Source organism: Carcharhinus amblyrhynchos, chromosome 8, assembly GCF_965287045.1.
Source record: "Carcharhinus amblyrhynchos chromosome 8, sCarAmb.v2.hapA, whole genome shotgun sequence".
NCBI classification, from domain to species: domain Eukaryota; kingdom Metazoa; phylum Chordata; class Chondrichthyes; order Carcharhiniformes; family Carcharhinidae; genus Carcharhinus; species Carcharhinus amblyrhynchos.
The window spans coordinates 34,823,819-34,895,907 of NC_137331.1; the positions used below are offsets into that span (position 1 = coordinate 34,823,819).

A 72,089-nucleotide genomic window follows, 5' to 3' on the forward strand; every position below is an offset into this window, starting at 1 on the left:
ATGATGGTGAATGAAAGTCCTGGCTACGGCTCAATGTTATCAGAGCTAATCTCAAATATTTATTCCATCTGCTCCAGCACTTTAATCACAACTTCACCATGCTGCCAAGAATGAGGCTTGACAATAAGCCATAAAGGAGGAGTTGCCCGTGTGAATTTTAATTCTCATTTTCACTCACATTCTCACGTCTCGGAAATTGTCAACCCGTAAAGTTTAAAATTTAACAGAACACTTCGGACAGGCAATGGATTCTAAAGCAGCATTTGCCCTGAAACGTCATTTCTACAGATTAATAATTACCACACTTCAATAAGAACAGCAAAGTGCTTCACGCTGATGATGTTGGCAATGAGGCTTTTATAGAGCTATTTTCATATAGTTTTCTCCCAGACAATTTGTAAATATTTACAAGGCTGGTTAATCTCAACGGAACATTCTCTATGTAATCTCGTCTGTTGATGCACATCAGTAATGCAACAGAATTAGTAACGTGGTCAGTAAAACCCACTCGTAAACAATTTAAACACTATCCTGCTTCCATGGCCCAAACAGAACCTGCTTTTTATTAAACTGTTTTACATTAATGTTGATACAATTAAATGTTTGATGAGAACTTAGTATTTCAGAGAAAATCTTACATATGAACATTATGCGATAATGTTCTCCAATCTTTATCATCTAACACTGCAGTTAACCTTACCAATTGGTATACCCCTAACTGCACAAGTTTAACAAATCATTGCCTTTGATTTGCATACATGTAAATTTTGGCATCTCTGTTAGAGAATAGTTACATTCTTTACTTTTTAAATTAAAAACTTTAGGAAGTGTTGATCCTCATTCAAACAGCCTGGACCAGGGAAGAGTACAGGTATTGGCCGAGAATTCTGTTGCCACTCTGCTGCTTAGAAAGTCCGGAACTTTGTCAAGTCCTTCGCCATCGCTGCATATTGTTCCTTCAGCCACTCGGCTGCTCTTGCGTGTTCCTCCTCCACTGCAGCACTCTGGCGGTGCTGCTCAGTCACAAAAGCCTCCCATTCAGCCTTGCGCCTCTCTCTGCTGGCTCGTAGCCGCTCAGCCTGTAAGTAACAAGAGGGAAATGTGTATTTGGCACATCTCGGTGTTTTTGCACACGCAGTGCTTTTGTGAACAGATGCTCCTTTTGATACAATACTGCAGATGCGGGAAATCTGAAACAAAAACAGGAAATGCTGGAGATGCTTGGTCTATTAGCATCGGTGGAGAGAGCAGAGGGGCAGCCCTGTGGCTGCATTGCTGGTTAACATTGCTGCCTCACAGCTCTAGGGACCCAGGTTCAATTCTGGCCTCAGGGACTGTGTGTGAAGTTTGCATCTTCTCCCCATGTCTGTGTGGGTTTCCCCTGGGTGCTCCAGTTTCCTCCCACACTCCAAAGATGTGCAGGTTAGGTTGATTGGCCATGCTAAATTGCCCCATAGTGTCAGGGGATTAGTGGGGTAAATATGTGGGGTTACTGGAATAGGTCTGGGTGGGATTGTGGTCGGTGCAGACTTGATGGGCCGAATGGCCTCCTTCTGCACTGTAGGGATTCTATTCTATAAAATTCTGTCCATCAAGTCACATTTTGTAAAGGCTACAGCAAGGTGTGCCACGCTAACAATAGTGATTACACTTCAAAGTCATTCGGTGGCTGTGAAATGTGGAGGTTGCGGAAGGCTTGATGTTATGTGCAAGTTGTTTCCTTCTGCCTGCCTTCCTGTCAATAAGGGAACACAACTCTGAAGAGCAGCACTGCTCAGAAAGGTTAAAGCAAGTTCAACTTAAAATCGGCAAACAGTCTGGAATGTCACCTGTGAGGTGAAACAGATTCTATAGAATCCTACAGACCAGCAAGTCTGCACCAACCACAATTCCACCCAGACACTATCTCCTTAACCCTATGCATTTAGCCTAGCTAGTCCCCTTGACAATAAGGGGCAATTTAGCATGGCCAATTCACCTAATCCGCACACTTCTGGAGTGTGGGAGGAAACTAGAGCACCCGGAGGAAACCTACACAGACACGGGGAGAATGTGCAAACTCCGCATAGTCACCCGGGGCCAGGAATCGAACCCAGGTCCCTGGTATTGAGAGGCAGCAGTGCTAACCACTGTGTCATTGTCAGAGCTACTTTCCACAACGCACCTCATTTTGGGTTGATTGGAAAAGGGCTGCCTTCAATTCATCCTGCTTCCTTCCCACATTTAATTCTTCTATTTCTCTCTGTACTTCTCATTTTCCCACGATTCCTCCCTTTATGGTTCATCCTGATACAATTGCTCACATGCCAGAAAGAGACAAATTTGGCAACGAACAACTTAGTTTTTAAAAAACAGCAAGTTCTCAAGTTTGAAAAAATCACTTGCTAAAGGTTTGCACAATATTGGCAGCTGATTTAGTTTTTGCGCCACAGAGAAAGAAATTTGACCAATCCACAGATGACACTAAATTAAATAGACAATAGGATCATAGAATCCCTACATGCAGAAGGAGGCCATTTGGCCTATTGAATCTGCACCAAACACAATCCCACCCAGAAACCATTCCCCAACCCCTTATATTTGCTCTGTTAATCCCCCTGATCCTTGGGACAATTTAGCATGGCCAATCAACCTAACCTGCACATCTGGACGGTGGGAGGAAACCTGAGCACCTGGAGGAAACCCACGCAGACAAACCCAATGCAAACTATTAATACAAAGGGAATCACTCAAATACATTCAGATTGCCATTCTACTTTGCACAATTAAACAAACAGAGGTAAATGTGATAACTCTGCTAACTGTGACAGGAGTAGAGAAGCCCCAGCATCTTCAATCAGGAAGCCATCTGAAAGCAGGAAGGATTCAGTGTATATGTGAGATACTGACCTGATCTGTTTCCTGCTCCCTCTGCTGGATCCTGCTCACAATGTGGTTTGCAGCTTCCACTGAAAATAGTCAACATAAAAAGTATTAGTAGCATGGTTGCAGCTTTATAAAACCTTAGTTAGGCACTTGGAATATAGTGTTCAATTCTGGTTGCCACACTACCAGAAGGATGTAGAGTCTTTGGAGAGTGTACAGAAAAGATTTACCAGGATGTTGCCTGGTATGGAGGGCATTAGCTATGAGGAGAGGTTGGAAAAACTTGGTTTGTTCTCACTGGAATGATGGAGGTTGAGGGGAGACCTGATAGAAGTCTACAAGATTATGAGAGGTATGGACAGAGTGGATAGTCAGAAGCTTTTTCCCAGGTTGGAAGAGTCAATTACTAGGGGGTGAGGGGCAAGGTTTAAAGGAGATGTACAAGGCAGATTTTTTTTACACAGTAGTGGGCACCTGGAACTCATTGCTGGGGGAGGTAGTGGTAGCAGATAGGGTATTAATTTTAAGGAGCATCTTGACAAGTACATGAATAGGATGGGAATAGAGGGATATGGATCCTGGAAGGGTAGGGGGTTTTAGTTAAGTCAGGCAGCATGGTTGGTGCAGGCTTGGAGAGAGAGATATACTGCAGCAAGCTGACACAACCATTGAAAATTTACAGTGTTCAAGATCATCTTTCACACAGGTGCTACACAGTAACTGTTTCATAGAATCACTATGGCCAGTGTTTAATGGCCAATCTACTGAACCAGCATGTCTTTCACACTGTGGAAGGAAACCTACACAGACAAGGGGAGAACGTGCAAACACTGCACAGACAGTGACCCAAGCTGGCAACTGAACCCAGATCCTTGGTGCTATGAGCCAGCAGTGCTAATCACTGCGCAAAATATAGGACTAGAGAGATTAAATTTGCACTCTTTCCCCCCCTCACCCCTCCGTGATTCACCTGATTGTTCCCTCAGACGGAGGGACACTCCATTCTGGTTGAAAAACCTGGTCTCCTGTTGCAAGGAGCTGTCTGTGACTGATTGTCACACTATCATGATCGCTGAAAGAGAAACGTAGCTAGTTCGACTCCTCATCCTTTTCTTGTAGTCCTGTAAAGTCTCTCTGTTCAGATAATTATCCAATTCCCATTAGATAGCCACAATTAAATCTGCCCCCACCACACTCTCAGGCAGTGCATTCCAGATCCTAACTACTCGTGTGTTTTCATTCTTACTCATGTTTCCATTCTTTTGTTTTTGACAGTCACCTTAAACCAGCATCTGCTGGTCTTTTTACCAATAGGAACAGTTTCTGTGTGGACTCCCCTCCTGATTTTGAGCACCTCTCCACAAATCTCCCCTCAATCTTCCCTTCCCCAAGATCAGCTCCCACTTCATCTACTACCCACGCCACCACATCCCCCAGCCCTGGTCCACATTGTGCTGGGAAAGTAACCCAAACTCAAGAGCCTCAGTCTTGACAGGTGGCACAACCCAGAGACCGATGGTATCCTGGTAAAAGGCTGGAATGGAGACTCCGCAACAACACTCCGGAGTAGAGGGCAGCATGATGGCACAGTGGTTTGCACTGCTGCCTCAGTGCCAGGAGACCTGGGTTCAATTTCTGGCTTGGGTCACTGTCTGTGTGGAGTTTGCATGTTCTCTCCATGTCTGCGTGGGTTTCCTCTGGGTGCTCCGGTTTCCTCCCACAGTCTAAAGATGCATGTGTTATGTGGATTGGTCATGCTACATTGCTCCTTAGTGTCAGGGGGACTAGCTGGGGTAAATGCATAGGGTTATGGGGAAGGGGGATTGAGGTTGGTGCAGACTTGATGGGCTGAATGGCCTCCTTCTGTACTGTAAGGATTCTATCCACAGAGAGTTGGACTGCATGGGAAAAAAATTGTTAATTGGCAACTCAGATCATCAGTAGAAGTGTCCAAGTAGGGAAGGTGGTGAAAGGGAGGATGTGGACAATTCTAGTTCAACACAGGTGGAGCCAGTTGATTCTGTCCAGCCCTCTCCCAATACAGTTAAGGCAGTCAGCACGCAGACCTGACTTACTGCAGTCCGTCAGCACAATGCCACTACTAAAAAATCATCCACACAGTAAATTCTCCAGTAAGATCTGACACAACTGAGAAACATTCTAATTTTTTTGAGGAAGCATCATGTATTCCCTTTAAGATCTCGGTAATGCACCCACACAGCTTCCATGGAACACTGCTGCCAAGGCTGGTATCCTTTGCTGAGACACATTTCTCGTTTCAGCTGCAGGCTGTTTGAACAAGGCAGGCAGGGATGGGAACTGCTCGGGGTAGCTAAGCACATATTGTAGAGGAGGAGAGTTTGTATTCAGAAACCTCCCTTAGTCCCACAGTGAAGAGTTTCCGTTAAACAACAGTCATGAAGTCAAAGGAAAAAGGTAACTGAAGGGGAATGGATAGCACAGTGGAATACACAGTTACCCTTTCATCTTTGGGTTGCTAGCTAAAATGAAACTCTACAGATGGGATAAATGTTCCTCCTCATCAGAGCACCATGCTCAATAAACAATCATAGAATCATATAACAGGACAAGACCATTCATGTCTGTGCTGGCCCTTTAAAAGCTGCCCGATCAGTCCCACGTCCTGTGTTCTCACCCACAGCATTTCAAAATGTTCCTCTTCCAAGTCTTTATCAGAAAGACTTCTGAAAGTTGAAGACCGCAAGAAACTACAAAGGGTTGTGAACGAAACCCAGTCCATCACACAAACCAGCCTCCCATCCATTGACTCTGTCTACACTTCCCGCTGCCTTGGAAAAGCAGCCAGCATAATAAAGGACCCCACGCATCCCTGACATTTTCTTTTCCATCTTCTTCTTTTGGAAGATGATTTTTCTCTACACCCTAGCTATGACTGTAATACTACAGTCTGTACTCTCTCCTTTCCTCCTCTATGAATGGTATGCTTTGTCTGTATAGCGTGCAAGAAATAATACTTTTCACTGTATATTAATACATGTGACAATAACAAATCAAATCAAACCTCCCTTTCAGGCAGTGACTTGCAGATCTTAATAACTGTTTAAAAAATTATTTTCTTGCCCATCCCACCCAACCAAATCGCGCACCCCCCCCCCCCCAACCACCCCAAGGCCCCCCCCATCCCCCAACAGTTCTTTTGCCAATTATGTTATACTTTTGTCCTCCTGTCACTGTAAACCGTTTCTAACAATACCCAGAACAATGTCTAAATTACAAAATACATATCCTGTTAAAATCCATAAACCTACGCCTGGCAAGAACGCTGGGAATGTTGCTGCACATTGCCTCCCGGGTTTTAGGAATGATCTCGTTGCTCAGCTCCACGATCTGGCTGTTAACACCTTCCAATCCCCTGTGCTCTCGAAACCCACGCTTCTCCTTTCAAAATTCAAATAAAAAGGCGTCAGATAGAACAGCTTTGCAATTTTATCTCTCTGAGAAAGCAAGCAATCACACGCAAGAGGTGAGGATGATTTATAAAGGCAACATTGAAACACACAGGGACAGACAGCTGTGAGAAACACCACCAAGGCATTAAAAGGAATATCAAATCAAAACCATTGGGATTAAAAAGTTTATCAAAATGAATTGAAAGGCAGAGTAATGTTACATTCGTACACGATCAATTAATTTGTGGCCAGAAGCAACAGTTTATTCCTCACAGAATCATAGAATCCCTACAGTGCAGGAGGTGTCTTTCGGGTCAAACCAAGTAAACAAACTTTAATTACATTCAGACAAAGAAAAAGGGGGTGACTCCCCAAAAGGAGGGGGAACAGCCCGAACAGAAACAAATTTTTAGGCCTTTTGGCCCATCGAGTCTGCACCGACCACAATCTCACCCAGGCCCTATCCCCATAACTCCACATATTTACCCCACTAATCTAACCTACGCATCCTGAGACATGAAGGGGCAATTTAGCATTGTCAATGCACTTAAGTTACACATCTTTGGACTGTGGGAAGAAACCAGATCACCCGGAGGAAACCCACACAGACACGGGGAGAACATGCAGACTCCACACAGTGACCCAGGCTGGGAATCAAACCCAGGTCCCTGGAGCTGTGAGGGAGCAGTGCTAACCACTGAGCCACCGTGCTGCTCATGTAATACTCTGAATGTCACAGCAGTGATAGAAGGGTGGGTACAGGACACAGATGTAGGACTGTTAGCAAGAGTTAAACATGACATGAGGGAACCATTTGTTTAAAAAACATAGAACAAGTGATAAGAATTGAGGATATGCTTTCTGAGAGGGAAGTGGAAACAGATTCAATAGTAGCATCCTCAAAAGGGGTTTAGATAATCACCTGTAAGGGGTGGGGGGTGGGGGTGGGGGTGGAGGTGGGGGGTGTGAAACAGTGCAGCACTATGGGAAAAGCGAGTGGGGCTAATCGGATAGCTCTTTCAAAGAGCCAGTATAGGCACGATGAGCCAAATGGCCTTCTTCAGTGCTGCATCATTCTACGGTTGGTGTCTGGTCTCCTTGGTTGCATTTACAGAGGGAAGCTTACTTCAGTGTCAAGTGTTTTCCGTTCCAGGTACTTACCCTGATATTCCATCTATATTCTTTACACTTTCACATCCCCGATTTGAATCCACCATTGGCAGCCATGCCTTCAGTTGCCTCAGCCCTCAACTCTGGAATTCAGCTCCTAAACTTCTCATTTACCTCATTTAAGAGGCCTTCAAACCTATCTCTGACCAAGCTTTTGGTCATTAGGCCTAATACCAGTTCATGAGGCTCAGTATCATATTGTTCCATATTGCTCCTGTGAAATGCTTTGGGATATTACATTTACACAGCACCTTTATTCAAAGTATGAAATTCCTACAGTGCAGGAGGAGGCCATCAAGCTTGCACCAACAACCACCCAGCCCTATCCCGTAAACCCCCATATTTACCCTGCTAATCCCCCTGACACTAACTGGAAATTTAGCATGGCCAATCAACCCAGCCCACACATCTTTGGACTGTGGAAGGAAACCCACACAGACATGGGGAGAACGAGCAGACTCCGCACAGACAGTCACCTGAGGCCAGAATCGAACCCAGGTCTATGACACTGTGAGGCAGCAGTGCTAACCACTGTGCCACCGTGCCGCATGAAAGATATTGTTTTGGGACAATTGTTCACTGAAAGAAAATAGTATTGTCAGTATTCCTCCACTTCCTTAAAAAACATGTTTTGTTCTTTGAGGTCTGTTGCTGTGGTGACCACTTATTTTTAGCATGTCAAAATATGTTTAACAGGTGTATACGCAACTGCTAGGAGACTTTCACGAGGCAGCATCGCAAAAAGACTCAGCCTTCAAGACATGACCCAAGTATATTCTCTAACTGAAGGTGCAGGAGTGTATTCAGGACCTTAGTCACCTTTACTATTCCCTATCGCACCAAGTGTAGCATCCTTATAAGTGCTCTAGTTGAAATCACACAGGCTGGGACCAAAACTGGGACACACTGGTCTGTATGGTATGAGTACATTAAATTATACCATAGCCTAGTGGGTGGAAGTCTGTGTGGCACAGCCCTGAATGTACCTTTTAATTCAAGTGGATCAAGGTGGGCTGCATCCCGTCTTGTACTAGTGATTGTGTTCAGACAGCAAGGGAGGTGGTGGCATAATGATGTTACTGGACTAGTAATCCAGAGATGCTGGGGGACACGGGTTCAAATCCCACCGCTGCTGGAATTTAAATTCAATTAATAAGTCAGTGATGGTGACCATAAAAGTGTCAGCGATTGTTGCAAGAAATGATGTCTGGTTCACTGGTGTCCTTTAGAGAAGGAAAATCTACTACCCTAACCTCGTATAGCCTATACGTGACTCTAGACCCTAAATGATGATATGGTCTGACAGCCACATTCCATGACGGAATTATTGCTCCTTTCAATCCCCTTTTAAAAGCTATTGCTGAAAAGGTGTCCACCATCTTATCAGACAGAGCATTCCAAACCCTATGGCCCATTTCTCTTGGTCAAGGGGACCATACCAGGGTCTAGATTTAAATAGAGAGAGATAGGAGTTGAGAGGGTGGGGGGAATCTGGAATTCAATGCCTGAAAGGGTGGTAGAGATGGAAACTCTCATCAAACTTAAGTTTTTGGATTCGGACTTGAACTTTCATGCCCTACAAGGCTATGGACCAAGAGCAGGAAAGTGGGATCAGACCCGTCAGCCAGCACAAGTATGGTTGGGGAAAAGGGCCTCCTTAAATGCTGTAAATTTCTATTCACTAGTTAAGTAAAAATAGTTTCCCTCTGGTCACCTCTTGGAGTAAGATAGATGCCCAGGGAATAGCCAAACAGAGTGCACAACATTCAGAAGAGAATACAAGGAAGGGAGACATCAATGGCTACTGACATTAGGGAAAGCAAGCAGGGTACGACAGATGAAGAACGCTATTTTTAAAAAATTCCTTCATGGGATATGGACGTCAATAAATGGCAGCATTTATTACCCATCCCTAGTTGCCCTTGAACCAAGAGGGCTTGCTAGGACATTTTAGGGGGGGCAGTTGAGAGTCAACCACATTGCTTTTCTCTGGAGTCACATGTAGGTCAGACCAGGTAAAGACAGCAGATTTCCTTCTTTAAAGGACATTAGTGAATCAGATGGGTTTTTACTATAATCAGTAATGGTTTTATAGTCATCAGTAGATTCCTAATTACAGACATTTCTATTGAATTCAAATTCTACCATCTCTCGCGGTGGGATTCAAATCCGAACATTAACTGAGTTTTAGGATTAATACTCTAGCGATAACACCACTAGGTCATTGCCTCCCCAGTCTAAGTGTATAGGGCATTGGTGAGGCCGCAGCTGGAGTACAGTGTGCAGTTTTGGGCGCCGCACCTGCGCAAGGATATTTTGGCCTTGGAGGGAGTGCAGAGGAGGTTTACTAGGCTGATACCGGAGTTGAGGGGGTTGAGCTATGAGGAGAGGCTGAATAAACTAGGCTTGTACTCGTTAGAGTTTAGAAGAATGAGGGGAGATCTCATTGAGACGTATAAGATGATGAATGGGATGGATAGGATAGAGGTGGAGAGACTCTTCCCACTCAAAAAAGACAGTAGGACTAGGGGGCACAGCCTCAAGATAAAGGGGAGGCGGTTTAGAACAGAGTTGAGGAGGAACTTCTTCACTCAAAGGGTGGTGAATCTCTGGAATTCTCTGCCCGTTGAAGTGGTGGAGGCTGCCTCGCTAAATATTTTTAAGAAGCGGGTTGATGGGTTCTTGATAAGAGAGGGGATTAAGGGTTATGGGGAGAGGGCGGGAAAGTGGAACTGAGCCACGACAGATCAGCCATGATCTTATTGAATGGCGGGGCAGGCTCGAAGGGCTAGATGGCCTACTCCTGCTCCTATTTCTTATGTTCTTATAACACAGCTAGCAATTACTGAGGGGGATTGGTAACAGGGGCAGTACATTCTTCTCCACGTATATTGTTTGCCAAGCCTTCCCGTAAAAATACCAACCTCAAACTCTTTGACAAAATAGCGAATGTCTGCCTGGATGATGGGCCTGTGGTCAAACAGCCTGGAATGAATCTCACTCAAATCTGCAACAGTAACAGATTTCAGTAATGTTTATTTCCTTCACACAATGGAAGAGGAGGAGGAAGTGAGAGAGACAGAAAGGAGAAGGGGGAGAAAGCAAGAGCAAAAGTGCTTGGGTCAGGTGGCTGGGAATCAACTGCCCCAGTGCCTCACTGACCACCAGGAGCCCCCTGACCTGTCAGGTACATCTCGGACCTCCTGGACATCCCAGACCAGCCCCCTGAAGGGCACACACCCACCCCCACTGACCCCACCCCCGGGGGGGTCACACACACACCCACACTGACCCCACCCCCGGGGGGTCACCCACCCACACTGATCCCACCCCCGGGGGGGGTCACACACCCACCCACCCTGATCCCACCCCGGGGGGGGGGGTCACACACCCACCCACACTGACCCCACCCCAGGGAGGGGGGGTTCACACACCCACCCACACTGACCCCACCCGGGGGGGGTGGGGTTCACACACCCACCCACACTGACCCCACTCCAGGGGTCACACACCCACCCACACTGACCCCACCCCAGGGGTCACACACCCACCCACACTGACCCCACCCCAGGGAGGGGGGGTTCACACACCCACCCACACTGACCCCACCCCGGGGAGGGGGGGTTCACACACCCACCCACACTGACCCCACCCCGGGGGGGGGGTGGGGTTCACACACCCACCCACACTGACCCCACCCCGGGGGGGGGTGGGGTTCACACACCCACCCACACTGACCCCACCCCGGGGGGGGGTTCACACACCCACCCACACTGACCCCACCCCGGGGGGGGGGGGGAGATCACACACCCACCCACACTGACCCCACCCCCGGGGGTCACACACCCACCCACACTGACCCCACCCCCGGGGGGTGGTCACACACCCACCCACACTGACCCCACCCCCTGGGGGGGTGGTCACACACCCACCCACACTGACCCCACCCCCTGGGGGGGTGGTCACACACCCACCCACACTGCCCCCCCCCCCCGCGGGGGGGGGGGGGGGGGGACGACACACACCCCCCCACACTGCCTCCACCCCCGGGGGGGACACCCCACTGCCTCCACCCCCAGGGGGAGACACACCCATAGGCAGTCCCTGACCTTTCCTAGCCCGCTCCATGCCGCCACTGCAGCCCCGGCCCCGGGCGGATACCTCCACCGCTCCCACTTAGACCCCAGTCGGACACATCTCAGCTCAGCTCAGCTCCACTCCACTCCGTCCGAGGGGGGAACAGCCAATTCAGCACTTCCCTTCCCCACCAGAATGCAAACATAATGGTTCCTCCCAAAGTTGATTGGTTCAGAACAGGGTCTATGGGATACGCTGATTGGCTCCTCGCAACAGTGGGCGGGCAGAAAAGCTCCGATTGGCTAAAACGGAAAGGAGCGCCCACACTGCTGTAACCTGGAGGGGGAGAAGGTGGGGGAGGGGAGGGGAGAAGGTGGGGGAGGGGAGGGGAGCGGAGCGGGGAGTAGAGCTGGGGAGAAGGGGGGAGTGGAGGAGCAAGGAGTGGGTGGCACCCCAATTAAGTGGACTCTAATCCCAGCCCCTTGTTGGGGCAGTTCTGAATCAGTTGGATGAATCTTAGATGAACAGGGGGGCCTCAATAGATATTTAAATTGGTCTAAGGGACAGGTCTGACCCTGAGCCCCCCAGATAACATTCTCATTCTCTAGATACCCTTTCTAACATGATTATAATTAAACCCAGGTATTGTAAGGGTCCAGGCATCTCTCCACATCAATGTATCTCCTCACTGAAGAGTGTATGAACTACAAAACATTATACGAAACAATATATTTTCTAAATTATATAAAAGTTTATTAAAGAACCAAACATGCAATTCACTTTTCATGGTAATCACAATATTGATAGTTCTAGTTGATGAAAGTAGGGCAGCACGGTGGCACAGTGGTTAGCACTGCTGCTCCACAGTGCCAGGGACCTGAGTTCAATTCCTGGCTTGGGTCACTGTCTCTGTGGAGTTTGCACATTCTCCCTATGTCTGCATGGGTTCCCTCTGGGTGCTCTGGTTTCCACAGTCCAAAGGTTAGGTTGATTGGCTATGCTAAATTGAGCCTAATGTCAGAGGATAAGCCGGGTAAATGTGTGGGGTTGCAGGAGTAGGGCCTGGGTGGGATTGTGGTTGGTGCTGATGTGGGGCTGAATGGCCTCCTTCTGCACTTTGGGGATTCTATGTTTTCTATAACCTTGTTTCTAAATGTAATTTAATGTGAAAAAGTGTGAGGTGATTCACTTTGGAAGGAGTAACAGGAATACAGAGTACTGGACTAATGGTAAGCTACTTGGTAATGTGGATGAGCAAAGAGATCTCGGTGTCCATGTGCATAGATCCCTGAAAGTTGGCACCTAGGTTGAAAGGATTGTTAAGAAAGTGTATGGTGTGTTAACTTTTATTGGTAGAGGGACTGAGTTTCGGAGCCATGAGGTCATGTTGCAGCTGTACAAAACTCTGGTGCGGCCGCACTTGGAGTATTGCGTACAGTTCTGGTTGCCGCATTATAGGAAGGATATGGAAGCATTGGAAAGAGTGCGGAAGACATTTACCAGTTTGTTGCCTGGTATGGTGGGAAGGTCTTATGAGGAAAGGCTGAGGGACTTGAGGCTGTTTTCGTTGGAGAGGAGATTAAGAGGTGACTTAATAGAGGCATACAAGATGATCAGAGAATTAGATAGGGTGGACAGTGAGAGCCTTTTTCCTCGGATGGTGATGGCTAGCACAAGGGGACATAGCTTTAAATTGAGGGGTGATAGATATAGGACAGATGTCAGAGGTAGGTTCTTTATTCAGAGAGTAGTAAGAGTGTGGAATGCTCTGCTTGCAACAGTAGTGACGCGCCAGCATTAAGGGTATTTAAATGGTCATTAGATAAACATATGGATGATATTGGAATACTATAAGTTAGATGGGCTTTGGATTGGTTTTCACAGGTTGGCGCAACATCGAGGGTCAAAGGACCTGTACAGCGCTGTAATGTTCTATGTTCTATGAGAATCTAAATCTAATTAATGCTATACAGAAATATTTCAGAGATCCATCAATAGGTAAAGTAGGATTTACTTTGAATCCCTGAGCAGAAGGTTACTGATTCTAATGAGATACCTCCTCTTCAATGAAGTGCATAAGTATCATTAGTACACTATTGCATCTACCTTTACCTTTGAGAGATGCTGGAGTGAATCCAACAAATCTAAACATCCTACTGTATCGTTTGAATAATTATACCCTAAAATAATTGAACCAGCAGGAAGCATATTGTGTACACATGCTGGGCAACATTCTTTGTTTTAGTCAACATTCTTCAAGCAAACAGGATACTGAGGGAAACAGATAGGGGTCACTACACTCAGTTTCCAGGATTCAGTTATTTAGGGTTATCCTTAAGGTTATGCATTGTGAGATTGTAGTATCTTTCAATTTATCAAAGCCTTGCTGAGGTGATGTCGCGGTCAGCTTCTGTGTTTTCTCAATAACTGCTTTGTGTTACAGAATATACTGTATCTCATGCTACAGGATGTTGGTATCATTGAGCACACAGTTATGCCCAGGCATGGCAGATGTCCAGCAGATGAAATCTGCCTTTAATTTTTAATCCCTACTTCATAGGAAAATCACTCCTTTTAATCTTATAACTGTGATGATAGCTGCATTCCATCACAGTGTGGGGTATATGGGAGAAGAGAAAGGAGAGAATGGACCTCAAACCCCAAAATTTGTCTCTATTTTCCACTGGTCCATTATTAAGACACCATCTTGAAACATCAGTATTCTGGCCATTATTTATCCCTCAGCCACCATCGCTCAATGCAATTTGTACAGACTTGCTGTTTATGAATTCTCACTGCGCTGAATGTCCAATATTTCAACAGTTTGCCCTTTCTTTCTGATGCAGAAACTCAAACTGATGATCCAGAGGAGGTGAGTTAAATTCCTGCTGTGTTTAAGGATTAGAATTCTGAAATACATAGCAGGAATCAGTCAGTGACCCTGGAGCTGTCAAGCTTTCACTGCCGATCCATCCTTTCAGGCAAAGATATTTGCCATCCTTACCAGGTCTGGCCTACATGTCATTCCAGTCCCATGCCAACCTGGTTGATTCTCAACTGGCCTCTGAATTAGCCCAGCAAAAGCCAATTTTCTCCTCAGATTTGAATACTGCCGCAGGTACAGTTGCCAATCATCCACAGTTGCTCTGGAGATTCCAAGCATTAAGATAGAATCATAGAATCCTATAGTGCAGAAGGAGGCCATTTGGCCCATCAAGTTGGCACTGACCACAATCCCACCCTGGCCCTAAGTTCACAACCCCATGCATTTACCCTAGCAAGTCCCCCTGACACTAAGGGGCAATTTAGCATGGCCAATATACCTAACCCGTACATCTTTGGACTGTAGGACGAAACCTGTGTGTCTGGAGGAAACCCAGTTTGACACGAGGAGCATGTGCACACTCCACACAGACAGTGACCCAAACCAAGAATTGAACCTGGGTCTCTGGCGCTGTGAGGCAGCAGTGCTAACCACTGTGCCACTATATCGCACCAATGTTCCTGATGGTGGAGGAATCCAGAACTAGTGAGTCATAGTTTGAGGATAAGGGGCAAACCTTTTAGGATGGAGGTGAGGAGAAATTTCTTCACCCAGAGAATGGCGAATGTGTGGAATTCACTACCACTGAATGTAGTTGAGGCCAAAATGTTGTCTGATTTTCAGAAGAAATTAAATATAGCTCTTGGGGCTAAAGGGATCAAGGGATAAGGGGGTGGAAGGTGGGGTCAGAATATTGAATTTGATGATCAGCCATATTCAAAATGAATGGCAGAGCAGGTTTGAAGGGCCGAATAGCCTACTCCTGCTTCTAGTTTCCATTTCTGTAGGATACGGCTGTGAGAAAAAAAAGAGGAAAACCAATATGGAAATGTAAAAGAAAAGATCATTTTTGTGAAAATTTGTTTTGAATTCTTCCCTTTGTTCATTGCAAAAATGCTGGCGATGGGGGAAATAAAGGTTGTTTGACTGGGCATGGCTGGCCATTGGGTGATGGAATCTCTAAGCAATGTATCCAACCATTGTTGGTCACCCAGCGTTCAGAGTCACTTGGGACTGGCAGTCAAACACATCTTTCTGAGACACAGGCCTTCTGAATTTCTTGATTGCTCGCAGTGGGAGTAGGGGTGAGGCAGGGTCAAGGATAAATGTTGGGAGTGTGGGGAGTCATGAGAGAAGATGGCGGCCCAAAAGATTGTTTCAAAGGACTAATAGGGTAGAGTGACAATAGCTGTAAAATTACAGTGCTGGGACCACCGAGGAGCATCTGAGGTTGGGTTTGGACTCAGGAGTCTACATCTTCCTGGAGCGCGGTAATTGTCTTCTGCTGTGACCGCCCACAAACCTCTCCCTCCCATTCCTCCACAACACCCTAGACCTACATCACCCTCCTGGTTATCCCCATCACAAGCTTCCTGCTGTACAGTTACCACTGTAACCATGATTGCATTCACTATTCATCAAGTTGCAAACTCTCATCCTTGTTTTAGAGTCCCTCGGTGGCTTGTCCCTCCTTATCCCTGCAAACTCCTTCAGCCCTACGACCCTCTTGAGATATCTATGCTACTCTAATTCTGGCCTCTTGCGCATTCCAGATCTTAATTACCCCACCATTGGTGGCCGTGCCTTGAGATGCCTGGGCCCGAAGCGTAGAATTCCCTCCCTACCCCTCTCTATCCCACTTTCCCTCTTGAAGGCACTCTTCAAAGCCTATCTCTTTGCTCACATTTTTGGTTATCTGACCTAATATTTCCTCAAGTGGATCAGTGTCATACTTTGTTTTATAATGCCTCTGTGGAAGGCTTTGGGACTAGGGGATTTTCACAGTTACTTAATTGTGACTAATAAATAAGCTTTACTTTACCTTCCCTCAGTCTCAATGAGAAAGTTTTGGTACCGTTTCTATCTGGTTTTGAAACAGGAAACTGCTGCATGTGAGGCGAATGTGATAACCACTACACTACAGAAACGACAATAATGTGACTTGTCTCTGGGCAAACACAATTTTTATACTGTTAACAGATAATGGTCCTAAATGGAACTTCAAATCTACTGTTGTAAATGAAATGCTATTGTGATGGTCATGTATTATAGATAAAATGCTTCTGTAAATCTTACCATATTTTAGGCGATGATTTGAACAAATGCAATAAAACCAGGCCAGATAAGTCTGAAGCAATGTGTTCATGAGGCCTTACTGGTCAAGTGGTATTAACCAGTCATCTAAGCATAAAGAATTATGGTAATCTCAGTTGCTTGGAGCACATATATCAGCATATGTGGTCATCATCTTTTTTTAGAGAACAAAAGATATCCCCAGCAAACTCTGTCACTTTTCTTCCTGTTCCAACGTGCACCGTCCTGTCCTCCAGAAATCAGTGTGTCAGCTGGGATTAGTGTGCAGGATGTTCTGTTACGCCATCTCTCCGTACTTATGTGCCGAGTCTTGTCATGTGTGCCTGCAGGCATTGAGACAATGATCATCTTCCGCAGGATTTTGTCATCCAAGTGGCTGCGTCCAGGTCAGCTGCTTGCAACAGGCGGGGAAATCCAAACCTGTTGAGGCAGACTTCAAGGGCGGTGAGCGTGATGCGAGTGGACAGCTCTGGAACACGGGACATACTTAGCGTGATCTAAACAAGTCCATGGGCAGTGTGTGCCACGGGAAGCCAAGGCCGCAGTCGTGACGGTTGTGCAGTGGTGGGGTCCGATTTTGATCCCAGTCAGAAGAAGACCCGAGGCGCCAGTGTTTGGAGGCGTGCCGTGTCCGATTAGGCACAGGGCTCCAACATTTGATGCCGAACCTGGACAGACAAGGCCCCGGGCCAAAGCTGCTCAAGCAAATGCTGTCAGAGGGACGAGGAACTATCTGCTGCGAGACCGAGGAGACAGATGACAGCCAGCAGGAGCGGCAACCGAAATCTGCGGATGCTGCACTACAGCTGGCGCGCCTTGGGGCACCTGCCTGCTTCAACCGGACTAGACATTGTCAACTCAATGTCACATTAGCTCAGCGGATTGGGGAGCTCGAAGAGATTTACATGCTCCAAAGAGGCAGGGCTTTCGAAAGTTTAGTAGGAGGGAATCTATCGATGGGAACTGCGAAACAAAATGAGATGGTGATATTAAGTGAAAAGTAAAATCCAAGGTTGTGCTTTTGCCGATACAGAGTGGAATGTCCCATTCTTGATGTTAACTGGGTAGATTCCACATGGTGGCAAATACCGCATGTTGTCAGCTTATGTCCACAGAATAAAAAGCTTAAAGAATAGAACATATTTATTCTTCCTGTTAAACCTGAAGGTCATCGCAATCTCTGGATGCAAAAATGTCTCTTTATTGATTTATTAGTGTCACAAGCAGGCTTCCATTAACACTGCAATGAAGTTACTGTGACAAATCCTAGTTGCCGCACTCCGGCACTTTTAGGGGCACACTGAAGGAGAATTTAGCACGGCCAATGCACCTAACCAGCATGACTTTCGGACAGTGGGGGGAAACGAGCACCCAGGGAAAAACCCATGTAGACACGGGGAGAATGTGCACTCTGCACAGACAGTGATCCAAGCTGGGAATCAAATCCAGTTCCTTGGTGCTGTGAGGCAGCAAGCTGACCACTGTGCCACCCCAATGGAAAGGAAAGGTGATTTGTAGAGTAAATTGACCATAATGGCTGGCTATGCATTCAACCAATAATGCAATTTCACAATAAAAAACAAAAGGGGATTCAACGGCAAAGTTTAGTCTTTGGCCATCTGTTCATTTTTGCAATAGTGAGGTAGTTTTTTGAAAGAACTGCTTATATTGTCTTTTCATGTCGATATTTCCTTCCTCCCTCAACACAGCGAGGGTTTTGAGAGGTGCTCTACATGGGACAGATGGCCAACCCACCAGTAAATAGAGGACACGGCAGGTATTGGGGGTGTGAATGAAGTGGGGTGTGACATGACCTTGAATGATCCCTTAACAGACTGGAGAGCCTGTAGTGGGACGGATGGGTTAACCAGAGAGAGAAGTATCTGACCTCAAGCATAGTGCAAAGAACATAAGAAATGGGAGCAGCAGTAGGCCATTCGGCCTCACGAGCTTGTTCTGCCTGTCAATAAGATCATGGCTGATCTGATGTGGGTCCCAATTGTTCTTTCCTGCCTGTTTCCCTGAAACCCTTGACTCCCTTCAGCACCAATAAAGATGGAAGTGCAGGCACCATTGTTGGAAACTTGGCAGCCAACTCGCAGAAAGCAAGCTCCCACAAGCAGCAACTTGATGAAGCTTTGTTGATGTGTGGAATGAGTCAAGGGGCTTTTCACAAAGTCCCCAAATGTTGTCCCATATTAAGACTCCTTACTCAACCAACTGAAAATAAACTATTTACTGGGTCGCCTGCTGAATGTGACTACTTCTCAAAGAGATTTTAGCAATGTGTGAGAAATTAGTTTTGCTTAGGATAACTCTGTGTTGGAACTATATCTGTTCCATTGTGAAGAAAGAAGTCGATTTTCTATAGGAATTGGTAGCTAGACCTGGAATTTTAATAATTAATTGCTATGAGGTGACATGGAGGCACAGTTGTTAGCACTGCTGCCTCACAGCACAAGGAGCCCGGGTTCAACTCTGGCCTCGGGTCACTGTCTGTATGGAGTTTGCACATTCTTTCCATGTCTGCATGGGTTTCCTCTGGGTGCTCCTGTTTCTTCCCACTGTCCAAAGTTGTGCAGGTTAGGTTGATTGGCCTTGTCAAATTGCCATTTAGTGTTAGGGCAACAAGCAAGGTAAATACATGGGGTTAAGGGGATAGGGCTGCATGCAGGCTCGATGGGCTGAATGGCCTTCTTCTGCCCTGTAGGAATTCTATGATTCAATGAGGGATTTAGCCTGATCTTTGAATCTTTGCAAAGGGTAGGTGTTCAGTTACCTGGAGAGAATTCTGATGTTCAAACATGCCATTTCACCTTCATTGACATGTTGATATTATGCCAATGTTTACTTTTTATAATGAACTGGTAAGCAGCAGCAGAGTTCACCGATGACGTCAACCAAAGACCAAATAACTGAATAAGTCCATTTTCTACAGAGCTTTAACAGCAGGCACTTATTGATGTAAATAATAACATTGCTACCAGAGGCTGCTGTACACTCCTTTACTTGAGGTGTTCACTGGTTATGGAAGCTCTCACTGGCAGTCAAGATGAGGGATACCCAGGCATGGACAATGCAGCTGAAGAGATAAAGAGGTGACAAGAACTAGCCCAGCCCTCACCGCACCCAGCCCACATTCAATCTGGATCTGCAGCAGGCCGTATTAACCAGGTCCTGGGACAGACCCATGCAGGAGATCCCCCCAGCTTGCCTATCCCCTCTATGCACTAGCTGATCAAAGGCGATGCATAGGTGTCTGGTACTGAGAGAAAGGGCCAGATCCATAACTTGTAACGTCTGGCACCTTGCAGGAGTATTCCAAATACAATGAAGACCAACCCTAACTAAGGAATGTTTGTTGAAGTTACAAAGGTTAATTGTTCATCCCTGATATTCCACATTAAAGGTGAAGATGTGCTCCTTTAGGAGTGCTAGTTTGCCAATTAAAAAGAGTTCTGTGCAACACGGGTTTGAAAAGCCATTGATAATAAGCTGCTCTGGCATTAGCACATGAAGCAATCTCACTTCCGGATTGCATCTCACCAATCTTTTACAAGTTATTTTCTCCTACAGCTCATTCCACACACTAATCTTCACCAGACAGGTTGAAGACTTACTTCACAACTAATGGTGCTTTATAGCTGGGCATAGGAGACAACTCAGGGTGACTGGGCACAATTTTTTTGTCCTCTTCTTGGGGAAGCGACTGGCCTTTATTCAGTAATTCCTCATCGTGGCATGTTTTGAGACCAGGGACTCAGCAAGAGGAGACATAGGAGCAGCTCGTACCTCCAGATTCAACAGTACATTGAAGACATTCCTTCACCCAAAGAGCCGTGAGCCTGTGGAATTCATTATCTCAGGGAGTAGTTGATGCCAAAACATTAAATGTAGTCAAGAGGCGGCTAGATATAGCACTTGGGGCAAATGGGATCAAAGGTTCTGGGGAGAAAGCAGGATTAGGCTATTGAGTTGGATGATCAGCCAGAATGGCGGAGCAAGCTCAAAGGGCCAAATGGCTTCCCCCTGCTCCTATCTTCTATGTTACAATGGTGGACCACAGTGTCACCTTGGGGAGGTGTATCACAATTGTCAACAAGTCCCTTACCAGATTTTACAGTAACATAAGAGATAGGAGCAGTAGGCCTTGGGTCCCCTGTACCTATTCCCACTCTTCAAAAAGATCATTGGTGATCTTCTATACCAATGTCAATTTCCTACCCTATCCCTCAGTCTCCAGTCCATAAACCCCTCTCGAGCATATTCATCAACTGAGTCTCTACAGCCCTCTCAGGTAGCAAATTCACAATCCTCTGAGGAATTTCTCCTAAATGACTGACTCCTTATCCTGGACGATGACCCCTAGTTTTAGATTGTTCGGCCAGAGAACCAGCGCCTCAGTGTCTACCAGATTAAACCCTTTAAGATTCAATGGATGGGAATTTCTGGCCACCCTCAGCCCGAAACCAGAAAGTCCCACCCGAGGTCAACGGACCTTGCCATGGTCTGCCCCTCGCCCGCTACAATTCCCATGGTGGACGGAACAGGAAAACTTGCCCCTATATGTTTCAGTCAGATCATCTCCCATTCTCCTAGTGAATATAGGTCTAGTTTACTCAGTCTCTCCGCAGAAGACAGCCATTTCAATCTAATGAATCAATCTATATTTGTTCTGTCCTCTTAATTCAGGTAAGTTTACCTTTCCTCAGTATTCCAAGTGTGGTTTCAACAAGACCTTATGTAACTGTAGTGAGACTTCATTATCATTATACACCAACTCTCCTGAAATGGAGTAACACATATTTGCCTTCTTAGTTACTTGCTACACCTGTATATTAACATACTGTGATTCATGCATAGGAATACTCAAATCCCTCTGAGTACCAACAATAACAAGTCTCTTACTTACAAAAACTTTTTTTACTCTTCCCATAAAATTGGGTTATTTTACACTGCCAGTCTTCTTATCCTGTCACTTAACTGATCCACAATTAATTACAGCTTCATTATTTTACTCCTAATTGTACATTCATTCTTCCATTTCTCCTTCTGTTTTCAGGCTTTACCATGTGAGATTTGCAATTTCAGTTTGGACTGTTAGTTACCATGGACCCATGTAACCCTTTATAACATGCTAGTAAGACTAATGTCCACAGATACTCCAATTATGCTGTTATTGTTGACTATGCTAGTTTTTCATAGAATCTTGCTACATGAATGCTCCCAATGTTAGGTAAGTGCAGAACTAGGGGTCACAATCTAAGCCATTCAGGACTGAATGGAGGAAGAATTTCTTAACTCAGAGTTGTGAACCTATGGAATTCTCTACCACAGAAAGCTGTTGGGGTCAGTTGATTAGGTATGTTCAAGAGTGAGCTGGACGTAGCATATTGAATGGTGGTGCAGGCTCGAAGGGCCAAATGGCCTACTCCTGCACCTATTTTCTATGTTTAAAAATAGCTTGTGAAAAACCTTAGGATGTTTTGAGATGTTAAAGGCATTACATAAATACAATTTGCTGTTCGATATCGTAATCCACGTGTATGTTGAACATTCCGCATTGACCAAGAATAGCTTGTGATGGACAGGATCTTTAAAAAAATTCACCATTGACCATTTTCTTACTTAGTAACCAGAAGGTGGCCATTGGTGATGATCGGATGCAAATCATTGCTGCTTGTACAGCAGCGCATTTAGCACTGGAATAATGGACTGCATGTGATCTTTGTAGCAAATACCGATAGAAGTCCTGCCTTGAAGCTGCCTGAAAGAATAGTTGACTCAGCATCATTTCAGTACAATCCCTGCCTGGTGTCCTCAATGTTTACAGCATAAATCTTGAAGAGATAGAGACCTTAACAGACACTTCTGTGACTGCGGGGTTGTAATTTAATCCCTTCACCCTGCTGGGAGAGTTGACTTTATGACATCTCGTAAACACAGTCAAAGTGATGTTGGCAGAGGATGTGGATTGAGAGACATTTGGGTAATGATAACATAATGATTTTACCATGAATAAGATAATTAATAATTATCATCCATGGATATAAATTGTCTATGCTAATTGCATTAACCACTTTATGATTCAATTAAATGCTATACAGTTCAAATCCTCACTAACATCAACCATTTGAAGAGTGCTGTCATTGCAAAAGTGGTTAACAAGGATTTATCGATGGAATAATACAAGTTAGAAGACATTATGCCACTTGTGCATGTCACTATGTGGAAAATGAGGCATCACTTGTTCCTTTCCGTTGTAATTTCCTGCTCTGTTAAATGGTTCACATCATGGAGTGACTTCAAAGCATAGATTAGCTCAGTTGGTGGCACTTACGCTTCTTAATTGGCTGTGGGAACATGTCAGGTACAGAAGTTTCATTCAGCTTACAATCGATTTTGCACTGACTAGTGGACTTGGATATTAATGCACTGCAAATCAGACACAGGGACTGCAAATGAACAAATAATTAACTGGAAAGGTGGCCAGTATAGATTCCATCTGAATAGCTTCAGAGCAGAATTAACTGCATGTCACTAATTCTTGATTACTTGTGCATGGGAAGATATTACCATACTCTGGCTCTTAAGGAAAAACTGTTGTTTTAAAAATCAATGCTATTCACTAAATATCTTGCAATGACCACAATCTCAAGGAAATATCTTGCTAATGGAATGCTTCTACATATTGCATCTGGAATCTCCATATACTGAGGAAACAGAAATGAATGCCCACTCTGGCCTCCACAGGCCACCATCTGGGTACCATTGTCAAACCAGGCAGGTCTCAAAGAGAAGCCCTTCGTCATCATAGTAACAAGCTCACAAATGGCTGTTTAACACAGTTGCCCTGCTATTTGTCTCAGACTGTTAACAGTGGAAAGGTTGCTCTCAACTGATAACTCCATCTGGAAAGAACTAATCATGTAACGTAGAAAACGGCAAGATTTTTAAATTTAAAGCCTTAGTTCTTTCACAGGACATCAAACCCATCATGAAATGAGTTATGTCGGATTTGTGGCGACTACTGTGACATTCATACATGCACCAGATTTATTCAAATTTATATGATTTATTATCACATACCTTAGAGTATGAATTCAAGACACCCACCAATAAATATTGACCATTTACTGTAAAACGATCACCGCATACATTTACTTTGAGATTATCCTTTGTTAAACTGCATCAAATTATGCAATCACAAGAAGTTAGGGATCTTCACAGTCAAGCTAAGGAACCCTTTAAGAAGTTCTTCAGAATTGGCACTTCTTTACCAATATCAAATTAAAAATGATGTAAACAATATACATTTTAAAATAATGTAAAACTATGCAGAACAGGTTGGTTCTGGGTCTTCTGCACCGCAATTAACAAGAAAACAAAACTGTTAGCCGGTCAAAACATTGACAGAAGCGAGTTCAACAGAACCCCTCCATTTAGAGCAGCTAGATAACTTTCCTGAGCATTAGTTGTTGTAATATCACTGTCCAATTCATCTCCCGCATTAGGTAGTTAAAGAACGCTTTAATCGCTCTTCATCAACATGCATAGAGTGTAACCACACTGTTAATCATCAGCAAGTGGCATTAGTTCACCAAAATTGAGTCCAGACCAATTTCCACTTATTTATCGATGTGAACCGGTTGTTTAGGTAGACTTTTCTAAAAGCCTTTAGTGATTGGATTACACCAAAACGCACTTTTTAAAACGAATAAGCTTGCCATTTCTAACCCTATCTAAAATGGAAGGTTCCGCTCAGAAGTAAGACTCATATTAACTTTGCATAACCATTTTTAACATGATTTTAGTAAAACAGACAGCAGAGCTGGTAACATTTGACACTTTTAACTAATGTTGGGAGTTAAACAGGAAAACAAACGGAATTTTAAAAATAATTTGCCGTGCGTTACATTTTCACTGAAAGCAAATGCGCCAGGCAGACAAAAGAACAGGACGGCCTGTTCTGCTGTATGCTGGAATCAGCAAATGTGCCCATGTCAACCCTCACTATTTCAATCCTGACAAGCAGATGTTCAGATTCAGCATGACTCATGAAGACTGCATGCAGCTTTCCTAGTGGACGGTAGGATAGAGTCTACTCTTCATGAAGACGACAGTCGATGTGTGTTGCCGTACTCCAGGATAGTGCTGTATATGGTTGAACCACCGTGACACGTTCATGTATTTCTCTCTCTCTTCGTGAGTTAGTCCAGCCTAGAGGTAAATACATCAGAAGTAGGTAACAGGATAAATTGCTTTAGCTAATGAAGCATTTTCTATTCTGAATGGGTCAATGGTCCAACGAATACAGTGCATGACTGAATCTCTCAGACTAGGAAATGTCCCAAGTTTGCTGATACACGCTCAATGCTGAATTCATTCACCATAGCTGATGTAGCAGCGGGAACTAAATTGTTCTTAGATACGCTCAAATCACTTATGTGCTCACACGTCAACCAAAACTATTTCAATCTTTGGAGGTGAGGAAGGAGGGCTGACAAGGAAGACACCAGCTAGGATTTTGGCTCCCAAATATTTAATGATCCCTGTTAAAAACTGCTCAAGGGAACATGTAATTGCATTCACCTGTGATGCACTCATAGTTGAGCTGTTTGTTAATGTTTCCTACCTAAGTTCTCACAAATGTCAACAGAAACAGAGATAAAAAAGGTTGGGTAGATGAAGGAGGAGGAGAAGGTTGGTGGGTAAGGAACACCCAGGTTGTTTTACTGTGCAGGAAGTACTAGGAAAAGATATTTATGCCTGTAAATGATTAACAGGGCAGCTGTGCTGATGATGGATAGATTGTTAATCTCCAAACCACACAGAATTAAAGAGATAGTTTAATGTATAAATATTTGCAAAAGATTACAAGTCTCACACCTCCAAGATGGCAGTGAGTAGAGGGTCTAAAGGATAGTTAATTTGCACTTCTACCTGCATACAAGGCTGATATGATTCATGTTGCCATGTACATGGCTTTGGGAAGGGAGGAGAGGCCCATAGGAAGCTATTGTTGGATTGGGTTGCATGCTTTCCCAAAAGATCCTGGAACCTTGCACAGTCTACAAGTTTTTGAGAAAGTGGGAGTGGGGGGGGGGAGCTGGAAACACATTTGATGCATCAAGTCTCTGATGTTTGCCAAGCTGGATGCTGGTGGAAAATCACTCGGAGTGAAGAGACCAAGCTCATGAGGGTTTAAATGAAGGTGGAATATTTGCCTCATTTTGGCTAGAGGAGAGAATTTCTAATTTGTCCTTTGAAACTCAGCCTTGGGATTAGGAGTTAGCCAGTTGGGAAACAAAGTAAGCCTTCAAGAGTGGAGAATAATGTTAGACTGGTTCTAGGAGAATGAAGTGTTAACTTAAAGGACAGAGCCAAGTATAACTGTGGCAAGGAACTTCTAATAACTTTTAAAAGTTAACGGGGAGCTTTGTGGTTTTGGGTTCCAGTTGCCCATTGAAACGGCGTTCACTCAGTGTTGCTTTTAGTCTGTTACAGTAAAAGTCTTAACATTTTAAATCCTGTGAGATTCTTCCAGTGATTCACTGCAAAGCCTGAATTTCTTTTTAAGAGATTATTGGTCTCTATGGGGGATCATAACAATGCTTTCAAATATATGTAATACAGTGCCATTAATTAAAAACAATAAAGAAAACCACTAAGTGTCACAAGGGCATGGACACGATGACACAAGAAATGAGTAGCGCAGAGAAATGCAGAGAATTAATTGCAAGAAGCTCTATGCATAAGTAGATGTATCTCAACTTTAAATAGTGGACTTTGGGTAAAATCATCACCAGTAAGGTTGATCCACTAAAGCTGCTCTCTACTGCAGACTGCAAGTGTATAAGACCATCTTCATAGCACAGTGTAGGAAGAACTGGGACTCACTAACATTTGATAAAAGTTTCTAAATAATTGTTCTACATCACTGCCTTTAAAATAGTGCAGAATAGGATTCCACTATTCACATCATTTAACATCTGTTGCTTTGCAATCTTGCACTAGTGAGGCCACCTAAAATGATTCCAATATTTTGACAGGAATTTTCCCATCCCACCTGCCACGGGGATTGTAACAGGTGGGGGTGTGTGGACTGTACAAAGATCCGTTGAACTCGTGGGATTTTCCGATTTTGAGGTGAGCGCCTGCCGGAAAATCCCACCCTTCTATTTTCTTAGGACATGAATAACTACACCCTGTTTGCTGTATAAATTGAAATGGAACATTTGTTTCATGAAAAAAGGTTAAGTTAGTTTCTTTCCCAAATCTGACTATATATTTTACTTCCTAACCTGTCAACTGCACCCCTCCAACCCCAATTTCTCAGTCTTTGAGAAAGTTACCAAGAGTTTTAGGTCCAGTAACTGCCATGATGTCAGCATGCATCACTGGGCCTAATATCCTGCACGAAGATAAGGAAGCTTTGCAATTGGTATTTATTTTGGCATTTTCTGTCCAAGCAATTTTTTGAATTGTGGCTCAAGCTGGAAGTTGCATGCAAGAGGTGGGTGAAGTGCCAAGTATGATTTTACTGTGCCATCCAATGACAAGAAATGAATTAGTACAGGCCGAGTATCGTTTATCAGAAACCCTTGGGGCCGACTGCATTTCAGATAAGTTTGATTTTCGGATATTGGAACTTAAATTACGATACCCTAAACCCCGACTAGCTATAGTCTTAAATAAATGGGGAAAAAAGATAAATAATAAATATAGGATTACTTGTGATGAGAAAATGCTGTAAAATCTCAGCAGGTCTGAAAGCATCTGTATGGAGAGAAAAGAACTGATGTTTTGAGTTCAGATGACCCTTGTCAAAGCAGGTTTTGACGAAGGGTCACCTGGACTCAAAATGTCAGCTCTTTTCTCTCTTTACAGATGCCGTCAGACCTGCTGAGATCTTCCAGCATTTTCTCTTTTGGTTTCAGATTCCAGTATCTGCAGTATTATTTTTAGCTTTCGTTATGTGTCATGAGTTTCTTTTTAACATGTTTACCACAAAAATCACAAGGTAAACAGTGCAGACAAACAAGTAGACTTCTTGTATTAAAGGCCAATGAGATTCAACAAAATGCAATCTTTGGAAGTGTTTGGTTTATGGATTTATGGATGAAAGGTACTCGACAGATTGTGAGCTGAAGTGAGCAAGTGTCGAGTATAGGGCTAACGGGAGGACTTTGAATAGTGTGGATGAGCAGAGGGATCTAGGTGTATGTGTACATAGATCCCTGAAACTTGGGAGTCAAGTAGATAAGGTTGTTAAGAAGGCATACGGTGTCTTGGCGTTTATTGGTAGGGGGATTGAATTTAGGAGTCGCAGCGTCATGTTGCAACTGTACACGACTCTGGTGCGGCCGCACTTGGAGTACTGTGTGCAGTTCTGGTCCCCACATTACAGGAAGGATGTGGAGGCTTTGGAGAGGGTGCAGAGGAGGTTTACCAGGATGTTGCCTGGTATGGAGGGGAGGTCCTATGAGGAGAGGCTGAGGGATTTGGGGTTGTTTTCGCTGGAAAGAAGGCGGCTAAGAGGGGATCTTATTGAAACATATAAGATGATTAGAGGTTTAGATAGGGTGGATAGTATTAGCCTTTTTCCTCTGATGGAGAAATCTAGCACGAGGGGGCATGGCTTTAAATTAAGGGGTGGTAGTTATAGGACGGATGTCAGGGGTAGGTTCTTTACCCAGAGGGTGGTGAGGGATTGGAATGCCCTGCCTGCTGCAGTTGTAAATGCGCCTAGTTTGGGGGCGTTTAAGAGATCCGTGGATAGGTTTATGGACGAGAAGGGATTGGTTTAGGTTAGTGGGTCATTGTTTTGTAACTGGTCGGCGCAACATCGTGGGCCGAAGGGCCTGTTCTGCGCTGTAATGTTCTATGTTCTAAAGGCAGAGGAGCTCAGGTGGAGCCCCTGTTCTGAAAATACAGTCGGTGCTTGGACAACTGCATAAGGGATCATTGGGGTATTAAGGGGCATGGAAGGATTAGAGATAAGAAGAACAGCAGGGGCAAAAGTGTGGAATGCAGCAATTCAATACATTAATCAGAGCAAAAATTGAGGAGAGCACAAAACAGAGAAGTCAGGTCAATCAATGAGCCTTGCAGATGCTGGCTGATTTTCACAGGACATTCTGCCCAGCAGCACAGTCCATGCCCAAATTCACCAACCACAGCAGGGGAAACAATGAATGACAACAGAATGACAAATCATGGTTGGTCAGAAATATTACAAGTTTTTAAATTTGATGAATTAGGTGGTACTCTTGATGGTTCAGTGGTGTGATGTGCCTTTTATGAGCTGGTTCTGATGAAGCCTGGCTTGTGTTGGCTGGTCTGGGTTTTGGCACTGCTGTACACAGTTGCCAGATGTGCAGTTCTAGCAATCATGCATGGTATGAAATAACAACTGTGATTTGAGACCTGGTTGGCCTATAGTGTGCAGCTAAACAACAAACCGCATCTGTTTTATGTCCAGCTCAGCCCCTGCAGACCGAGTCTCGTGCAAGATAGTTCTGAAATGCTGACTGCAAAAGCTGTTCATCGTTACCAGCTCGGTATGTGAACAGATCAGGAAAAGTGCTTCAAGGTGGTTGAACACAGAACAAGGGCAGCTGTGATATCCAAAAGATGGCTCAGATTGTATTTCACCGCTGAGACTGCTCAAAAAGTGCTTTAATTTGAAATAAAAATAGAAAACGCTGGCCGTACTCAGCAGGGCTAGCAACCATCTGTGCAACTCTCTTTAGATGTTTCAGGTTGATGATCTTCTTTCACATGGCCTCAGAAGCAGAAGCTCTCGTCAGTTTAAATATCAAGTTGCCTAACCAGTCTGATGCCCCACTAGACAGCCAGTCTAACTCCAGTCTGTCACCCTCAACTTAACTTGGGCCAGATATTATTATGTGCTTCATGGTTCAATCAGGGTTTCTGCAGTTGCAGCAGTGCAGCTTTGAGGTGCCACTCACACATCATGCCATGTCCAGTTTGTATTTTGTTGAGGGTTGACCAAATGATTTGGGGAGATTGAAGTCTTGTCATTGAGATGTTGAGTTGGAGACAATTGGCCCGATTTTACCATTGCATCACGTTCCTTTTCGGGTGCGAAAACTTGGTAAAGTAGCGCCTGTGGCTGCACAGATGCCCACTTTACCAAGGCCCGAAAATGACCATGATCTGAACTGAGCCCGAAATGGGCACAAAGGCGATTTAAATGCATTTAAATTGGATTAATGAACTGCCTGCCCAACTTTACTGGCATTTCCCCTTCGTCATTGCATTCCCCCATCCAGATTCAGCGTGAAACAGCCACGCTCGGCAAAGGTCTATTTCGGGAACTGCAGTTCATAAGGGTTATGGGGGACAGGCAGACTCAATGGGCTGACTGACCTCATTTTGCTCCTATTTCGTATGATCCTACGAGGATTTTAAAAAAAACTTCGTATTTTGTTAGAATAATTCAATATACAGTAGTTAAACAGAATCCTTATAATCTCTTCCTTAGAGATTACATTAGTGCAAGAGAAAGAAAAAGGAAGTAGGGCAAAAAAGGCAACAATGACTTGAGAAAAAGGTGTGTGGTTAGAATCTGGACTGCGCTGCCTGACAGTGTACTGGAGGCAGATTTAATTGTGCCATTCAAGAGGAAATTGGATTATCTGAAAAGGAAGAATAAACAGGGCTATGGGGAGAAGGTGGGGGAATTACATTCAGTGATTGCTCTGCACGAGAGCCAGCACAGACTCAATGGGCTAAACGCCTTCTTCTATGCTGAAACCATCCTATAATTTTTAAGAGTCCGGTTTCTAAGGTTCGACAACTCACCACAATTTGATGAAGACCGTTGTACACCATGATATCTGCTAATGTCAAGCTGTTTCCAGCCAGGTATACTTTATCTTCAAGGTAGCAATTGAGTTCCTGAATAAACAAAAATCAAAACATATTTGTGTATAGGGATGTACGTACATAACAATTCCCAACAAATCAGAAGTTATTGTTTTTCAACTTCAGGACATTCCTAGTCACCCAAGCCAAAGATTGCTTACAGCAGCATGTCACTGGTTTGGCCCGTCTGAGTGACACATTACACTGTAAAAATTAAAGACCATTGTAAGGAACAGATTAAAAACTGGAGTTAAAAACTGTTCAGGCAGTAATGTAAATGCATACAAAAATACAGTATCCCAGTCTACAATTTTTGATTTTCAAATTTGCTGACGACTCCACAATAGTGGGTCGGATCTCAAACAATGATGAGAGAGTACAGGAAAGAGATGGAGAATCTGGTGGACTGGTGCAGCGACAATAATCTCTCCCTCAATGTCAACAAAACGAACGAGACTGTCATCGACTTCAGGAAGCGTAGAAAAGAACATGTCCCTGTCGACATTAACAGGGACAAAGTGGAAAAGGTCAAGAGCTTCAAGTTTTCAGGTTTCCAGATCACCGACAACCTGTCCAGGTCCCCCCCATGCCAACACTATAGTTACGTCCAACAATGCCTCTCAGAAGACTAAGGAAATTTGGCATGTCAGCTACGATTGCACCAACTTTTACAGATTCACCACAGAAAGCATCCTTTCCGGTTGTATCACAGCTTGATATGGCTCCTGCTCTGCCCAAGACTGCAAGGAACTACAAAAGGTCATGAATGTAGCATAATCCACTACGCAAATCAGTCTCCCATCCATTGATTCCGTCTACACTTCCCGCTGCCTTGGCAAAGCAACCAGAATAGTTAAAGACTCCATACGCCCGACATTCTCTCTTCACCTTCCTCCATCGGGAGAAAGATACGAAAGTCTGGAGGTCACATACCAACAGACTCAAGAACAGCCTCTTCCCTGCTGCCATCGGACTTTTGAATGGACCTACCTCGCACTAAGTTGATCTTTATCTAAACCCCAGCTATGACTGTTAACACTACATTCTGCACAATCTCCTTTCCTTCTCTATGAACAGTATGCTTTTTCACTGCATGTAACAATAATAAATAAAATCAAAAATATCAGGTCTGTATTGGTGGTGCTTCTACTGCTTTGAATATAGACTACAAAATAGCACAGCAGTTTCCCCCAACAGTCCCTTAATAGTATACCAGCCATGACATTTACAACAACAAGTGAAAATACAATAGCTGCATAGGCCTTTAATTGTCAACTTAAATACTGAGAATTGTGATGGATGAATAAAGCATAATCCACATTCTTAAGTTATTTTATTTGAAAAAGGTCATTCAGAAAGTTACTCTGAATATTTCATTGAATTTAATTAACAGCTACGAAATGAATCAGATGGCAAAACAAAGGTTGTTTAACTAGGCTTACATTAACACTGCAATGAAGTTATTGTGAAACTCTCTAGTTGCCACATTCTGGCACCTGTTTGGGTACACTAATGGAGAATTTAGCCAATGCACCTAACCAGCATGTCTTTCAGATTGTGGGAGGAAACCCACACAGACATGGGGAAAATGTGCAGACTCCACACAGACAGTGACCCAAGTTGGGAATCGAAGCCGGGTCCTGGCGCTATACTACACTGTGCTGCCTGATGGAAGACCACTCAAAATAAACATGGCAGTGTTTGTTTCTGATTTAGCTTTTGGATCTGTTTGTGTTGCTACTGGATACTTTTGAAATGCCTACAGCAGGATGAATGTGCTAGACTTTTGTGCATATTAGTTGACAACCATTCAAATACAGTCCACTCTAGATAACTAGAGAACTAACATTCAACATGGGTGATAGTGCTTTAAGGGTTTTTGGGTGTCGGTGAAAAGCAATTACAAGTACAAGTTCTCTCTATTTTCTGGGCTTTATTCAAGACAAATAAGAAAATGTTGAACTTTTCCCCACTCCCATTTTCAAAAAGATCTGATGGGCAGGAAAAAAAAACTTAGGCAGTTTTCAAAACTTCACTTCTGAACATCTGAACAGGTAAGACCCACTTAAAAGTTTGTATTCTTTCTCAGAATAGTTCTGCTAAATTGTTCAATTACATAGTAGTCCTATTACAGCAGGTAGGCTGAGGTCACCTTAGTAACAGGCACAAACAGATTTAATTACTCAGAATAGCCCCTGTCAATTCCAGCAGTAAAAGTGCTTTCTCAACCTCTGCCCCGTATCTCCACGTTGAAATCTGCTCAGCCACAAAGTAAAACAAAAGAAAAGCTCTTTTGCAAAGTAGCAAGCATTTGTCTGAAATTAAATGCAAGCTCCTTATTTAGGAGTTAGCTAGTCTCACTGCAAAGGCCCAAGTTATCAATGCTTCCTCAATTAAAACTATGGAGCAATGGGCCATTTAGAAACTTCTGAGTTGTCACTACAACATTAAGTCCATATGATGTCACTAGCAAAATAAAACACAGCTTTTCTGCATAGGAATGGATTAAATAACTCTCAACATGCAGATAATGGGATGCTCCGTCCATTATTGGGGTATTAATTAAAAGTGATCACATTGCACTTTCGACAGGGTCTAGTTTTGAGAAGTCACAGCTCTAACAAGTCTGTTGCAAAGCTGGTCATACAGCATTGCAGTGCAGTCTGCTGCTCCCAAAATAGAAAGGAAATCACATTATTCTTAGTTTAAAAACTCTCAAAAGATAGCACAATATTTTATCTGATCTAACCCCAAGTTTAGGAGTCAGGCTGAATTATGGTTCACAGACAAAATTGAGTAAAGGTTGCCAATATGGAAGGCTGTGCGAGGAAGAGGAATTAGTGAAATTCAGACTATATCTTTTCATTGGCTATGAACTCAGTAAGATCTTGGGTAGATCATTTAATCTCATGGGCACAAAGGATCTGTGGCTCACGCAGTCCGATGAGGCAGAGTGCCATACAAATTAAAAATAAACTGTAGAGATATTCCATTTACAGCAAGCTCACCAGAAATGAAGTTAACCTTACCTTTAAAACCATTCTAGTATCCTCTTGACTATTACACCTGTCTATTTGAGTGATTCTATATTCGAGCCATTGCTGAACTATAGCACTCTGCTCTGCTGTACTTCCCAAGAGTGCATCTTTTTTGGCTACTTTTACAAGATGAGATGCGATTGTAGTCAGTCCCACTAAACCTGGTCCATTATTAGTCAGTAGCACAGGGACCTGCAAAGTTAGAAAGAATAGGTAATGAAGGATCTTCCTACTGAGCAATAATAGAACAACATTTAGAAATGAAAGTCATAAGGCAGGTTTAGAGTCAAGCAGATCACTGCATACAATGTCTCTAGACAATGACAGCTCATTTAGAGATCAGGTGGATAATTTAGTGAAAAGATCAAACCAATCTTTTAGGAATAGCTGCCTGATGAACCACACAGGACTTTGCATTTAATACATTCATTGGTGCCACTAGGGTTTACTGACCACCTTCATATCAGTACACTGAAGAGAAAACAAAATTAGACTCAATGGAGTCGTTGGAGCTTCTTTCTCTTATATCTGGAACCATTTGCTTTTCTGGGGAGGGGGGTGAATAATAAAAGGAATGGTTTAATAATAATGCATCACCTCAAACTTCTCATGCCATCAATATTTCACCCAAGGAAAGACAAACACTGATTTTAATATTGGACTTCTTCTTAAAAAAGCAGTTCAAGTGGAAACTTTACATGGCTGAGATTGTTTTTCTCAAACCCGAGAGACAGCACAGATTCAGTAAACAAACTATGCATCATGACTGACTTGATTCTTCACTCTTAATCATTATCAGTGTTTACTGGGGAACTAATATAACACTATAATCATTCTTAAATAGCATTTAGTACTGCAGGAGTTTCAGATTATCATTTAAATTAGAAAATAACAATTCACAAATGACCTACACAAAACACCAACCATTTTGCAACAATGTGCCCTTCAGATATAATTGGACAGAATACAGAATTATAAATTTGAACGTTGGTGGAATTGTGTGTGATAGGGAGGAGGGAGGTGGAGAGAGACAAACGGAGATGGTTACTGAAAAACAGATGCTTCATTTTTCTTTGTTGTTTAAGGTTAAGTTTATTTACTAGTGTCACAAGTAGGCTTACATTAACACTGCAATGAAGTTACTGCAAAAATCCTTTAGTCGCCACATTCCGGTGCCTGTTTGGGTAAACTAAGGGAGAATTTAGCATGGTCAGTCCACCTAACCAGCACATCTTTCAGATTGTGGGAGGAAACTGGAGCACCCAGAAGAAACCCATGCAGACATGGGGTGACTCTGCACAGACAGTGACCCAAGCTAGGATTTGAACCTGGGTCCCTGGCGCTGTGAGGTAGCAGTGCTAATCAAAGTGCCACATACAACATTTGAGTAGCATCGTAACATAAGAAATAATTAATAGCACATAAAAGGGATGTTGCCGCATTTCTCTGGGATCGGGTTCAGATAGGCTTAGTTTTTGGCAAAGGGGAAAAAAAAAACACACCAGAGAAACACTGCAAAGTCTTCAGGTTAGACACAGAGGTTTGTGATACAACAGGTACTATCTACATTTGCTGATCTAACTATTGGAATACACTTCTGTCAGTCTTCATTGAATGAAAAAGCAAGTACATGAATCAAGCACTCTGCTGCTATCAAACTTAATTTTTTTATTCATTCATGGGACATGGGCGTCGCTGGTTGGGCAGCATTCATTGCCCATCCCTAGCTGTTCCAAGGGCAGTTGACAGGCAACTACATTGCTCTGGATCTGGAGTCACATGAAGGCAAGACCAGACCTAAAAACTTAAAGCCCTCAACCACTGGGATAGATTTCCAATGATCATAGTGAATAAATTACTGAAACCTCCAGAGAACTGGCCTCATAAGTACTGTGTTGCTTTTGTAGATCCTTAAATTTCCCAGAATCCACTACCACACCATTTGCCAGAGACTACAATGAGGAGAATTTAAACGTATTGATGAAATCAATTTCATTCTTTATTGGGTGCGGTTATTTATTCAGTCTGTGAGTGAAAAAAGCACCTTGCTGCAATCAGACTAAGGACCTGACAGGATAAATACACAGAGGGAGTCTAATAATAAAATCCACCCACTGACCACAACCTAATAGCTTCAACTCACAGTTTCTCACTAATTGTTCTGGACAACTCAGCAGTTGACCCTTGTGAATTATTCACACTGCTGGCCCTCTCCAAGTCTTTTCATCAATTGCTCAGTCAGACCGGGCATATGTAAAAATGAGGTATCAACTAGATGAAGCTACAATGCAGGCTACTTGCATGCCAAACAGCAGAAACAGTATGTAATAAACAAGAGCTAAGCAATCCCATGAACAACAGATGAGATCTAAGCTCGCAAATCCTACCACATCCAGTTGTGAATTGTAGTGGACAATTAAGCAAAAGGAGGAGGAGGAGGCCACACAAACATCCCTATCCTTATAAACAGGGGAGCCAGCCACATCAGTGCAAAAGCAAGGCTGAATATTTGCAATTATCTTCAGCCAGAATTGCTGAGAGGATGATGCAACTCGCCCTCCTCCTCATATTCCCGGCATCACAGATGTCAGTTTTCAGCCACTAGATTCTGCAGGCAATGGGCTGTAACGAATGCCAGGAATAGTACTGAAGATTGTGCTGCAGAACTAGCTACACCCATAGCCAAGCTGTTTCAGTACAGCTACAATACTGACAATGTGGAAAATTATACAGGTATAACCTGAATGCAGAAAACTGGACAAGTCCAACCTGACTGGTTTCCACACCATCAGTCAACTCTCGATCAACAACAAAGTGATGGAAGTGGTCATCAACAGATCTATCGAGTTGCACTTACACAGCAATAACCTGCTCAGTGACGCTTAGTTTGAATTTCACCAGGGCCAATTGAACTCCTGCCCTTATACAGCCTTAGCCCAAACAGGGACAAAAAACCTGAACTTGAGGAGAGACGAGAGCGACTACTCTTGACATCAAAGGCACGTTTGACCAAGCATAGCATCAAGGAGCACTGGCAAAAACAAAGTCAATGGGAATCGGGGAAAACTCTCCACTGGTTGGAGTCGTACCTAGCACAAGTTGTTGGAGGCCAGTCATCTCAGTTCCAGGACATCACTAGAGGAGTTCCTTAGGGTAATGTCCAAGGCACAACCATCTTCAGCTGCTTCATCAATGACCTGACCCCATCATAAGATCGGAAGTGCAGATGTTTGCTGAAGACTGGATAATGTTCAGCACCATTTTCAACTCTCAAATACTAAAGCAGTCCCATGTGAATATGCACCAGAACCTGGATAATATTCACTGATAAATGGCAAACAACATTCATTTCACACAGTGCCAGGTATTGACCAACTTCAATGCAAGGGAATCCAACCATCTCTACCTCTTCTGTTAACATTCATTGGCATTGCCACCACTGAATAAATACTCCACTACCAACATCCCGGGGTTTGCAATTGACCAGAAACGGAATAGGCTGATCATATAAACACTACAATGAACACTGCAAGGTCAGGATAGAGACTGGCAATTCTGAGCTAAGTACTTCTCTCCTGGACTCCCTGAAACCTGTCTCCCATGTACAAAGCAAAAGTGGAGTGTGATGGAATACCCTTTGATATTCTTTCCCGGGTTGTGGGTTATTACTGCATAAGAACATAAATAGGAGCAGGAGTAGGCCATCTACCCTTCGAGCCTGCCCCACCATTCAATAAGTTCATGGCTGATCTGAAGTGGATCAGTTCCACTTTCCCACTTTCTCCCCATAACCCTTAATTCCCCTGTCTATCAGAAGCCTATCTACCCGTGACTTAAATATATTTAGCGAGGTAGCCTCCACCACTTCAACGGCCAGAGAATTCCAGAGATTCACCACCCTTTGAGTGAAGAAGTTCCTCCTCAACTCTGATCTAAACTGCCCTCCCCCCCCCCACCACTTATCTTGAGGCTTGTCCTCTAGTCCTGCTATCCTTTCTAAGAGGGAAGAATCACTCTACCTTGGTGGTTATTTTCCAGACGTCGCTGGATTCCGGGGAAGTGCCGGAAGATTGGAAAACGGCTAATGTTACGCCGTTGTTTAAGAAGGGTGCCAGGCAAAAGGCGGGGAATTATAGGCCAGTTAGTTTAACGTCTGTGGTAGGTAAAATGTTAGAATCCGTCACTAAGGAAGAAATTGCGAGACATCTTGAAGGGAATTGCTTGATAGAGCAGATGCAGCACGGTTTCATTAAAGGGAAGTCGTGTCTGACAAATTTACTGGAGTACTATGAGGATGTGTCTAGGGCGGTGGATAGAGGAGAGCCGGTGGATGTGGTCTTTCTGGATTTTCAGAAGGCGTTTGACAAAGTACCTCACAAGAGGTTATTGCAGAAGGTTGAGGGACATGGAGTTGGGGGTAGGGTGTTAGCGTGGATAGAGGATTGGTTGTCAAATAGGAGGCAGAGAGTGGGGGTCAACGGGTGCTATTCGAATTGGCGGATGGTGACTAGTGGAGTGCCCCAGGGGTCGGTGCTGGGGCCTCAGCTTTTTACCATTTATATAGATGATCTGGAAGAGGGAACCGAGTGTAGGGTGTCGAAATTTGCTGATGACACCAAGATTGGGGGAACGGCAAATTGTGCGGAGGGTGTGGAGAGTCTGCAGAAGGATCTAGATAGGCTGGGCGAATGGGCCAGGAAATGGCAAATGGAATTTAATGTTGGCAAGTGTGAGGTGGTCCACTTTGGTAGGAATAATGGTAGGAAGGAATATTACTTACGTGGCGAAAAACTGCAGCAGGCGACGGTGCAGAGGGACCTCGGGGTCCTTGTGCATGAGTCGCAAAAACCCAGCTTGCAGGTGCAGCAGGTGGTCAGGAAGGCTAATGGGATGCTGGCCTTCATAGCGAGGGGGATTGAATATAAAAGTAGGGAGGTCTTGCTGCGGCTGTATAGGGCATTGGTGAGGCCGCAGCTGGAGTACTGTGTGCAGTTTTGGGCGCCGTACTTACGCAAGGATATTTTGGCCTTGGAGGGAGTGCAGAGGAGGTTTACTAGGCTGATACCGGAGTTGAGGGGGTTGAGCTATGAGGAGAGGCTGAATAAACTAGGCTTGTACTCGTTGGAGTTTAGAAGAATGAGGGGAGATCTCATTGAGACGTATAAGATGATGAATGGGATGGATAGGATAGAGGTGGAGAGACTCTTCCCGCTCAAAAAAGACAGTAGGACTAGGGGGCACAGCCTCAAGATAAAGGGGGGGCGGTTTAGAACGGAGTTGAGGAGGAACTTCTTCACTCAAAGGGTGGTGAATCTCTGGAATTCTCTGCCCGTTGAAGTGGTGGAGGCTGCCTCGCTAAATATTTTTAAGACGCGGGTTGATGGGTTTTTGATAAGAGAGGGGATTAAGGGTTATGGGGAGAGGGCGGGAAAGTGGAACTGAGCCACGACAGATCAGCCATGATCTTATTGAATGGCGGGGCAGGCTCAAAGGGCTAGATGGCCTACTCCTGCTCCTATTTCTTATGTTCTACCCTGTCCATCCCCTTCATTATCTTATACGTCTCTACAAGATTCCCCCCTCAGCCTTCTAAACTCCAACGAGTACACTAGCAAGTCCAGCATTGATGGCAATCCCTAATTGTCCTTGAGAATAGTTAAGAGTCAACCACATTGTTTGTCATGTTGCTGGGTACCAGATAAGGATAGCAGATTTCCTCCTCAAAAGGACATGTGATGAGATGCAATTTTACAAGAATCGATGATAGCTTCGTGGTCACCATTACTGAGATTCACTTTCCATCCCAGGTTCAATTCGACTGAAATTCCACCAGCTGTTGTGGTGGGATTTGAATCAATGTGCCCCAGAGCTTCTGCCTATACCACTGGATCACTAGTGTATGACTTAACATTAAGCTACTGTCTCACAAACTCTCCATTGCCTTAATGATTGTTGCTCCAGAAACACAAGAAACCCTACATCATTCAGGACAAAGCAGACTACATGATTAACACCCTATCTACCACCTTAAACATTCACACCCTCCACCACTGACGCACAGTAGCAGCGGTGTTGCTAACTACAAAAATGTACTGCAGCAACTCATCATCGTTCCTATGACAGTCCTTCCAAAATAAGGGCAAAGGCAACAGATACTCAGGAACACCAGCAGCATCAAGCTCCCCTTCAAGACACACAACATCCTGACTTGGAACAATATCAGTCTAACACCGGCATCTCATCATCTTGGAGCAATATCTTACACCGTCACTGGGTCAAAATCCTGGAACTCCCTCCCAAACAGCACTGTGGGTGTGCCTACACCTCAAGGACTGCAGTGGTTTAAGGCAGGGGCTCACCACCAGCTTTTCAAGGGCAATTAGGGACGGCTAATAAATGCTGGTCTAGTCAGCAATGGCCACTCCCCATGAAAGAATTAAAAAACACTCAAAAGAATGTAGCTCCAGTTTAAACATTTGTTTTTTAATGTCTAACTTGCTTAACATTACTTTGCCTAAAGTTGTAATTTTCAGGAAGGTAACTAGTGTGTTAAGTGAGGAATTGCAATATTTTATATTTCATTAGTTACAGATGTTATATTTATTTCAATAACAAATCTTTCAGAGCTTAGGTACTTAAAACTGCGAGATTTCTTTACACAAGACTTGATTACACTGGAAAACCTCACTGATCATTAGATTGCAAGGATGAAACATTAGGAAAGATGGGAACTTCCAATTAAGTATCAATTATAAAACAGACACTGGAACTATGGCATTACTTTAACTGCTTACAGACAGCACAAAAGGGATGGGAAGTCGGGGTGGGGTGGACGTAGTAAGAAGTCTTACAACACGAGGATAAAGTCCAACAGGTTTATTTGGTAGCAAAAGCCACTAGCTTTTGGGCCTCTGACCCTTCATCGGGTGAGTGAAGAGTCGGGGGGGATGCAGGGGGGTGTGGTGAAATACAATTTATTGTTCAGCATACATCATGTACAAAAACATGAGCCCACTCGTTCAAATGGTCAAATCTTTACCCATTATATAACCACCCCACAACATCAAATCACCTTTGCCACTATGCTGGTTTCACAAGACATGGGGACTTTTTGTGTGCAGTGACAGCCAAGACCTGGAAGGCCAGAGAGGGATTTGAATATACAAACTAGTTGATGATTCAGCCCTTTTAATCTACTCTACCATTCAATGAAATCATAGCTGACCTTATATTTCAACATCATTTCCCTGCACTATCCCATATCCCTTGATGTTTTTACTAACTAGAAATCTATTGATACCTGTCTTGAACATACTCAAAGGACTGAGGCTCCACAGTCCTCTGGAGCAAAGAATTCCAAAGATTCATCACATTCTGAGTGAAGAAATCCCTGCTCATCTCAGTCCTAGATTACCCACTCCTTATTCCGAGACAATATGCCCGGTTTCTAGACGACCGCCCCCCACTACCCTGACCCCAAGGCAGGGGAAACATCCTGCCTGCATCTACACTGTTGAGTCCTGTTCAAATGAGATAACTTCACATTCTTCTACAGCCACAGAATAAGGCCTAGTCTATTCATTCGTTCTTCAGAGGACAATCGCTCCATCCCAGCAATTATTTTATGCACTTCCTTTATGGGAAATATATCTTTTCTCAGATAAGACCACCAAAACGGCATACAATACTTCAGATGCAGTCTCGGGACCACAGGAAAACATACTCCGGCTAGGTACAACTGGTTTGCTGCATTCAATGACAGAAGAAATGCTTTTGGATGAGGATTTTAATACCATGTGGGGAAATAAATTCTTTAAGGATGGCGCCAATCCCTTCTCAGCACATTTCTTTTTAATTGGATAATCTGCATGTGGGAATCATTTGCAGGTTACTGGGCAATCACAGTCTTTTTAATTGTGTGGAAGGAATAATGAATTCCTTTGAGAAGTTGCAAGACAACTGTCTGAGTTTAGCTGCTCAAACTTTATTCTTAATTGAAGAGTACTCAAATTAAATACAGCCTTGAAATAATCTCAGAAAAGATTGGGTTTTTTGTTTAATTTAAATTTTACGTGCTGGCAACTCCTTCATGCACTAAAATAACATTGTACAGTTCTAAAAAGATTATTCTTGGGATGGGCGTTGCTGACTGGGCCATCATTTATTGCGTATCCCTAACTGCCGTTGAACTGGGTGGCTCACTAGTCCATTTCTGAAGGCATTTACGAGTCGACCACGTGTCTGTGAGTTTACAGTCAACTGCAAGCAGCAGAGTGAAGAGAAGTGAAGTGGAGCAAGCGAGCCTGTCTGTTTGTCGCTGGCTGGGCTAGCATTTATAGACATCTCTGAGGGCATTTAAGGGTCAACCACATTGCTGTGGCTTTGGAGTCACATGTAGGCCAGACCAATTAAGGATGACAGGTTTCCTTCCCTGAAGGACACTGGTGAATCAGATGGGGTTTTATGACAGTTGTTTCATGGTCATCATTAGACTTTTAATTCCAGATTTTTTCTGAAATTGAATTTCACCATCAGCCATGGGATTCAAACCCAGGTCTCTAGACCATTACCTGGTTCTCTGGATTACTGGGCCAGTGACAATACCACTGTACTCCCCACAGCATAGTCTGTCTTTCACTCGACTTGATTCCAAAGGTTGGCTGCACTACTAACAATTGTTCTCCACTGATTACTAACCTTGGCTGCCCTCACTGCCAGTCCCACAGAAAGGCCAATGAGTATTATGGAGATTTATCACATCTGAATATGAACACCAATTATCTCACACGTTTTATGCCAATGTAAGGTGCAAAGGTAATTATGGATTATTATTGGAGGCAACGGCTACCCTGAAAATAATAGTTTCCATCAGATGTCCCATTCCCATATGGGTGGCACAGTGGTTAACACCGTTGTCTCAGTGCCAAGGATGCGGGTTCAATTCCGGTCTTGGGTAGCTGTGTTTTTCTCTTTACATACCCATAAAAACTGACTGTAGAAGTTTCTATGTTCTCCGCTAGCTTACTTTCATACTCTATTTTCTCCTTAATTAATCTCTTGGTCCAACTATGCTTAATTTTAAACTGCTCCCAATCCTCAGATCTATTGCTTTTTCAAGCCAATTTGTATGCTTCTTTTTTGAATCTGATACTATCTCTATTTTCTCTTGTAAGCCATGGTTTGGCCACAGTCCCCTTTCCACTCTTGCACCAAATAGGAATAAACAACTTTTGGAATTCACCTATTCATCTCTCGAATGCTTGCCATTGCTTGTCCACTGTATTTCCTTTCAGTAATATTTCCTAGTCCATCATTGCCAACTCTTGCTGCATACCAGCATATTTACCTTTGATTCTGAAACCAGGGTCCTGGTTCTCAATAATCACCATGATAAAGATTTCTATCATATTGTGGTCATCTTTATATTCACTTGAAAGAACAGGCAGGGACTAGGTTTGACATCTCATCTGGCACAGTGGCACTGTGATTAGCACAGCTGCCTCACAGTGCCAGGGACCCAGGTTCAATTCCGGGCTTGAGTCACTGTCTGCGTAGAGTGTGCAGGCTCTTCCCGTGTCTGTGTGGGTATCCTCTGGGTGCTCCAGTTTCCTCTCTCAGTCTGAAAGATGTGCTGGTTAGGTCAGAGTCATAGAGGTTTACAGCATGGAAACTGGCCCTTCAGCCCAACTTGTCCATGCCACCCTTTTTTAAAAAACACCTAAACTAATCCCAATTGCCCACATTTGGCTCATATCCCTCTATACCCATCGTACCCATGTAACTATCTAACAGATTTTTAAAAGATAAAACTGTACACCCACCTCTACTACAACCTCTGGCAGCTTGTTCCAGACGCTTACCGTCAACTGTGTGGAAAAAATTGCCCCTCTCACCTTAAACCTATTCCCTCTAGTTTTACATAAGAAATAGGAGCAGGAGTAGGCCATCCGGCCCTTCGAGCCTGCCCCGCCATTCAATAAGATCATGGCTGATCTGTCGTGGCTCAGTTCCACTTTCTCGCCCTCTCCCCATAACCCTTAATCCCCTCTCTTATCAAAAACCCATCAACCCGCTTCTTGAAAATATTTAGCGAGGCAGCCTCCACCACTTCAACGGGTAGAGAATTCCAGAGATTCACCACCCTTTGAGTGAAGAAGTTCCTCAACTCCGTTCTAAACCGCCCCCCCTTTATCTTGAGGCTGTGCCCTCTAGTCCTACTGTCTTTTTTGAGCGGGAAGAGTCTCTCCACCTCTATCCTATCCATCCCATTCATCATCTTATACGTCTCAATGAGATCTCCCCTCATTCTTCTAAACTCCAACGAGTACAAGCCTAGTTTATTCAGCCTCTCCTCATAGCTCAACCCCCTCAACTCCGGTATCAGCCTAGTAAACCTCCTCTGCACTCCCTCCAAGGCCAAAATATCTTTGCGCAGGTGCGGCGCCCAAAACTGCACACAGTACTCCAGCTGCGGCCTCACCAATGCCCTATACAGCTGCAGCAAGACCTCCCTACTTTTATATTCAATCCCCCTCGCTATGAAGGCCAGCATCCCATTTGCCTTCCTGACCACCTGCTGCACTTGCAAGCTGGGTTTTTGCGACTCATGCACAAGGACCCCGAGGTCCCTCTGCACCGTCGCCTGCTGCAGTTTTTCGCCACGTAAGTAATAGTCCTTCCTACCATTCTTCCTACCAAAGTGGACCACCTCACACTTGCCAACATTAAATTCCATTTGCCATTTCCTGGCCCATTCGCCCAGCCTATCTAGATCCTTCTGCAGACTCTCCACACCCTCCGCACAATTTGCCGTTCCCCCAATCTTGGTGTCATCCGCAAATTTCGACACCCTACACTCGGTTCCCTCCTCCAGATCATCTATATAAATGGTAAAAAGCTGAGGCCCCAGCACCGACCCCTGGGGCACTCCACTAGTCACCATCCGCCAATCCGAATAGCACCCGTTGGCCCCCAAAGGTAGGGGAGTTTTAGACTCCCCTACCTTTGGCAAACGATATTGGCTATCTACCTTGTCTATGCCCCTCATTGTTTTATGGATCTCTGTAAGGTCACCTCTCAGCCTCTTACGCTCCAGAGAAAAAGTCCCAGTCTATTCAGCCTCTTCTTATAACTCAATCCATCAAGTCCAGGTAGCATCCTAGTAAATCTTTTCTGTACTCCTTCTAGTTTAATAATATCCTTTCTATAATAGGGTGACCAGAATTGCACACAGCATTCCAAGTGTGGCCTTACCAATGTCTTGTACAACTTCAACAAGACGTTCCAACTCCTGTATTCAACGTTCTGACTGATGAAACCAAGCATGCCGAATGCCTTCTTTACACTCTGTCCACCCTGTGACTCCACTTTTAAGGAGCTATGAACATGTATCCCTAAATCTCTTTGTTCTGTAACTCTCCCCAACACCCTACTATTAACTGAGTAAGTCCTACCCTGGTTCAATCTACCAAAACACATTATCTCGTATTTGTCTAAATTAAACTCCATCTGCCATTCGTCAGCCCACTGGCTACATTGGTAATGATAAATGTATGGGATTGGGCCTGGGTAAGTCATTTTGTCAGAGTCAGTATCGATGCAAAGGGTCAAATGGTCTCCTTCTGCACTGTAGGAATTCTGTCTATGTCACAAAGTTGACAGGAGATGGCTGAGGGAGACGGTTTCTAATAAAAAGGGATATAGGGATCTGAGGAACAGGTAGAGATGTAGATTTGATACCAGGGAGAGATCTGATTACATAGCTGAGCAGATTCGAAGGGCTGAATTTGCCGACTTCTGCTTCTAATTCCTATTTTCCTCAGGCTGCTGCAGCGGGATTCCCGCTCGAGCCTGTGAAGAGGCGTGAACCCCGCCTGATTTTCCCCTCCATGAGCTGGAACCCGCCTCCGAAATCAGATGGTTTTCCGGAGGGCTGGACTCCCTCTTCCCTTTGCCCCTTCACACACAAGGCGCCTCCCCGGGTTGCTATCTCACCGCGCTGTCGCTCTGACTGGACCCCAACTTGCTCCGGCTCTGCAGCCCCAGCGTCTTCTCCAACGACCGAAGCTCCAGCGCTGCCATCTTGCCGCTCCGTTCCTAGAAAGAAAAAGCCGCTCCCATTGGCTCGCTGCTCTCTGCCCACCGGCATCTAACAGCGCCCATGATTGGCTGCCTGTCCGGAGCTAGCCCTGCCTCCACCGTCCAATCACCGCCTCGCCTCTCCCCTGACCCCGCCCCTCCCCTGGTCCCGCCTGTTCCTCCAGCTACGGCCCCCAGCGCTCCCACACTGCCGCCAATGGCCAGAGCTGGAACTGCGGCCACCCAGTTCATTGCTGATCTTTAATTAACCCAGCTACAGGATCATCCCAATTGTTGGAAATCTGAAATAAGAGGGTGGCACAGTGGTTAGCACTGCTGTCTCACAGTAAAAAGTCTGACAACACCAGGTTTAAGTCCAACCGATTTATTTGATAGTAAACTCACTAGCTTTCGAGGTTACCCCCTTTGTCAGGTGAATGGAGAGCTCTGGCCTCAGACAGAGCATATAAAGCACAGACAGTTTACCGATTACTGATTAGAATGCGAATCTTTACACCTAACCTGCTATTCAAGTCTTAAAGTGGCTAACAATGTGAGTGGAAGGAGCACTGATCACAGGTTAAAGAGATGTGTATTGTCTCCAGACAGTACAGTAAGTGAGGTTTTGCAAACCCAGGCAAGTCACAGGGGTTACAGATAGTGCGACATGAACCCAAGATCCCTGTTGAGACCGTCCTCATGTGTTCAGAACTTGGCTATCAGTCTCTGCTCAGCGACTCTGCGCTGTCGTGTGTCGTGAAGGCCACCTTGGAGAATGCTTACCTGAAGGTCAGAGGCTGAGTGCCCATGACCACTGAAGTGTTCGCCAACAGGAAGGGAACAGTCTTGCCTGGTGATTGTCGAGCGATGTTCATTCATCCGTTGTCGTAGCGTCTGCATGGTCTCCCCAATGTACCATGCTTCGGGACATCCTTTCTTGCAACGTATCAGGTAGACAATGTAGGCCGAGTTGCAAGAGTATTTACCGTGTACCTGGTGGATGGTATTCTCACGTGTGATGATGGTATCCATGTCGATGATCTGGCATGTCTTGCAGAGGTTGCTGTGACAGGGTTGTGTGGTATTGTGGTCACTGTTCTCCTGAAGGCTGGGTAGTTTGCTGCGAACAATGGTCTGTTTGAGGTTGCGTGGTTGTCTGAAGGCAAGAAGTGGGGGTGTGGGGATGCCCCTGGCGAGATGTTCGTCTTCATCAATGATATGTTGAAGACTCCAGAGAAGATGTCGGAGCTTCTCTGCTCCGGGGAAGTACTGGATGACGAAGGGTACTCTGTCCACTGTGTCTCGTGTTTGTCTTCTGAGGAGATCGGTGCGGTTTTTTGCTGTGGCGCATCGGAACTGTCGATTTATGAGTCGAGCGCCATATCTTGTTCTTACGAGGGCATCTTTCAGCGTCTGGAGGTGTCTGTCATGATCCTCCTCATCTGAGCAAATCCTGTGTATACGGAGGGCTTGTCCATAGGGGATGGCTTCTTTAACATGTTTAGGGTGGAAGCTGGAGAAGTGGAGCATTGTGAGATTGTCTGTGGGCGTGCGGTACAGTGAGGTGCTGAGGTGACCATCCTTGATGGAGATGCGTGTGTCCAAGAATGCAACTGATTCTGGGGAATAGTCCATGGTGAGTCTGATGGTGGGGTGGAATTTGTTGATATCACCATATAGTTGTTTCAGTGATTGTTCACCATGAGGCCAAAGGAAGAAAATGTCATTGATGTATCTAGTGTATAGCATAGGTTGAAGATTCTGTGCGGTGAAGAAGTCTTGTTCAAACCTGTGCATGAAGATGTTGGCATATTGAAGTGCAAATTTGGTCCCCATGGCTGTTCCGTGTGTCTGGATGAAAAACTGGTTGTTGAAGGTGAAGACATTGTGGTCCAGGATAAAGCGGATGAGTTGTAAAATTGCATCTGGAAACTGGCAGTTGTCAGCATTGAGTACTGAGGCAGCCGCAGCAATGCCATCATTGTGGGGGATGTTGGTGTAGAGCACCGAGACATTCATTGTGACGAGGAGTGTCCCTGGTTCAACTGCTCCATGTGTGCTGAGTTTCTGTAGGAAGTCCGTAGTGTTGCGACAAAAGCTGGGGGTTCTTTGTACAATGAGTTTCAGGATGCCCTCGACGTAGCCAGAGAGGTTCTCACACAGGGTCCCACTGCCCGATACGATGGGATGGCCAGGTGTGTTTGCCTTGTGTATCTTTGGGAGGCAGATCTCCAATGCGGGGAGTACGTGGAATGAGAGCACAGAGGGTGCTCTGAAGGTCCGGATCAAAGGTCTTGATCAGATTGTTGAGTTGACGAGTGTGTTCTTTGGTCGGATCTGCGGGTAACTGTCTGTAGTGTTCCTCATTGTTTAGTTGTCGGTACACTTCTTTACAGTAATCCGTTCTGTTCAGTATGACGATGGCCCCTCCTTTGTCTGCTGGTTTGATGACAATGTTGCGGTTTGTCTTGAGAGCGTGGATGGCGTTGCGTTGTGCTCGGCTGATGTTCGGGGCTGTCTTGTGAGTGCGGCTGATGAATCTGGTGTTAACGCACCTCCTGATGGTTTGGGCATACAAGTCCAGCCTAGGGCAGCAGCCTTCTGGAGGAATCCAATTGGACTCCTTCCTCTTAGGTTGTTGCACTGTGGATCTCTCTGTTGGCTGTTCTGGTTCATCGACTGTCTCATTGTGTTCGCTGTTGGCCTCTTGGGGTTTGTGGAAAAACTCCCGCAGCCTCATTCGCCTGATGAATTCCTCTGTGTCTGATGCGAGACTGATGGGGTCCATTTTGGTGGTGGGGCAGAAATTGAGCCCTCGGCTGAGCACTTCGATTTCATCTGATTGAAGCGTGTAGTCCGACAAGTTGACGATAGACTTCCCTGTGGTAGTGCTGTTTTCTACTGTGGTGCCGGGGGAGGCTTGGTTGCTGCTGGCGGTGATGCCGAGTTTTTCAAGTTTCCTGTTCTTGGTGTGTATGTAGGTGGTGTAGTTTCTTTGTCTCATCTGCTTGGCAGAGTTTCGCAGTTGGTCTGCATCCGGAGCGCAAGTTGAGAATATGTATTCCATTTTAGTTTCCAGGGTGCGGCGTTTGCTGTAAAGCTGGTGTATGAGGTGGTTGAGGAGTGTGAGAGAGGTGCGACGGCAAAGTCTCACAGTGCCAGGGGCCCAGGTCTGATTCCCGGCTTGGGTTACTGTCTGTGCGGAGACTGTGCGTTCTCCCCATGTCTGCATGGGTTTTCTACCAGTTGGAAAGACATGCTGTTTAGGTGCATTGGCCATGCTAAATTCTCCCTCAGTGTACCTGAACAGGTGCTGGAGTGTGGCAACTAGAGAATTTTCACAGTAACTTCATTGCAGCGTTAATATAAGTCTTACTTGTGATACTAATAAATAAACTTTAAAACCATTTACAATTGAAACCCTTATCTGTGTTATTGTAACCCCGGAGCTGGCTATTAAATGCTCTCACTTCTCATCTTTCCTAAAGTGGAGCTCCAATTTTGATCAAGTTCTGGAACATTTTACCACTTTATCGGCCCTATATAAATGCAAGTTGTTGTTGTCATTCCTTGATAACAACAAAGCTTAGGTGCCAATGTAGATGAATACACCGAATAAATGTGATAGTTCTCAAATAGGGAGGAAAGAGTTTACAGAATAAGGCTTTAATACTTAAAATATAGTATTGACATCAAAAACAAAATATGTTTCTCTGCCAAGATTGTTGTCAAATCATAACATTTGAAATATTGCGAAGACGGAGAAAGAACCTCGACAACAATGATTTTAACAACAATAATGGAAACATTGGATTGAAAATGGCTATTCTGGCTGAGAGTTAAGCATGCTGGGATTTTTGGTCAATTTATCATTAAAAGTAGATGTAGGTTGTAAAGTTGCTCTGCGTCAGGCATCTGGTCTGGGAACTATGATTTGAAGCATCCTGTGTTCACCAAAATAAGGGAAGTTGTTTTCTTTGGAGTAGACTTGATGGCACCAAAGTTTATGGGCTTTTTAAGGGCTACATACTATCTGGACAAAACATAATGGGGTCATTTACAAATAATTTAACTGGCTGTTTGAGCCATGTGGTCAGTTTCCAGTTACACAATTGGCTGGATGCCAGAGAATCTTCTGGAAGCAAGTGAAACATTTTTGAGGATAAATGACACATGTGCAGCCATTGTCCCTAGTGACCATTCTAGAGATCAACTGTCACAAGAAGAAGTGTGCCCAAAGGAACATCTTCAAACGGACCATAAGGACAGGTTCTACATCGGGAATGGACCTGGCCTCCTCATTCTAACCGGGTAGTGTTTTTCTTTCAGTTTAAAAAGTTCACGTTCAGCTAAGAGTTAAAGTTCAGTAAGAGTTAAAGTGTTGAAACTGTAAGTTTGAGTCGGTACATGAAGTGTTAAACAAAGGAAGATTGTGAAGAGAATTAAGAATTGACTCCTGTTCGTGTTTGTCACATTGAACTGGAATGTTTGGAGGGTGTTAAATTATTGGCTCAATAACAATTAATATTGTCACCAGACACCAGTAGTCCAGAGACCCAGGGGAATGCTCTGAGGGTCTGGGTTTGAATCCCACCACGGTAGGTGATGAAATTTGAATTCAATAGAAGAATTCTGGAATTAAACAATCTAATGATGTCCATTAAACCATTGTTGTAAAAACCCGTCTGATTCACTAGTATCCTTTAGGGAAGGAAATCTGCCGTCCTCACCAGGTCTGGCCTACATGTGATTCCAGATCCACAGCAATCTGGTTGACTCTTAACTGCCCTCTGAAATGGCCTAGGAAGCCGTCCAGTTCAAAAGCAATTAGGGATGGACAATAAATTCTGGCCTTGCCATCAATGCTCACAACTCCTGAATGAATAAAAAAAAATTTAAGAAATATTTTTACCATTGTATCATTTTTTAATTCATTCACAGATTGGTTTAAGTCATTGCAGAGTCAGGGTCACAAAGTGGGAACTTAAAAAAAATTATTTCATGAGATGTGGGCATCGCTGGCAAGGCCAGCATTTGTTGCCCATCCTTTAAATGCCCTTAGAATGAATGATCTGCTAGACCATTTCAGAGGGCAACTTTGCTGGTGATACTAGGTAAGTTGTGAGGAACAGGACACAAAGAGATTGCAGAGAAATACAGACAGGTTAAATGAGTGGGCAACAAGTTGACAGAAGGTGTATGATGTGGGGAAGTGTGAGGCTTTTCACTTCCACAATAAGAATAGAAAAGCAGATTTTTTTTAATAGGCCTGAACCTTGTAAATGTTGATGTTCAGAGGGATTTGTATGAAGGACAGAGGAAGTTGGTATGATTGCACAGCAAGCAATTAGGAGGACAAATAACATGTTGGTCTTCATTGCAAGGGGATTGTATGTATAAGAAGAAGGAAGTCTTGCTAGAATTGTAGAGGGCTTTGATGAGAATATATGTGGTGTATGATGCACAGTTTTGACCCCATATTTAAGAAAAGATATATTTGCTTTAGGGGCAAAGATTTGCCCTTTTATGAAAGCCTGAGTAAATTGGGGCTACGAGAAGAAAGAGCAGAAACAGTCCATTCGGCCCCTCGAGCCTGCTCCAACATTTGATAAGATCATGGCCAAGCTGGTATTACCTTAAATCTGCATCCTGGTAATCTTTCACCCCCTTGCTTACCAGGAGTCTGTCCACCTCTGCCTTAAAAATATTCAGATATTCTGCTTCCACCAGAAGCAGAATATCTGTTTAGAAGAATGAGAGGTGATCTTATTGAAATGTGAAGGGGCTTGACAGGCTACAGGCTGGTCAGAAATCTCCAACCTTGCCCGCAACTGGGATTATCCGGTCTCACTGCTGTGAACAGATGAGTGTCAAATTCTCCATTCTCGCTGGCAGCAGTAGCAGGGTGTGCGAGACCGGAGAATTCTGGCCAATGTTTCTTCTGGCTGGGGTATCTCAAACATCAGGGCACAGTTTGAGGAGCGATTATTGAGGACTGAAAAGAGGAGAAATTTCTTCAAGAGGCTGTGAATCTTTGGAACTCTTTATCCTAGGCAGTTGCGGATATTCCATTAACTAAAAGAGAAAATGTGGGAAAATCTCAGCAAGTCTGGCAGCATCTGTAAGGACAGAAAAGAGCTGACGTTTTGAGTCCAGATAACCCTTTGTCAAAACTGAGTAATTTGGTCATCTGGACTCGAAACGTCAGCTCTTTTCTCTCCTTACAGTTGCTGCCAGACCTGCTGAGAATTTCCAGCATTTTCCCTTTTGGTTTCAGATTCCAGCATCCGCAGTAATTTGCTTTTATGCAGATATTCCATTGTTGGGCATATTTAAGACTGTACTAGACAGATGTTTGGTCACTCTGGGGATGAAATGATATGGGGGCAGGGTGGGAAATGGAGGTGAGGTAGGAGATAAGCATTGTATTGAATGGTCAGGCAGACCCAAGGGATTGTATGGCCTAGTTCCACTTTATGTTGTTATGTTCTAATATTAGCTTTTTATTCCAGATTTATATAATTAAATGAAAAACCTATGGGATTTGAAGGCGTGGTACAGGAACATTAATGCAGATTTCCACATTACTGACACAGGCACAATGCTGTGTATCATTTACTGTAGTGCCATAAGGACAAAAAAATTGACGTTAGTCTCCATTTCTCTTTTCACACTGCGGCAATGATAAGCAAACAGATCGATTTGTTTTGTGCAACTGATCCTGTGATTAAGAACCGAAATGTGCCTTTGCATGGAAATACTCGACGTGCCAAGACAGCGAGACCCTTCAGTGGCAAAATGTATTTTTGTGTTGCCCGCAATGTTTTAATTCTTGCTTGTCTTTTCAATTACAGGTATGTTGAACAGTATCTGTGGCGTTCTCAGAAAATCAATTCTACCAAAAATTACTTTAAAAATGAAACAAGGCTTGGGGTAATTGCTTTCTGTACTCTGTAGAAACACGAATCACATCTCCTGTTCATTTATCGCAGGAATGCAGAGATCCAAATATATATATTAGTTGGAACTCAATATGATTATTTGGCAATTAAATGGCTGAAGGCCGCAGAAAAAAAAACTCAATTTGCACCATGTGTGCTATCAGCAAGTAAAATCTAATCTATTAAATGATTATGCTTTAAAGCAACAAGGAAAATAAACTGCTTACTGAATGCAGTCTAATCTATTTGGAAAATGTACAGCTAAATCGTAAGCAATTAATTCAACAACCACTGAGGTAAGACATACCCGAGCAGTGGCATTAATACTATCACACAAATGTTTAGCATGTTCATGAGACCAGCCTGCCCTTTGCAATAGGGCAAAAAGGGAGATCAGACCTGTATGTCGAGAATTTAAACTGCAAACAGTGATTTCTGCATGATGCAGGCTGTATAGAAATGAGGCAAATGCCAGCAAACTAACAGACTAATCAGTCTACCATTCTGAGGGGATGTGGTGGCATAGTGCGGCAAGGTGGCACAGTGGTTAGCTCTGTTGCCTCACAGCACTAGAGACCCAGGTTCAATTCCCGCTTTGGGTCACTGTCCGTGTCGAGTTTGCACATTTTCCCTGCATCTGCGTGGGTTTCCTCCTAGTGTTCAGGTTTCCTCCCACAGTCCAAAGATGTGTGGGTTACAAGGATTGGCCATTCTAAATGACCCCTTAGTGTTCTGGGATTAGCAGGGTAAATACATAGGGTTACAAGGATAGGGCCTGGGTGGGATTGTTTTTGGTGCAGGCTGGATGGGCTGAATGGCCTCTTTCTGCACTGTAGGGATTCTATGATGGTGGTATTGTCTCTTGATCAGCAACCCAGGATGATGCTCTGGAGATCCAGGTCCAAATCCCACACTGGTAATAAAAATCTGGAATGAAATTGATTGACCATGAAACCATTGTTGTGAAACCCCATGTCCTTTCGTTCATTTAGGGGAGGAAACCTACTGTCGTTATCTGATGCAGCCTACAATGTGACTCCAGATCCACAGCAACATAGTTGACTCTTAGATGCCCTCTGAGATGGCTGAGAAACCCACTCAGCTCAAGGGCAATTAGCGATGGGCAATAAATCCTGTCCAAAAATCATGAATGGGGAAGTGCTTGGAAGAATCCCAAGAGATGCCTTTTATTAATCATAGGGAGAGACTAGAGGCTATTAGATGGGATGGAATTTTATTTGAACTGAACCACTCCTAATGGGGGCGATCCAGATGGAGGGTCAAGATTTTAAGGTATGAAAAGTTTAACTGAGCCATGGCATTGCTATTCTGATTGTGGCTTTCCTGCCCCATGACATAACGGGTGGAGTTTTACAACTGCTTTGTGCCCATTATGCGGCGAGAAAAAGTCGTAAGATTGGGTGTAAAGTGGGTCGTGTGAATGGTGGCAATTTTTGTGCCTGTTGCAATTTTATGACAGCCGGATTTCTGGCATGGTCAGCTTCTTGTGGTGGACTAGCAGGACACTTTGAAAAATATCTTGTAAAATTCCAGCCAGTGTGTCCATGATAAGAACTGGGATTCTGGCAGAGATCAGAATGTCTGCAGCAAGGTTGTGGGGGAAGTGAGTAGGGGTTGGGTGGGACGCTGGTGGGACATTATGGGAGTAGTGGGTGAGGAAGGAATCAGTCCTCGATTTGTGTAGGGGATGACTGCCACAGCCCCTGTCCCGAATCTGATAATGCTGGATCTGATCCCACCCTCTCTGGACCACCGCTGGACAGCCCCAAACGCAGAGCACCAGCCTGGCGTGGCCAATGCATGCGCAGAAACAGTGCCTGTAGAGGTGAAAGAAATCCAGGACTGAATACATCCCTGAAAATCCTCACCCAGTAACTGGGATGAACAGCCGAATTAATGGAAGATCTCAAAACTCTGGGATGGTTGTTCACCCTGTGTCGGAGGCAGTGAGAGCCTGAAGTATGGAGATTCCTCCTTGCAGGTGGGGCATGGGCTGTGGTGGCCATCTCTTGTACCAGTCATGGCTGATTTCTCCACATCCGCAACTCCCACCAGGTTTCACCAGCAGGCCCACCCTCTCTCCCTCCTCACCCCCATCCTCTGTTCCCATCCTCTCCCTCCCTCCCCCTCCAACCCCTCTCCCTCCCCCTCCAACTGCTCCCTCCCTCACATTCCACCCCCTCCCCCCTCTCCCCCACCACCTCCCTCCCTCCCCCCCACCTGCTCCCTCCCTTCCCCTCCAGCCCCTCCACCCCTCCCTCCCTTCTCCTCCAGCCCCTCCTTCCCTGCCCCTTCACCCCTCCCTCCCTTCCCCTCCACCCCTTCCTCCCTTCCCACACCATCCCCCTCCACCCCCTCCCTCCACACACCCTCTTTCTCACTGCCACCCCCTCCCTCCCCAACCCCCTTCCCTCCCATCCTCCTCACCCCTCCCTCCCTCTCTTCCTCCGTTCCTCCCTCCTTCCCATCTTCCTCAACTCCCCCACTGCCATTCTGACCCAGGCCAGGCTCCTGCTCTGTCCAAGACCTCAAGAGACTACAAAGGGCCATGAGCAAAGCCTAGTCCATCACACAAACCAGCCTCCCATCAATTGACTCTATCTGCATTTCCCGCTGTCTTGGAAAAGCAGCCAGCATAATTAAGGACCCCATACACCTTGGACATTCTCTCTTCCACCTTCTTGTGTTGGGAAAAACATCCAAAAACCTGAGGTCACATACCTACCGACTCAAGAGCAGCTTCTTCTCTGCTGCCATCAGACTTTTGAATGGACCTACCACAGACCAGTTGATCTTTCTCTACACCCTAGCTAGGACTGTAACACTACATTCTGCACTTTCTCCTTTCCTTCTCTATGAACGGTATGCTTTGCTTGTGTAACGCACAAGAAACAATACTTTTCACTGCATACTAACACATGTGACAATAAAAATTAAATCAAATCAAATCAGCGCCCCTTGCTGCTTCTCTCATTACTCTTCCCTCTAGGCATTTCCTCACTCCCTCAAGTGAACAGCCAATAATCATAATCAACATCATTGTGCAGATACAACATGTGATAAAAAAGGCAAATGGGATGTTAGCATTTATTGCAAAAGGACCAGAGTATAAAAATAGAAAAGTGTTGTTGTCCTTGTATAAGGTGTCAGTGAGACCACATCTGGAATATTGTGTCCAGTTTTGGTCTCTTTATTTAAGGAAGGATGTGGTGGCATAGAAGGCAGTTCAGAGGCGGTTCACCAGGTTGATTCCAGGGGTGAAGGGGTTGACGTATGGGGAGACATTAAACAGTTTGGGTTTGTACTCGCTAGAGTTTAGAAGGATGAGTGGAGATCTGATTGAAGTATCATAGTGGCACAATGGTTAGCACTGCTGCTTCACAGCACCAGGGACCTGGGTTCGATTCCCGGCTTGGGTCACCATCTGTGTGAAGTTTGCACATTCTCCCTGTGGCTGCTTGGGTTTCCTCCATGTGCTCTGGGCGTTAGTGAACCAGATGAGTTTCACATCCAAAGATTAGCAGATTAGGTTGATTAGTCATACTAAATTCTCCCTTAGAGTTGGGGATTAGGATAAACACATGGGGTTAAGGGGATTGGGCCTGGGTAGGATTGTGGTGGGTGCAGACTTGATGTGTCGAATGGCCTCCTTCTGCACTGTAAAGATTCTAAAAAGGGCCGATAGAGTAAAAATGTAGACCAATTGTTTCCCCTTGTAGGGATAGGTTGAAAGGCGATAGATTTAAAACTAAGATGGTGAGGAACTACTCCTCGCGGAGGGTGGTGAATTTGTACAGCTTGCTGCCCCATAGCGCGATGTCTGAATCATTAAATGGTTTCAAGAAGGAGATAGATATATTTTGAATAAAAAAACAGGTTGAAGGGATATGGGGAATGGGTAGAGATGGATTTAAGACCAGGGAGAGATCTAATTGAGTGGTGGAGCAGGCTAGAGGAGCTGAATTGCCAACTTCAGCTCCTAATTCCTATGTTCTTATGTTCCTAACCTCTTGTTCCAAGGCGTCAAGTCAATGGCCAGGTTTAACCATATGAACAGAACACTTACAACGTACCTCATCGCACATCCCTCCCCCACAGTCACCTTCCACAAATGCTCCCATTTCACCCTCGCCACACTATCCACCCGTCTACTCATAACCCACTGCTGTCTCGCCTTGTGGGAGAGGAAAGCTCAAAACTCCAGGAACTGGGGGTGGGGTGGCCTTGCCGTTCTGGCCAGTGCTGTGGAGGAAACATCATTGGATATTGTTAGGATAGGACAGCACGTTAGTATCGGTAGCAGAGAGGTGAGGTCTCCCACAGGCCGAGGGACAGAATTTGACGACTATCACCATGGAAAGAGGGTTGGAGGGGGCCAGACCACTGAATCAATGCTACCCCTACCCATTGGCCAGCTGTGCCACTTTAAACTGGATGGACTGTGATTGTTCACTGATGTGCAACAAAGTGCCCACCAGCTTTTTGTTGGCAGGGAGGTGCGGGTGACCCTGGAGAGGGAAGATGGAGAAATGATACTTGGCAGCGGGGACTGTTTTCAAAGTGCTCCCTCATCATGTCCATTGCATTCTCTTGCTACCACAGCCACCTCCCCTTCCCCGAATCCCCCCCTCAGACACATTCACATATCCAGTACCGATACCTGAGTCTGTCTCGGCACAGGTGCAAGTGGGGCAATCTTTGGTGGGGCCCTCATGGGCTTCAAGAGAATGTCCACCTTGGGCATCTCAGCTGGCAGGGCGGAGCAGGGCAGGGCAAGGCAGGGCAAACAACAGCCTCAATCCAGCTCTGCTGAATCCATCTTAGAGAAATAGAAAGTGGCTGAAGGAGACTTCATAGTACTAATGGGGAGGAGATGGCCTCATGGTATTATCGCTAGACTTTCAATCCAGAAACTCAGGTAATGTTCTGGTGGAATTTGAACTCAATTAAAAAAAATCTTGAATTAAGAATCTACTGATGACAGTGAAACCATTGTCGATGGTTGGAAAAACCCATCTGGTTCACAAATGTCCTTTAGAGAAGGAAATCTGCCGTCCTTACCTGGTCTGGCCTACATGTGACTCCAGAGCCACAGCAATATGGTTGACTCTCAATTGCCCTCCAAATAATTAAATATAAGGTTACAATTAGACATTCGTGTTTGTAAAGAAGTCCCAAAGTTTAGTGAAAAGGGTTGACATTTCACACCATGATAGGTTCGAGTTTGACGCGTTTACTCGCAAAGGTGTTAGTGTCGATCTGTTGGCAATCTTGTTTAAAGGAGCCATTGGCTTTCGAAGAGGCTGACACCAATGAATCCAACCCACTCATCCCTTCTTCCTCAGTGTCTCTACTTTGCCTTTTGACATTGATGTTTGGTTTGTTTATCCCTAATTGACCTTGAACTGAGTGGCTCGTTCGGCTATTTCAAGGGATAGCTGAGGGTTAACCATATCGCTATGAGTCTGAAGTCACATGCAAGCCATTCCAGATAAGGAAGGCAGATTTTCTTCCCTAAAGGACATTCGTGAACCAGATGGGTTTTCCTAAAACAGTCAATGGTAGTTTCATGTTTACGATTACTGAGACCAGCTTTCAATTCTAGATATTTATTAACTGAATTTAAATTCCACCAGCTGCCATGGGAGGGATCTGAATCCATGTCCCTGGAGTTATAGCCCATGACATTACCACTATAGTGAGATGTTTTCACCAGTGGGGGAGTCTTGAACAAGGGGACATTGCTACAAGACAATGGACCGGTCGTTTAAAACTGAGGTGTGTAGAAATTCTTCTTGAAAGAGGATTATGAATCTCTGGAATTCTCTGCCCCAAAGGGTGTCGGAGGCTGGATCAGTGGAAGTAATTGAAGTGGAGTTGGATAAATATTTGATAAATCGAGGAATAGAGGGCTACGGGAAAATGGCATAGAAAAGGAGCTGAAGCCAGCATAGATCGTCTTGAATGGTAGGGCAGGCTTGATGGACTTTGTGGCGTCCTCCTACTTCTATTTCTTATGCTCTTGTGTTGTATAGATAAGGATATTGTTCAAGTTAAACTTAGCTGGTTTGGAACCACTTGATTCAATTTTCATTATATTATTAATTCTGTGTCACACAATGAAGCCACCCCTCAGTTAAGGTCAGACTTATCCATCCTGCACAATCTGCTTGTTCCATGGTCCTTGGGTCAGTAATGTTTCTAAATATGCTTTCCTGCTATCGTCTCCTTCAGACTTTTTAACATTGTCGTTATATTATGGTCAATGTGAGAGTTTTAAATAAAAGTGACCTCAGTACTCCCCACCAGAACGCTACGCCTGATGTCATTCAGTTCACATAAGGCTTTAATATTATTGTTAAACTTGTCTCAATGGATAGTTGACCACTCTTCAGGTTGACTCAGACTGTGCAATATTGGGCTGATCAGTGACAAATAACATTTGCTATTCGATAATTCTTTTTCCCTTTGTCTCAGTAACCAGACACAATCCTGTAAGTGGTCTCTCTTTTTCCTGTTTGAATCATAGAACCCCTACAGTGCAGAAGGAGGCCATTCGTCCCATCAACACTGCACCAACCACAATCCCACCCAGGCCCTATTCCTGCAATCCCATGCATTCACCCCAGCTGGTTCCCCTGACACTAAGTGGCAATTTAGCATGGCCAATCCACCTAACACACGCATCTTTTGGACTGTGGGAGAAAACCAGAGGAAACCTACATGGACACGGGGAGAATATGTAAACTCCACACATACAATGTCTGACCCAAGCCAGGGATTGAACCCAGGTCCCCAGCACTATGAGGCATAGTGCTAACTGCTGTGCCACTGTGTTTCTCAGCCTTTTGGCTAAGATCAAGCGTAGTATCGGTTGAAGTCATTAGGTTACGTTTCAGCTTCATTTGAAGCAATTTTTAAAAGCGGCATCTTGGCCTTTTGGCTAAGATGCAGATGAGATCAAGCCTTGGAGGAGGAGCTATGCCTACTCCAATCAGCTTAAATCATGTGGATCAAGTCCAAGACAGGAGGTGAGAGCATTGTCAGCTTGGATTGGGAATGTCTCAACTTGTTGAGACTCTGAATTGAACTTGATTTAATTGAATTGGAATAAAAACAAAAAAAAAGAAACTATGCCAAGGTGCTGTCTTGCTTGAGCACACAACTTAATGATTTTGGCTTCCTTCAACATTGTTCTGTCGTCCCCTTCTCGAAAAATGGCCAGTGCATTGAATCAGCAATTTTGACTGTGATGGTTTTGAGATGGCCCATATTTAACCAGGGCTGCAGTACTTTACACAGTCAATGGATGTCACTGTGGTATCAGACATTCACACAAACTGAACAAAACCAAGCAGGGAAATGCTGGAGGAGAAGGGGAATCGGACAGATAATTGTGCCAAAAAACAGCAATTTCAAGTTTGTAGAAGAACATATTTTAATTTTGGTACGCACTTAGATTAATTAAAATGATCAAATAATGGAAGCAGACTAATTAATCACCTTATTTATCATAACTTCCTTTACGTATAGACAAGAATTTACTAAAGCTGATAATACACACAATTAAAACAAACTGAGAGAAAATTATAAGTGTTTGGTAGGAACAACATTTTTCAAATTAAATTAATTAAAACCTCAGACGTGCACCGTGACAGAAAGTACATTTGTGCTGTGTTAAACAGGTTTATATATGTCCAATTCCTGCACCTCACCAAGGAGTGAGCCCAGGGTATACCAATATGGCTAGGCCTCAAGGGGGACAGTGAAGCCTGTAACAGGGTGATAACATGAAAAATAATTTAGACCAATTTGATTGGTGGCATGGTGACACAGTGGTTAGCACTGCTACCTCACAGCGCCAGGGACCCGAGTTTGATTCCCAGCTTAGGTCACTATCTGTGCAGCGTTTGCATGTTGTCTGTATGGGATTCCCCCCACAGTCTGAAAGACTTACTGGTTAGGTGCATTGACCATGCTAAATTCTCCCTCAGTGTACCTGAACAGGTGCTGGAGTGTGGCAACTAGAGGATTTCCACAGTAACTTCATTTATTGCAGTGTTAATGTAAGCCTACTTGTGACACTAATAAATAAACTTTAACTTTATGTTTGTAGCACAACGTTCCTGTGAGTTGTGTGCAGTCTGTTCCCCATAATCAAATGCTAGTCCTCAGACAATCTCTGTTGTTTCGTGGTCTCATTCATAAGGTGGCAGAGTGTTTATCTTTTCTCAGATACTTTCTTGAATACTATGCCCCTTGCACCACACTCAACAGACAGAGCTTGGGCCAGTGTTTTGAAGGGTATTGCTTGATCAATAACCTACTTTGAGGAACATAGAACATAGAACAGTACAGCACAGCAACAGGCCCTTCAGCCCTCAATATTGTGCCGAACATGGCACCAAATTAAACTAATCCCTTCTGCCTGCCCTTGGATCAAATCCCTCTGTTCCTTGCATTTTCTTGTGCTTATCTAAAGCCCTTTAAACGCCTCTATGGTTGGGCCGGGAAGAGTGGGCAAGTTCTCCCCGCTGCCCTGCGCCAAACAGGATCACAGTGGTTAGCACTGCTGCCTCACAGCGCCAGGGACCCGGATTTGATACCAGCCTCGGGTCACTGTCTGTGTGGAGTTTGCACGTTCTCCCCATGTCTGCGTGGTTTCCTCTGAGTTCTCCGGTTTCCTCCCACAGTCCAAAAGGGGTTAAATTGATTGGCCTTGCTCGATTGCCCCTTAGTGTCAGGGGGATTAGCAGGGTAAATATGTGGGGTTACAGGGATGGGGCCTGAGTGGGATTGTGGTGGGTGCAGACTCGATAGCCCGGAAGGCCTCTTTCTGCACTGTGGGCATTCTATTCTATGAACAGTATTGTGGTCTGCAGCTGTACTTTGGAAACTAATTAATCATGGAAAGTTTAGCCAAAGGCATTGGGTACGATCCCAGAATTTAATAATGTAAAGTATCCTGGGGCATGTGATGTAATATAGTCAGTATTGTATTGGCCAGTGTTTGTACACAATGCCTGGCACAATGGGTTGGAATATCATTCAGGGGGTATCGTTGGACACTCAACTCAATACCATCTGGTTTGCATATTATCCCAGGTGAATATAAATCCTGCTGAGTATGGGCTCCAATATTTATTCATGTAATAAGTAGACTTACCTTAACACTGCAATGAAGTTACTGTGAAACTTGATGGGCATCACATCAATAAATATCCACTCCCTCCATCACGCTCAGTAGCAGCAGTGCGTACTATCTGCAAGATGCACTGCAGCAAGTCACCAAAGATGCTTTCCACTTCCATCTAGAAGGACAAGGGCAGCAAGATACATGGGAACACCACCATCTGCAAATTTCCCTCCGAGCTGCTCACCATTCTGACTTGGAAATATATCGCCCTTCCTTCGCAGTCGCTGTGTCAAAATCCTGGAATTCCCTCCCGAATTGCATTGTGGTTCAACCCATAGCACATGGACTGCAGAGATTCAAGAAGGCAGCTCACCACCACCTTCTCAAGGGCAACTGGGGATGGGCAGTAAATGCTGGCCAGCCAGCGATGCCCATGTCCCACGAATGTATAAAACAAAACTCCTAGTCACCACACTCCAGCACCTGTTTGAATACAATGAGGGAGAAATTAGCATGGCCAATGCACCTATAGAGGACAACTTTCAGACTGTGGGAGGAAACCGAAGTGCCTGGAGGAAACCCATGCAGACACAGGGAGAATGTGCAGATTCCGCACAGGCAGTGACCCAAGCCAGGAATTGAACCTCCCGTCCCTGGCACTGTGAGGCAGCAGTTCTAAACACTGCACCATCATGCTGCCCATATAGAATCATTTACGACAATGAAGGAGAACATTCAGCCCATCACAGAACCGTCTACCATTATGGTCACTGTGCTACAGCAGGGGTAGTATTTAGGTTTTGAGGACCTAGGTGCCGAAGAAGGCTAACTGGTCTGACATGGAGTTTAATGCAGTGAGGAGAGATAGAGGGGGCTGCAGTTTTTCACTCTGGGAAAAGGAAGGCTCAGGCAAGTGAACAATTAAGCAGTCGAGATTTTTTAAGGAGAATAGATAAACTAAAATTTTGGAGGTTGGCACACCCCAAAGAGACTGGCTACTATAGATTGCTTATTCTAGTTCTGCACCTGCTGGTGTGTCTACCTAAGCTCATATGAAACAACACTTTGTCTTAATTCATAGAGTGTATGAATACAGGATGGGGAGGGGGTTGTTGCCAAGGGGGTGAGGGCCTAACCACGATCCCACCCAGGCCCTAGCCCCATAACCCTGCTAGTCCCCCTGACTCTGAGAGGCAATTTAGCATGGCTAATTCACCTAACTTGCACATCTTTGGATTGTGGGAGGAAACTGGAGCACCCGGCGGAAACCCACACAGACATGGGGAGAATGTGAAAACTCCACACAGACTAGGAATTGAACCCAGGTCCCTGGTGCTGTGAGGCAGCAGTGTTAATCACTTTGCCACCTTGCCGCCTGCTGATCACTCAATTAAAGAATCAACTGGCAGGAAATAGTTCAAGCAACATACTCACATTCTATCGCACAGAAAACTCATTCACCTTGAATATATTAGCTAATGGACAGTTATCACAAAATATATATTGCAAAAAGACACCAGCATTCCGTGGGATGAAGCGTAAATATGGTGCAAATTCTTGATAAGGAGTTGAAAAGGACCCAGGATAACAATTTCAGATCGAATCATATTGTAAACCAACAATACTCAAGTCATTTTAATCACACCAAGTGATGGTTTTGTTCTTCTTGTTTTCCATTCCACAATTTTCTCCCTCCAGCCATGAGAAATAAAATCCAAGCTACATGATTTTAAATTAGAGAAACCCTTATTATTGGCTTCTGTATACTCCCCATGTACTCCCCTACGTACTGGTGGAAAGTCTATAACGCGTTCTGAAGTGTTCCTGATAGGCTGTCACAGGAAAGCATCGGCCCGCATGGCAGGATAGGTCTTCCCTCTTCATTAAGTTAATACAATGCGTGTGGTATTTTGACAAAAAGCCTATGTGAAGCAGCACGCGGCACTGTCTGGTTTGGATCTGGATGCAGTCAACATCAGAACTCCCTGATCTTAATCCCCAGTTCACTTAGACCACGTTGGTCTCACTTACAAAGTAGTACACTCAGTGTAACCACAAAATCAGGGACCCTACTGGGCAGGAGAGATATTCTCAAATGTCATCCCTTTTGCACGGGGAGAACGAAAGGCTGATCCATGTCGGGGAAAGAACAGAAAATGATTAAAAGTTTACAGACGCAATCTGCTCTTGCTTGGCTCACTGTTGTTTGCCTTGCTGGCCCCATCACCACAAATTGGATAGAAATGTATGATTCCTCTGCAGATATTAGTCTCAAAATCCCATTTTAACTGTCCAAAACAATCACTTCTGTTTATTGTCACTCTTACGTGATTATTCATGGGTTCACGGAAAGGTCACATGCAGACAATTGAATGGATTAATAAAATGGGGGGAACTGGGGCAATGATACATTGGGGATGAATGAGATAAGATATAAGGCATATAATTTTAATCCTGAGCAGATCTGTAATTTACCTGGTTGCAGTGACTTGGCAGGTTTTGTGACCATTATTGTTTTCTTTTGAAGAAAAATTGTCTGTATTTTTAGTCATATGCCCTTTAACCTCTGGGCCCAGTGAGGGGGCATCCCTGCCACCTGACCCACTATGAAAATGTTAGTGGCATCATTCACTGTAAGGGTAGCTGGAATGTACAGATAAAAACAGAATATTGCGGATGCTGGAATCTGAAACAACAATTACAAATGCTGGAAAATCTCAAGAAGTCTGACAGCATCTGTGGAGAGAGAATAGAACCAATGTTTCGAGTCTGGGTGACTCTTCAATGAAGGGTCATCCAGACTTGGAACGTTGGGCAGAATTTTACCAGCGTGTCCGCCTGAGGTTTGTACGATCCCGCGTGAGGTCAATGAATAATGCTGTTCTCTGAGCCTTGGCTACCCCTGGAATTGTGGGCGGGTGTGCCAGTAAAACTCTGGCCTCTGGCTCTATTCTCTCCCCACAGGTGCTGCCAGACCTGCTGAGATTTTCCAACATTTTCTGGAAGGTACAGACCTGTGTGTTTACAATCAGAAGCAAACTCAAGGTCATCTAAGAGGTTTTCTAGATTGTTCAAGAATTTATGGGTGAGATCCAGGCAGATTATTTACTCCATTGATGGTTTCAAATATCAAGGGCTGCAGATTAAAAGTCAATAATTAATTGTGATAAATATAAGAATTGAGTGCAATAAATAACCAGAGAAGGCTGTAGAATAGATGTTGAGAAAATGTTTACGTTTATTGGGAGACAAGGAGTGGGATTCTCCGGCCATTCACACCAGTGCGATTCTCCGGATTCCATGGGCTTCCGGGCGGAGTGGGGTAGCTTCAGTGGGAAATTCTATCGATGCTGGTGGGATCAGAGAATCCTGCATCTGTGAACGGCATGCCACCTCCCACTGCCGAAAAACACATGGCTGGGAGGCCAGAGAATCCCACCTCATATAAAATATATACAAGACAGTGACTACTAAATTCAATAATCCATTCAAGAGACCCATCTTTACCCAGAGATTGCAGAACTCACTGCCACGCACCACCCTGACTTGAAACGGTATCGCTGTTCCTTTGTCATCGCTGGGTCAAAATCCTGGAACACCTTCACTCTCTAACAGCACTGTGGATGTATCTACATCACATGGACTGGAGCGGTTGAAGAAGACAGCTCACCACCACCTTCTCAATTAGGGACTGGCAACAAATATTGGTCTTGCCAGTGACTGAGGGGCAACACTCCATCCCCGAAAGAATAAAGTAATAAAAAAAAGTATCATATATGAAAACTGTTCGAATTATTTGCTGAACACTGAAATGACTTGGAAATGAGTCTTGAAAGGTTAACATGCTTGAATAACCATTTTAAAGGATGTGTAAACTTACTTAATATTCCCATGAAAATAACAGAAATTTGAGACACGTGTTAAGCAACTGCACACTAACAGCTCACTGTCATTCCCGAGGTTCCTGTAACTTAATTCAAAGCTGTGTCTATCTTTGCGATGTTTCTCAGAATGGCATAACAGGGTGGCATGGAAGTTGGAACATTTTTGACCTCGAGGACCTGTCGGAATCAAGGTCAGACAGCGGGGATGAAAGCTTCCCTTCACTGAAGGCTTTCAGCAGCTTTGAGTAAAACACATCCAGGTAGCCTATCTCCAGCTCCCAGTGGATTCGACCACACAGAACTCTCCACCCATGTGGGAAAATGGATTGGGGAAAGAGACTAGAACTGGCGCACAGCCGATGAAGTAGGTAGGGATCACTACATTGATAATATGTCTTCAGGGACATTGTGAGAAGACATCCAGACTGTCAAATACTTATGGTTATTTAGTTGTTGGACATTGATATCAAATGCAGGAGAAAAAAAGTAGCATAGTGGCACAGTGATTAGCATTGCTGCCCTTCAGTGCCAGGGACCTCGGTTTAATTGTTGGCTTGGGTCACTGTCTGTGTGGAGTTTGCACATTCTCCCTGTGTCTGCGTGGGTTTCCTCCAGGTGCTCTGGTTTCCTCCCACAGACATAAAGACGTGCTGTTTAGTTGCATTGACCATGCTAAATTCTCCCTCAGTGTACCCAAACAGGCTTTGGAGTGAGGCCACCGGGGGATTTTCACAGTAACTTCATTGCAGTGTTAACATAAACCTACTCGGGACACTAATAAATAAACCAAACTAAAACTAAATTAAAATAGTCATATTAATGAGCGAAATACTGAAAGTTTCCCTGGGTAGTTCAGTGATCTGGAACGTACTGCCTGATAGGGATGTGGAATTAGATTAAATGGCAACTTTCAAGAGAGAATTGGATATATTGTTAAACAAAAAAAGAAAAATTGAAGAGCTATTAGGAAAGAGCAAGATAAATGGGAATAATTTGGATAATTTGAGTAGAAACAATGCGCAGGGATATGGGGAAAGGCAGGAGATTGGAACTAAGTCATAATGCTGACGTGGAGAGCTGAAGTAGGTGCAAATGGACCAAATGGCCTCCTTTTGCAGGCCAACAATTCTGTGATTCTCTTACAGCCAACACAGGCATAATGGGCTGAATGGCCTCCTTCTGTGTTGTATCATTCTATGATCCTAGTCACTTTCACATAGGGCAGTAGCTAATCATTAGTACCTTTAGGTGGGATCCTTGAAGATAAATTATTACACTGAGGCCAGTATTGAGCGAGTGGGACAGTACTGAGTGTGGGAGAGGCATACAGGGGCTGGCAGCTGCAGGGGCTGGCAGATGATGTGGTTTTTATGGAATATATGACCAATCTGGTTATCATACTTGGTTGTGCTAGTTATTTACATAATAAAAAAGAGAGAATCATAGAATTATACAGCGCAGAAGTGGCCCTTCGGCCCATTGAGTCCACACCAACATGTGAAAAACACCTCTACTCCCACCTAATTCCTTCTGCCAGCACTTGGCCCATAGCCCTGAATGTTATGATGTGCCAAGTGTTCATCCAGATACTTTTTGAAGGATATGAGGCAACCCGTCTCCACCATCCTCCCAGGCAGCGCATTCCAGGCTGTCACCACCCTCTGGGTAAAAAGGTTTTTTCTCACATCCACCCTAAACCTCCTGCCCCTCACTTTGAACTTTTGTCTCCTCGTGACTGACCCTTCAACTAAGGGGAACAGCAGCTCCCTATCCGCTTTATCTATGCACCTCATAATCTTGTACACCTCAATCAGGTTGCCCCTCAGTCTTCTCTGCTCCAACAAAAACAAACCAAGCCTAAACAACTGCTCTTCATAACTCAAGTGTTCCATCCCAAGTCAGCATGCTGCTGAATCTGATTTATATCAAAGGCTTGCATTGATATAATTTTTAAAAAATTATTCTTTCATGGGATGAGGACATTGCTGGCAAGGCCAGCATTTGTTGCCTGTCCACTGTTTGCCCTTGAACTGAGTGGCATGTCGGCCATTTTGGAAGGCAGTTAGGAGTCAACCACACTGCTGGTCGTTGGGCACCTAAGAACTCCGTACAGCCAGTGAAGTACTTCTGAAATATAGTATAGGACAGTGGTTCCTGTGGTGCTGTGAAGACCACCCCTCAAGTGTGCTGCGAAGAAAGATTCACAATGATTCAAAACTCACGGAATTAGACCAAAACTAATCTTAGTCTTCAGCTCTGTGGTTGGCAACGCCAAGAGCTGCCAAATCCTGGGCCTCCCCCGCGATCGCCAGTTGAGAAAGAGCCGCATGTGCACGATTTAGGTTTTTATGTTGGTCAGGCCTACGCACATTGAATGATGGGACTTGGAGCTGAAGATTAAGGACTTATACATCCACACAACAAAGCGAAAATTCAAAAAGGGTGCAAAAACCCCTGGGAGAAGTGAGAGAGGCAGAGACAAGTTTAAAAAAAAAACAGGTGAGAGGACAAGGAGAAGCTAAAAATGAAGTTCCCAGGAAGGGAAGAAGACAGAGAGAAAGGTGTACCTCAGAACCTTTTTGTATAGAGGTGTGTGGTGACATAAAAGGTTGGGAATGACTGGTGCAGGACACAAATGTTCCCACAAACAGTAAAGTTACAACAAGCAGATAATGAGTGGGATTTTCCCTTCCCGTCCCGCCTGCCACGGGAATCGTAGTGGTTGGGAAATGGACCATGCAAAGGTCCATTGACCTTGGAGGGGGGATTTTCCAGTTTCGAGGCAAGTCTGCCCAGAAAACCCCACCCAATCTGTTTCTTCTGGTAATGTTGATTGAGGGAAAATGTAGGCCACGGCACTGAGGACAACTCCCCTGCTCTTCTTTGAAATAATGCATCAGGATCTGTTATGTCCACCTATCTCAGAGCCACTGTTTTAACTGAGGAATGGCAATTTTACATAGAAAATAGGAGGAGCTGGCCATTCGGCCCTTCGAGCCAGGTTCACCATTCAACATGATCAGGGCCAATCCTCTACCTCAATGCCATATTCCAGCTCTCTCTCCACGCCCCTTTGACACCTTTAGGACCTAGAGATCTATCGATTTCCTTCTTAAATATATTGCTTGATTTGGTCTCCACAGCCTTCTGTGGTAGAGATTTCCATAGGTTCACCAGCCTCTGAGTGAAGAAATTTCCCCTCATCTCAGTCCTAAAAGGCCTCCCCACCCCGTGCAATAATCCCTCGCTTCCATGCAAGAGTGTTAGTCTTGAGTTTTGCACTCAAAAACTGGAGTGGGACTTGAACATGGAACCGTGTAGCTTTTCAAGTGAATAAGGAAAACGTGTGGCTTGAAGCAGTTCTCATATTTTAAGGGTTTGCAACTTGAAATTTATTGGCGGAAAAGGATGTGTCATTATTTGATGTACCTGGGGGCGGCATGGTGGCACAGTGTTCAGCACTGCTGCCTCACAGTTCCAGGGACCTGTGTTCGATTCTCGGCTTGGGCCACTGTCAGTGCAGAGTCTGCACATTCTCCCTGTGTCCACATGGGTTTCCTCCAGGTGCTCCGGTTTCCTCCCACAGTCTGTAAGACATGCAAGTTAGGTGCATTAGCCATGCTAAATTCTCCTTCTGTGTACCTGAGTGCTAGAGTGTGGCAACTAGAAGACTTTCATAGTTAACTTCATTGCAGTGTTAATGTAAGCTGACTTGTGACAATAATAAAGAACTTTAAACTTTATTTGACACCAGTTGGTGTACTCTTTATATGAATAATAGAATTTGACGAGCTTTGCCACTGCTGGATAGCATCCCCAAGGTCTGACTTTAATCTGTACATAATTCTGGAAATGTTTAGTGCTCTTAACAAATTCATTTCCATTGCACTGTCATTCCGCACCTTTGACAATTATAAATGTAACACAATGTTTGAAAGTTGGCTGTTGGAAGATGAATGAACGCTCTTAACGTTCCTTTTTAATGGCTACCAGCATTAACTCTCTTTGATGTTGCATACTTATGCATTTGAATTAGAATCCTCATTGAATCCCTACAGTGCAGCAGGAGGCCATTTGTCCCATTGAGTCTGCGCCAACCACAATCCCACCCTGGCCCTAGCCCCGTAACACCACATATTTTCTCTGTTAAGCCCCTAAACACTAAAAGCCAACTTAGCCTGGCCAATCCGCCTAGTCTGCACATCTTTGGAATGTGAGAGGAAACCAGAGGAAACCCATGCAGAAGCGGGGAGAATGTGTAAACTCCACACAGACAGTCACCTGAGGCAGGAATTGAACCCAGGTCTCTGGTACAGTGAGGCAGCAGCACTAACCACTGTGCCACAGTGTCAACTGAATTGATTTATTATTGTCATGCATATTGGGATACAGTGAAAAGTACTGTTTCTTGCCAGCTGTTACAGACAAAACATACCATTCATAGAGCACATAGGGGAGAGGGGAAGGAGAGGGTGCAGAATATAGTGTTACAGTCATAGCTAGGGTGAAGAGAAAAATCAGCTTAATATGTGATAGGACCAGTCAAAAGTCTAATGGGGTATGTGTTTTCAGACTTTTGTACCTTTTTCCTGACAGAAGAAGGTGGCAGAGAGTATGTCTGGGGTGTGTGGGGTCCTCGATTATGCTGGCTATTTTCCCGAAACAGCGGGAAGCGGAAATTTGGTGCATTAACGGCCTTTAGGCAGGTTTTCACAGCAGTAACTGTGGATAGCGAAGACATCTTTATGTTTTCTAAACTATTTATCATGAAGTAACATTGTCAGATCACTTACCAAAGCCCTCTAATGGGATTCCAACCAAGCCAAATTGAATTGGAATAAAATCTTGTTTCACTTTGAAAGCAAATAGATATTCCCTTTGTTGCATGGTCTCTGCTGCATAATGTTTGCTTTTGAATCCCAAATATGACAGTGAAGAACTGCAGCTGATATCAGTATTCTGACACTGTAGATTGCTTAACTTGTCACATTCAATCCACTGATGTACAGAGTGAGAGTGAGCTTGGCGTGAGAATATGAGGGCTTTGCCCCAATAGCGTCCTCAGAGGTACCTGGAACTGTGCAGCAAATGTAGAGATTTTGGTTCCAATGTCAGTTTAGAGGAAAAGTTTGATAGGAAATAGTAAATGGGAAAAGCTTAAGAAAAAAAACCGTGGTAGAAGATTTCGAGACTCTTACTGTAACCCTAGAAAATACCTGGCAATAAGGGAGGTGATGGCCTAGTGGTATTATTGCTGGATTATTAATCCAGAAACTCAGCTGATGTCCTGGGGACCTAGGTTCGAATCCCACCATAGCAAAATTTGAATTCAAATAAAAATATCTGGAATTAAGAATTTACTGATGTCCATTGTTGATTGTTGGAAAGAGCCAACAGTGGTTCACTAATGTCCTTGAGGAAGGAAATCTGCCATCCTTACCTGGTCTGGCCTACATGTGACTCCAGAGCCACAACAATGAGGTACGCTCCCAACTGCACTCTGGCAACTTGCCACACCCACAGTCCCAGACAGAGTGAAGTAGAAAATTGGCATCATTTTTATTGCTGATTGTTATCCTTGTGATCTTGCCACCTCACTGTTTGGGTGAATGCTCCATGAGGACTGGATTGGGTTTGACTGTGATACCCCTGTAGCCGAATAGTCAAACAAGCAATCACACATAAAAGATTGACACTTGCCAAAACAATGGAAGATATCCCACTTGAGATGTTCTACGGGAACAGGGAAAGTCTTCAGGATAAGAGGGGGTTAAGACTGGTAGGAAATGCATAGAGGAGATTAACCCAACACAGAATGCTGGGAATATGTGAGTGAAACAAGTTAAAACAAGCATTTATTGTTTCTACTTTTCTCCTTTCATGATAAGAAACCAGGAACAGAAGAGGCCATTCAGCCCAAGCTCCTGTTCTGTCATTCAATTAGATCATGGTTCATCTCCACGGTGGCGCAGTGATTAGCACTGCTGCCTCACAGTGCCAGGGAACCGGGTTCGATTCCCAGCTTGGTTCACTGTCTGTGTGGAGTTTGCATGTTCTCCCCATGATTGCATGGTTTCTTCCGGGTGTTCCAGTTTCCTCCCACAGTCCAAAGATTTGCAGGTTAACTAAATTGGCATACTAAATTGCCCCTTAGTGTCAGGGGGACTAGCTAGGGTACATGCATGAGGTTACAGGATCACTTAAGGTCTATAAGGTCACTTAACCCTTACTACAGTTATCTAATAAAACTCTATTAATCTCAGTTTTAAAATTTTTAGTTTATCTCCAGGCTCAGAAGTTTCCTGGTTTTTAGCATTCTTGATGTGAAGTAGTGCTTTCTGAAATCTCCCTTGAGCTGCTTGATTCGAATTGTAAATGTCTTCCCCCTTGTTCTGGACTCCCACTCCCACCAGGAGGA

The 72,089-nt window shown here is 44.5% G+C and overlaps 2 protein-coding genes across 2 annotated transcripts; both read right to left on the reverse strand.

Annotated features, from left to right (window-relative positions):
• Positions 1-565: 565 nt before the first annotated feature.
• bloc1s5 (biogenesis of lysosomal organelles complex-1, subunit 5, muted) lies at positions 566-11,676 on the reverse strand. The gene is made up of 5 exons (XM_080193875.1): positions 11,576-11,676; positions 10,391-10,473; positions 6,156-6,285; positions 2,890-2,948; positions 566-1,079 (listed from the first exon to the last, which is right to left on the reverse strand). Exons 1-5 carry the CDS (start codon positions 11,592-11,594, stop codon positions 906-908), a joined length of 465 nt encoding a protein of 154 aa, XP_080050001.1. The 5' UTR covers positions 11,595-11,676; the 3' UTR covers positions 566-905.
• An 11,781-nt stretch (positions 11,677-23,457) lies between these two features.
• On the reverse strand, positions 23,458-45,709 carry eef1e1 (eukaryotic translation elongation factor 1 epsilon 1). The gene is made up of 4 exons (XM_080194842.1): positions 45,606-45,709; positions 33,603-33,803; positions 30,511-30,606; positions 23,458-24,900 (listed from the first exon to the last, which is right to left on the reverse strand). Exons 1-4 carry the CDS (start codon positions 45,690-45,692, stop codon positions 24,760-24,762), a joined length of 525 nt encoding a protein of 174 aa, XP_080050968.1. The 5' UTR covers positions 45,693-45,709; the 3' UTR covers positions 23,458-24,759.
• Between the last annotated feature and the right edge of the window lie 26,380 nt (positions 45,710-72,089).

Excerpts from the sequence above, each read along its gene's own strand:
- bloc1s5 (XM_080193875.1), bottom strand. Across the intron at positions 2,949-6,155 it reads TCCCAGCGTTCTTGCCAGGC|TGGAAGCTGCAAACCACATT; the intron begins GTAGGTTTATGG and ends GACTATTTTCAG. Across the intron at positions 1,080-2,889 it reads GGGAGCAGGAAACAGATCAG|GCTGAGCGGCTACGAGCCAG; the intron begins GTCAGTATCTCA and ends TGTTACTTACAG.
- eef1e1 (XM_080194842.1), bottom strand. The coding sequence starts at position 45,692 with ATGGCAGCGCTGGAGCTTCGGTCGTTGGAGAAGACGCTGGGGCTGCAG. Across the intron at positions 30,607-33,602 it reads ATACTAGAATGGTTTTAAAG|GAACTCAATTGCTACCTTGA; the intron begins GTAAGGTTAACT and ends TTGTTTATTCAG. Across the intron at positions 24,901-30,510 it reads ACGGTCTTCATCAAATTGTG|GCTGGACTAACTCACGAAGA; the intron begins GTGAGTTGTCGA and ends ATTTACCTCTAG.